The sequence below is a fragment of the Choloepus didactylus genome, chromosome 2 (assembly GCF_015220235.1).
Source record: "Choloepus didactylus isolate mChoDid1 chromosome 2, mChoDid1.pri, whole genome shotgun sequence".
NCBI classification, from domain to species: Eukaryota; Metazoa; Chordata; class Mammalia; order Pilosa; family Megalonychidae; genus Choloepus; species Choloepus didactylus.
In genome coordinates, this window is record NC_051308.1 from 26,778,545 (window position 1) to 26,850,633 (window position 72,089).

The window sequence follows — 72,089 nt, forward strand, 5'->3', positions numbered from 1 at the left end:
AAAGAAGAAGTAAAACTGTCATTGTTTGCAGATGATATGATCTTATATCTAGAAAACCCTGAGAAATCGATGATACAGCTACTAGAGCTAATAAACAAATTTAGCAAAGTAGCGGGATACAAGATTAATGCACATAAGTCAGTAATGTTTCTATATGCTAGAAACGAACAAACTGAAGAGACACTCAAGGAAAAGATACCATTTCCAATAGCAACTAAAAAAATCAAGTACCTAGGAATCAACTTAACCAAAGATGTAAAAGACCTATACAAAGAAAACTACATAACTCTACTAAAAGAAATAGAAGGGGACCTTAAAAGATGGAAAATATTCCATGTTCATGGATAGGAAGACTAAATGTCATTAGATGTCAATTCTACCCAAACTCATCTACAGATTCAATGCAATCCCAATCAAAATTCCAACAACCTACTTTGCAGACTTGGAAAAGCTAGTTATCAAATTTATTTGGAAAGGGAAGATGCCTCGAATTGCTAAAGACACTCTAAAAAAGAAAAACGAAGTGGGAGGACTTACACTCCCTGACTTTGAAGCTTATTATAAAGCCACAGTTGCCAAAACAGCATGGTACTGGCACAAAGATAGACATATAGATCAATGGAATCGAATTGAGAATTCAGAGATAGACCCTGAGATCTATGGCCGACTGATCTTTGATAAGGCCCCCAAAGTCACTGAACTGAGTCATAATGGTCTTTTCAACAAATGGGGCTGGGAGAGTTGGATATCCATATCCAAAAGAATGAAAGAGGACCCCTACCTCACCCCCTACACAAAATTTAACTCAAAATGGACCAAAGATCTCAATATAAAAGAAAGTACCATAAAACTCCTGGAAGATAATGTAGGAAAACATCTTCAAGACCTTGTATTAGGCGGCCACTTCCTAGACTTTACACCCGAAGTACAAGCAACAAAAGAAAAAATAGATAAATGGGAACTCCTCAAGCTTAGAAGTTTCTGCACCTCAAAGGAATTTCTCAAAAAGGTAAAGAGGCAGTCAACTCAATGGGAAAAAATTTTTGGAAACCATGTATCTGACAAAAGGCTGATATCTTGCATATATAAAGAAATCCTACAACTCAATGACAATAGTACAGACAGCCCAAGTATAAAATGGGCAAAAGATATGAAAAGACAGTTCTCTGAAGAGGAAATACAAATGGCCAAGAAACACTTGAAAAAATGTTCAGCTTCACTAGCTATTAGAGAGATGCAAATTAAGACCACAATGAGATACCATCTAACACCGATTAGAATGGCTGCCATTAAACAAACAGGAAACTACAAATGCTGGAGGGGATGTGGAGAAATTGGAACTCTTATTCATTGTTGGTGGGACTGTATAATGGTTCAGCCACTCTGGAAGTCAGTCTGGCAGTTCCTTAGAAAACTAGATATAGAGTTACCATTCGATCCAGTGATTGCACTTCTCGGTATATACCCGGAAGATCGGAAAGCAGTGACACGAACAGATATCTGCACGCCAATGTTCATAGCAGCATTATTCACAATTGCCAAGAGATGGAAACAACCCAAATGTCCTTCAACAGATGAGTGGATAAACAAACTGTGGTATATACACACGATGGAATACTACGCGGCAGTAAGAAGCAACAATGTCGTGAAACATATGACAACATGGATGAACCTTGAAAACATAATGCTGAGCGAAATAAGCCAGGCACAAAAAGAGAAATATTATATGCTACCACTAATGTGAACTTTGAAAAATGTAAAACAAATGGTTTATAATGTAGAATGTAGGGAACTAGCAATAGAGAGCAATTAAGGAAGGGGAACAATAATCCAAGAAGAACAGATAAGCTATTTAACGTTCTGGGGATGCCCAGGAATGACTATGGTCTGTTAATTTCTGATGGATATAGTAGAAACAAGTTCACAGAAATGTTGCTCTATTATGTAACTTTCTTGGGGTAAAGTAGGAACATGTTGGAAGTTAAGCAGTTACCTTAGGTTAGTTGTCTTTTTCTTACTCCCTTGTTATGGTCTCTTTGAAATGTTCTTTATTGTATGTTTGTTTTCTTTTTAACTTTTTTTTCATACAGTTGATTTAAAAAAGAAGGGAAAGTTAAAAAAAAAAAAAGAAAGAAAGAAAAACAAGGAAAAAAAGATGTAGTGGCCCCTGAGGAGCCTGTGGAGAATGCAGGGGTATTTGCCTACCCCACCTCGATGGTTGCTAACATGACCACAGATAAAGGGGACTGGTGGTTTGATGGGTTGAGCCCTCTACCATAGGTTTTAACCTTGGGAAGACGGTTGCTGCAAAGGAGAGGCTAGGCCTCCCTATAATTGTGCCTAAGAGCCTCCTCCCGAATGCCTCTTTGTTGCTCAGATGTGGCCCTCTCTCTCCAGCTAAGCCAACTTGAAAGGTGAAATCACTGCCCTCCCACCTACGTGGGATCAGACACCCAGGGGAGTGAATCTCCCTGGCAACGTGGTGGAATATGACTCCCGGGGAGGAATGTAGACCCGGCATCGTGGGACGAGAGAACATCTCTTGACCAAAAGGGGGATGTGAAAGGAAATGAAATAAGCTTCAGTGGCAGAGAGATTCCAAAAGGAGCCGAGAGGTCACTCTGGTGGGCACTCTTATGCACACTTTAGACAACCCTTTTCAGGTTCTAAAGAATTGGGGTAGCTGGTGGTGGATACCTGAAACTATCAAACTACAACCCAGAACCCATGAATCTCGAAGACAGTTGTATAAAAATGTAGCTTATGAGGGGTGACAATGGGATTGGGAAAGCCATAAGGACCACACTCCACTTTGTCTAGTTTATGGATGGATGAGTAGAAAAACAGGGGAAGGAAACAAACAGACAAAGGTACCCAGTGTTCTTTTTTACTTCAATTGCTCTTTTTCACTCTAATTATTATTATTGTTATTTTTGTGTGTGTGCTAATGAAGGTGTCAGGGATTCATTTAGGTGATGAATGTACAACTATGTAATGGTACTGTAAACAATCAAAAGTATGATTTGTTTTGTATGACTGCGTGGTATGTGAATGTATCTCAATAAAATGAAGATAAAAGAAAAAAAAGTAAATGAACAATGGGGAGAAGAGAGGAATGGGATATTTTGGATGTTCTTTGTTATTTTAATTTTTATTTTTTATTTTATTTTTTGGAGAAACGAAAATGTTCCAAGTTTGCTTGTGGTGATGAAAACACAACTGTATGACAATACCATGAACAACTGATTGTACACTTTGAATGATTGTATGTTATGTGATTATATCCCAATAAAATTGTATTAAAAAAAAAAAAAAAGAAAAAAAAGAAAAAGAGGGGAAGGAAACAAACAGACAAAGGTACCCAGTGTTCTTTTTTACTTCAATTGCTCTTTTTCACTCTAATTATTATTCTTGTTATTTTTGTGTGTGTGCTAATGAAGGTGTCAGGGATTGATTTAGGTGATGAATGTACAACTATGTAATGGCACTGTGAACAATCGAAAGTACGATTTGTTTTGTATGACTGCGTGGTATGTGAATATATCTCAATAAAATGAAGATAAAAAAAATAGTGAATGGAAGAATTTGAGATAGTGAAGTACAGACTAATTCTTTCAAGAAATTTTACCATAAAGAGGAGTACAAAAATAAGATGGTAGCTGAAGAGTTATTTTTAAGATGGGAGAAATAACTATGTTTCAGAAATGTCACTTATTCATATTTGACATTAATGAGAAACACCAGTCCTATTATTTATTTAGTTTTTCTTTAAATCAACTCATTCTTAACTGTAATTTAGTGAAAAAGCAAGTTTCATATTAGCCCTATAAGTATCACTTGCCATAAATAGAAGGTGTAAAAGTATAATGAGGAGGAACCTAAGATGGCGGCTAGGTGAGACAGGGCAAAAAAACACCTCCGTGAAAAATACTAGATAGAAGCCAGAAAGTGACCCGGAGCACCAGTTCCAGCGATGCGCCAGCCGGACAAGGTCTGCTAAATCTACAGGGACCGTGCACTTGGTGAAACCGGCAGTCTGCGTTCTGAAACAAGTGAGTGAGCCGGATGGAAGTCCAGCAGCCAAGCTGCAGTGTGGGGAAACTGTGGGTTGGCGTTTGGAGTCCTTTTTTTAAAAAAAAAAAAAAAACCCGGGAGCAGCTGCAGATATGGCGGCGGGAACCGCACAGTGAAGTGCAGCAGGAACAGCCTCTGCCAGCGCCTCAATATCTGGCGTTGGCACCCACTGCTAATTGTCTCAGAGCCAGGAGAGCAGAGGGGAGCTAAAAGGAAAAAGAAACCATGCCCCTTGAAGCCATCTTCCTGGCGGGCTGGGGACACTCCTGCCCAGGGCTGAAGCCACAGCCCAGAGCCACGCCAAGGGTCCCAGTGTGACGGGGAGTGTTTCCCACAGCACCGCGCACATGCCACAATATCAGCCATGGACAGTGGCCTTTAGTACACCCACAGCTAACTGTCCCAGAGCTGGGAAGGTGGAGCTGTGAGAAAAGGGGGAAATTAACACGCCCCATTCAGCCATCTTTACAACAGACTGGGAATGCCCCTGCACGGCCTGGTGGCCCAGGGCTTCCTTGAAGAGCCGGCGCGCATTTGTGATATGGCACAGCCTTCCCTCAGCAGAGGTCCCGGAAAAGCAGGGCTGAGAAGGGGGACCCACTCAGAAATCCCAGGACCCTATGCCAATAGCAAGGACTTGTGGGTCAGCAGCAGAGACAATCAGTGGTAAGACTGAAATGAAGCCTTAGACCCTTGCAACAGCCTTAAATCTCCGGGAACACCTGGGAGGTTTGATTATTAAAGCTGCCCTCCCTCCCTAACCGCTCAGACACACACCCCTCATTCAGGGTGGACAGCACCAACAACACACCCAAACTTGGTGCAACAATTGAACCCTACAAGAATCAGACCCCCACACACCACAAGACAAAGTTGGGGAGAACTGACTTGAGGGCAATAGGTGACTCGTGGAAGCCATCTGCTGGTTAGTTAGAGAAAGTGTAAGCCACCAAGCTGTAGGTCTGATAAATTAGAGATTGGTGTTTTTCATATCCTGAAAGAACCCTATGAAGTAAAGCAAATATCAAGAGGTCAAAAACAACAGAAAATTTTAAAGCGTATGATAAAACCAAATGATATGGAGGACCCAATCCCAAACACCCAAATCAAAAGATCAGAGGAGACACAGTACTTGGAGCAATTAATCAAAGAACTAAAGAGAAACAACGAGCGCATGGCACAGGATATAAAGGACATGAAGAAGACCCTAGAAGAGCATAAAGAAGAACTTACAAGAGTAAATAAAAAAATAGACAAACTTATGGAAATAAAAGAAACTGTTGGCCAAATTAAAAAGATTCTGGATACTCATAGCACAAGACTAGAGGAAGCTGAACACGACTCAGCGTCCACGAGGACCACAGAATGGAAAATGAAAGAACAAAAGAAAGACTGGGGAAAAAAATTGAAAAAATCAAAATGGATCTCAGGGATATGATAGATAAAATAAAACTTCCAAATTTAAGACTCATTGGTGTCCCAGAAGGGGAAGAGAAGGGGAAAGGTCTAGAAAGAGTATTCAAAGAAATTGTTGGGAAAAACTTCCCCAACCTTATACACAATATAAATACACAAAGCATAAATGCCCAGCAAACTCCAAATAGAATAAATCCAAATAAACCCACTCCAAGACATATTCTGATCAGACTGTCAAATACTGAAGAGAAGGAGCAAGTTCTGAAAGCAGTAAGAGAAAAGCAATTCACCACATACAAAGGAAACAACATAAGACTAAGTAGTGACTACTCAGTGGCCACCATGGAGGCGAGGGGCAGTGGCATGACATATTTAAAATTCTGAGAGAGGAAAATTTCCAACCAAGAATACTTTATCCAGCAAAACTCTCCTTCAAATTTGAGGCAGAGCTTAAATTTTTCACAGACAAACAAATGCTGAGAGATTTTGCTAATGAAAGACCTGCCCTACTTCAGATACTAAAGGAGCCCTACCAACAGAGAAACAAAGAAAGGAGAGAGAAATATAGAGAAATTTAACAGACATATATAGAACATTACATCCCAAATCACCAGGACACACATTCTTCTCTAGTGATCACGGATCTTTCTCCAGAATAGACCATATGCTGGTACATAAAACAAGCCTCAATAAATTTAAAAAAATTGAATTTATTAAAAGCACATTCTCTGACAACAATGGAATACAAATAGAAGTCAATAACCATCAGAGACATAGAAAATTCACGAATACCTGGAGGTTAAAAATAAGGGGGAGATGGAAACATTCCTGGATAATCAAAAGCTGAGGGACTTCATTACCAGTAGATCAGTCCTATAAGAAATGCTAAAGGGAACTGTGCAGGCTGAAAGGAAGGGACACTAAACAATTGACTGAAACCACATGAAGAAATAAAGATTTCCAGTAAAGATCACATTGTAAATACAAATACCAATACTACTGTATTTCGGATTTGTAACTCCACTATTTACTTCTTCTAGGATCTAAAATATATAAACTGTAATGATAAATCAGTGGTTTTGGACTCAATGTAAAATATTAATTTTTGACAAGAACTACATAAAGGTCAGGGAATGGAGGAGTATAGGAACATAGTTTATGAGTCCTATCGAAGTTAGGTTGGTATCAAAGAAAAAGACTGTTATAGATTAAAGATGTTAAATTTAAGCCCCATGGTAAACACAAAGAAAGTATCAGAGAATATGACCACAGAGATGAAAAGTAGAGTATGGGTTACGAGAAGTGGGGGAAGGGGCAATGTGGAGTTAAGAAATGAGTGTAGGGTTTCTGTTTGGGGTGAAAGGAAATTTCTAGTAATGGATGGTGGGAAGGTGATGGCATTGCAACATTCTAAAGGTGATTAATCCCACTAATGGAATGCTAGGGAGGGGTTGGAATGGGAAGATTTAGGCTGTATATATGGTTCCACAATTGAAAAAAAAAAAAAAAAAAAGACAGTCTAAACAGATAGTGACAATTAAATGCCAAGGATGATCCTGGATGGGATCTGAAGATGGAGGAGAGGAGGCTCAAAGGGACACAGTTGGGACATAAGGAAAAAAAAAAAGGAAATATAGAATGTAAGCTTTGTATCAATGTTGAATTTCTTGAACTTCTTAGCTGCACTTAATGGGATTGCATAAAAGAATGTTCTTGTTCATGGGAAATGTATATGTGAATTACATTATTTGTTCAAGGATGTGTGCAGCTTGCTCTCATATGTTCAGAAGACAGAGCAACAGATGATGGATGATAGGGAGGGAGGCAGGGAGTGAGGGAAAGAAAGAAATGGTGGTGTGACAGGATGTTAAAGTTGGTGGATCAGGGTATTGGGGGAGGGGGGTCAGGGTATGCTGGAGTTTTGTGTATGGGGTTTGTAGTGTTTTTGCAAATGTTCCTGTAAGTTTGAGTTTATTTCAAAATAAAATAAAACAAAATAAAAAGTATAATGAAAATAAACCACCACTGCTCCATCAAAATCTTTACCTTTATACTTTAACCACCCAGTTTTTAACATGTATCCATACAGAGTTTATCTGAGGAACAAAATAAAAACAGCGAAGGATGCTGACCTGCCAGTACTGGAGGTCAGTCATCCCCAGGTCTGCCTCTTCTGGCTTGGAGGGAAATTGGGCTCTGGGTGAAGAGCCCATACAACCAGCAGATGCCCTGAGTGAAGAAAACTCCCATATCTCTTCTTGATTAAGTACTGTTGTGAGTATAAGGAGGTGTGTGTGTGGGGGGGGGGGGGGTGCTGCTCTGCTGTGATTCTAGCAACTCTGCCTGAAACTAGGCAAAGGTAGGGCAGAATCCCAGAGGGACCCCTGGAAATCACTGAGTCCTGGAATCCAAAATCATCTCTACTGCCATATTTTAGAAAACACCATTCCATTACAACAGAGACAGTATTTTCCAAATTAAAAATTAGGGTACATGATCTTTCTACCAGATAGAATATTTAAAATCACAGCTGCCCAGAAAATTCAGAAATACATGGTACCTATGACATTCATTTATTTGACCAAACGTTCAGATATTTTATCAACACCAGTGCTAAACACCAGTACACATAATCTCTGCTTTCAAAGTAGGGTTGCTAGATAAAACTACAGAATGCCCACTTAAATTTGAATTTCATATAAACAATGGATTTAAGCATAATTATGTCCCAAACATTGCATTAGATATACTAAAAAATTATCTGTATTTGAAATTCAAATTTAACTGGTGTCCTTTACATTTATGCGCTAAATCTGGCAAATCTACCTCAAGGAGCTTCCAGACCATTAAAAATAGAGAGTGAGAATATGAGAAATGTTAGGGCAGAGGAGGTATCACGAACCACCTGGGTGCATGCGGGGCAGATATCCAACTCAGGGATGACTTCTCGGAATTGCTAACACCAGAGCTGTGTTAAGCAGAGAATTTATGGGCTGTACCATTCATTTCAGAATTTAATAACAGACCACCATGTATTGTGATTTAACTTTTTGATGAATACACATTTTTATCTGCACTAGATCCTAAGCTGCTTGAAGACAGGGACCATCCCTGCGAACTCCCATACCTTTGGCACATCTAAGGCATGTAGCGAATGGTTTTATCCTCCCAAAGGGTAAAAATATTCTGTTGGGTGAAATAATTTTAATTGATTTTTTTTTTTTTTTTTTTTTTTTAAGTTTCAAACACGGCAACCAAGAACCTAGCCTAAGACCTTGGGCTATCTGCAGTGCAGCAAGCTCTTATGTTAGTTTCATGATGGATTCATTGTGTGGGTGGAATGGGCACCTTTTTTATGTTTGGGTTCCTTCTTAAGAACCCCGTATGTTGCATATTCTCGGATGGATTTGACATCTTGAAGCAGTTACTACAGCTAGGTAGTCCCAATGACTACAGGAATGTTTCTCTATGAACACACCCCACACGCATTTGAATTCCTATTCAACCTACCGCAGTTCAAAACTGTCTCCCACCTTCCCCTACGGTTTGCTGCAAGCTGGTCCAGGGTGAAGTCTATAACATAAAGGTTGGAACTGGAAATAATGGAAGATAACTCTTCTGACCTCCTCACTAGTCTAAGTTCTGAAGACAGCAACTGGGAAGGAGGCAGCCCTGCTGCCCCTGAGCATATTGCCCCAAAGCGACACCTTTGTAGCAATTTTTGAGGCAATATGTTGGCATGATAAATGTTAAGACGATCATGTCAAGACTTTAAAGAATGCATGAGAATTAAAAGAATGCGTGGAGAAGGTAGTCAAATGGGAGCATTTTTAAAAATGTGCTCATTTCTTCACCTTCAACTCCTGGAATCGAGTCTGTGTTATTCCTTCCGATCTCTGGACTCAGAACATACTCTGTGGTCTTCCCCAACTCAAGTTTTCCCCAAAATTTTTCACCAAAATATACTTAAAAGAGGACAGCGACCAGGTCTGGGATATTATGGGTATTACAACCACTGACCACTAATTCGAGCGGGGCTCCTTTTCCCGATTTAAAAAATCTCAACACAAACACGCAGCGGCGCTCTTTAAACTTCAGCAGCCTGGAACTGAGAATGCGGTCAGGAAAGATCTACAACTCCCAGTAGTTTGTTCGACAGCAAGCACCCCCAACTTCCTGGGCACAAATCTCCCCCGTAGGCAGCAATGCCAACACCGCCCGCACCTTCAAAAAGCAGCAACGAACTCCGGTGGACAGAAGCTACGCCTCAAGAAGAGCAGGACGCCATGACGCCCGACGCGGTCGGCAGCTCTTGGACCAGGCCGGGCGGGCGCGCGAGGGAGGCGGAGCCGGCGTCGCTGACTGCGTGCAGACGCCACTTCCGCTAGGGGAGGGCCCGAGGAGACCCGCGCAAATTGAAAGGCTCAGCCCCTTTGCGCGCGGCTGCAGCTGGGGTTCTTGTGTCCCGCGCCACCCCTCTCGAGTGCTCTGATAGAAGTGAGTGAGGGGCGTTGGGGGGCGGTTGTCGGATCTCCCACTGGGTTGTCCTCGGGCGGGCAGGGAGAGTGGGGGAGCGGGCTGTGCGGGGAGCTCTTGAGTGGGGAGAGAACCGGGTTCTTGCTGGTCCCCGCAGGGGTCGATCTGAGCGTCACTCCCGTTCTCTTCTCAAGGTTCAGGATCTTCCACGAAAAGGAGGTGATCTGACTTAGTTTTCCCTACCCTACAGCGAAGCCCTTAGGAACGGGGCGGTGGCTGCTTTCTGAATGGAGTATATGGTGTGGGAGGGTTTTTGGTTCCGAGGCAACGTGTCTGGGTAGGCCAGAGCTGCAATTGAGTGAACCAAGGGAAAGTGCACTCACTCCAGACGATTCTTGGCCAGAGCAGGAACCAAGGTTGTCAGATTTATCTAATTTTTCGCAGAAACTAGCAGCTCAGTTTTACAGGCAGTCTCCCAACTTTTAAATGTCGATAAGTAAATTTTTCTCTTACTATTGTAGGCCAAACGAAACATCGTCTAGAATGGGCATACGGGCCACTCCTGTACTTCCCTGTGAAAAAGAGGAATAAAGTGGTGAAGTTGATGCTGTTATTGTTACCTCGGTTGCCACAGGTGATCTCGAGATATGTTCCATATGGCATTCAGTCATTCTTACTATGCTAAAGAGAAAATATTTATTGGCGGATATTTACCTAGCCTAGAAGAAACTTATGATTTTAATGAGATTATATTTTATCAGTTTTCCTCAGAGTGAAAGAAAGCTGTTTGTAGAGACATTATCTGAGAGGTAGGAACCGAATTGTTTTTCTCAAACTGACTTAAGGACCACCTGCATCCAAATTACCTGCCACGTTTAAAATTCTGAATATGGAGCCTCACTGAAGAACTAGTGAATCACACTCACTGGGAGTGGAGTTGAGAATCTGTGAACTTTGTAAATTTGAGACCTGCTGGAGGAGAGCATCAGAGCTTTGATAAAGTATCAACAGAGTAAGGCTGACATCTGATCCAGTATTTTCTTCACTTTCCATGCTCCCAAACTTGATGTCTGTTGGAAGAGACCTGTGTTATGAAAGCTGAGCAATTGCTCGTTGCCCATTACTTTTACATTTTGTCATGGTCAGGAAATTGTTAGGAAAGGACCCTGGCAGCTCCTAAATTTCTGTACAGAAAGGGCTTAAGGGCTGCAACTTGAATGGAAGGGGTTGGAGGGTGGTGTTAAAATATTTGTCTTAAAGCTATATTTGCACAACAGGCACAGTTTTACATTTCTTTGGGGTGCCTCATGGCACCTTTTCATTGCTTATTACCAGAATATTCATTGCTTGAAATAATGCATTCTAATGCCAGTGAATTTCAGTCTTAAAAAAGTATAGATCCAGTTCTGCAAATCTCTTTACTAATTAATTTTATTTTTTCAATTTAAATGCCTGTCTTCCTACAAATTGATTTGAGTTTCCATTTCTATGCTAATTTGCATGTTTGCCCTTCTAATGCCTTGTATACTGACAGTGGTGCCTTACCATACCCAATTCTAATTCCTTTTTGGAGTGGGGAGAACGTCATACTTTTGTGCCTTCTGGGTGCCTAACACTGTGTTTAAGGGATAGAAGCATGCATTATGAGTCTAAGTATGAATGCCCTTTGAAAAGAATGAATGTTAAGCAACTATCGAGTGGCATAAGAGTAGTATTAATGATTAAAGTAAGTATTCTAGACTGTAGGAATTGTTTGAGAGGGAGGAACACAGTTAAAATATTAAAGAGCATGATTCTCAAACATGCAAACAATAACAGTTTCTATAGAAGTTTCCAAGCTCTTTTTATTTTTCAAAAACTTTTTGGTAAATACGTTTTACTTTAAATATTGCCGTTTTCCTTTTTCTCCTTTCATATCATGTAGTTAACTTGGCATGATGGGGATACAAGGATTGCTCCAGTTTATCAAAGAAGCTTCTGAACCCATCCATGTGAGGAAGTATAAAGGGCAGGTAGTAGCTGTAGATACATATTGCTGGCTTCACAAAGGAGCTATTGCATGTGCTGAAAAACTAGCCAAAGGTGAACCTACTGATAGGTAAGGCTGGACCTCATTAGTTCTTTGCCAAATAAGAATGATACTTACAAATGTCTTTTTTTCAGAAAGAGATCATGTTTTCTCATTGGCAGGATTTATTAAGAAATGAGTGTGTGTTTTAGAACATGCCAAATCAGTGATGACTCCCTTCTGTGATATAGGCCTAATTTTTATTCTTTTAATAAAGCAAAGTACCAAAACACTGGTGAACAAAGATTGAAGACTATCAGCTTTGATAAACTTTTTTGAAAATATTCTGAAAATCTATGGTGAGTTCAGGTTCCTTCTTTCTTGAGCACAGGCAACTCACTGCTAAGGCCTATTAGCAGAAAGAGGTGCTTGCTTCAAAGGGACAAGATAGCCTGACTCCTTTTTAATTCACTTGGGGCCAAAAATGGTAGGCTATCTTCATATCCACTCATAACTCTGTTACCTTATTTGAGACAAGTTCAGTGGACTAATGTTCTCTTTATTTATTTATTTTTTAATGGAAACATTAGAAAAATTAGTGAGCATAATTTCTGGACAGAGATTTTCATGGGGGTTGTGCATTAGTCAGGGTTCTCCAGAAAAACAGCCAGATATATACAAGTATGTATAAGTATTAAGAGATTTATTATAGGAATGGCTCACACAACCATAGGGATTGCAAGTCCTGATTTTGTAGGGCAGGCCACAAGTTGAAATTTGATGAAGGTGACATTGAATTGAAGTTGGCTGGCTGAAGTAGATAAAAATTCTATTTTCTGACTGCTGAAATCCTCAGTTCCTGCTTTTAAGGCCTCCAACTAATTGAATGAGGACACTTCAAATTGCTGAAGGCAATTTCCTTTATTGCGTGTAGATGTAATCAGCCATAGACACAGACAACTGATAATGATTGAAATTTGTCTACAAAATACTCTCATGGTAACAATCAGGCTAGTGCTTGCCTTACCAAACAATTGGACACCATAACCTAGCCAAGGTGACACATGAAATGAGCCATCACAGTGTGTTTTCTTCTCATTGCAAAATATGCTTTATTTTCTAGAGGACAGGCTCATAGATCTTAATGTGACTTACTTAAACTCAAGAGACAATTTTTGTAAGATGTGTTATCCTGTTTGTTTCGTAGAAGAAATGTGAAAAAAAAAATCATTGTATGGTGAATTAGCTTTTGAGGCCTATCAAGTTAATTTGACCAAAGTTCTCCCATAACAATGTGTGGATCTGAATGAGTACTTCTGAGAGCCACTCCTACTGCTGAGATGATTTTTTGAAAACAATTTTTTTTCCCAATTTTTGTTCAGCAGTTATAATTGCAGTTGAAGATTACCTCGAGTGTTTCTTTGCATATTTTTTCATGTGGTGGGGCGGGGACATTGTCTCTAGTTTTTTTTTATAATACTTGAGGATTCTGAGAACTTTTTGGAAGATTTGTCAAAAACACAGGGACTATCCTTTGTTGTTAGAGATGTAAGAGATAAAATTCACAGGACCTGCCATGTAGTAGGCACTTAATAAATGTTTATTAAACTAAAACTCTTCAGGACTTTCAATAAAGCATTCGTTGTGTATTTTGATTTGTTTTTTTCCATAGCAGCTGATAATATTTGATATAGAGTTGAGTTAAATTTTATTTTCCTCTTTTTGTCCACCATCACATGGTATTACTAGCCAGAAAGGATCACCACCTCAAGAAATTTGGATAAACCTTATCATGAACCTTTATGAACTTTACAAAGAATAGGGTAGATATATGTGTTCTGACCTGGCAGGATGTTTCTGAAATAATATAAAATGAGGGCACCAGGTGTCTGATGTTTGTATTCTGTCTAGTTAAAAAAAAGTGAATATCCTTTAAAATTCATTATAATTCCATATTTACTTTCTCTTTCGTCACTGGTCTACAACAAAAAGAGAAAAGGAAGAAAAAGGTAGTAAGTTTTTCATTAAGATGAATATGTTTCAGTTAAAAGATTATCTCTTATGTTTGTCTTTTTATTCCTACTTTTGAATTAAGATGTCCTTCTCTTTATAAAATGATGGCAGTTGTAAATGAAGCTGTTTTTGTTAATGCCCTTGCCAGAATAAAAAACTAAATGCAATCTGTGATCCTTAATTGGATCTTGGATTGGGAAAAAGTAATAGCAGTAGTGTGTTGTAGCCAGCTAATACAGGCCTGCAATACACCATCTCTTCCCAACTCAGCATTCTGTGACACACATTGGTAGCTTTTCTGCCATTGTGGGAGTATTTATATGAGGCAAATCAACAGATGCTACAAATGAGGCATTCCTCCTCCAGAACTGGTTGTTAAAACATTTACCAGCACACAGCTAGCTATAAGAAACATTATTGAGACAACTGGGCAAGTTTTAACATAGACTGTGTATTAGATAATATTATATCACTGTTCGGTTTCTTGGATATGATAATGGTAACTGTGGTTATGTTGGAGGAATTGGGTGTTCATTGTAGTATTCTTTTAAATAGGTTTGAAATTTTTTTTAAAAGTGGGACAAAAAAGTGAGATTTGGAACCACAAAATGTCAGAACTGGTAGGGATATCAAAGCTCTTCAATTTACAGATGAGGAAACCAAAACTTGGAGGGTCAAATAACTCACCAAACATCCCATAGCCCATTAATATCCCAAGCAGTATTTGCACCCAATTCTATGACTCTAAATTAGAGTTCCCATTTCCCAAAAACATTTGTTTATAAAAACAAAACCTGATCTTCACAATAGTCTCATCTGGGTTTTAAAATGAGCCAAAGAATTGTCACCTTAAAAGACACAAAGCACTAAATGCATTTTTCTTTTCATAGGTATGTAGGATTTTGTATGAAATTTTTGAACATGTTACTATCTCATGGAATCAAGCCTATTCTAGTATTTGATGGGTGTACTTTACCATCTAAAAAGGAAGTGGAGAAGTCTAGAAGAGAGTAAGTTGATTCTCTGTGTTAAGGTCAGAAACTGTGGCCCATGTAACATTTTTTTTCTACATTTTAATTTGTTGAGGCTTTTGTAGCCTAGTGCATGGACAAATTTCCTTAAATGTTCCATGTGTGCTTGAAAGGAAAGTGTATTCTCCAATTATTGGGTAAAAGGGTTTATGACTGTCCAGTAAATCAAACTTATTGATTATAGTGTTCATATATTTTATATCCTTACTGGTTTTTTGTTTGTTTGGTTTATATGTGTGTGTGTGCCTACTTATTACTGAGAAAGGCGTCTTAAAATCTCACAATGGTAGTGGATTTTTTGGTTACCTTGTAGTTCTCATTTTTTGCTTTGTTTATTTTGCAGCTATTTTATTTGTTGTATTCAGTTTAGAATTTGTTGTATCTTTTTGGTAAAATGAAATGATTAATATGTAGTGATTCTCTCTAGTACTGCTTTTTTGTTCTAAAATCTGTTCTTTCTGATATTAGTATTACTACAACAACTTTCTTTTGTATGTTTGTGATATATCTTTTTCTGTTTACTTTCAGCTTTTCTGTGTCTTTGAGTTTAGATGGTCTCTTATAAAGAACATGTAGCTAGACTTTTTTTAACCCAATCTGTCTTTGCCATTTTTAATCTTTTGAATAGTGTTTGTCCTTTTACATTGATTGCTAATCACTAATACATTTAGATCAATTTATTTCTTTTTATTTTTTTCTCTTAATTTATATATCTTTTTCTATTTCTTTTTTTTCTTTTTTTATAGCCCACTACCTTAACTTCTGAATTGATTATTTTTTCACCCTTATTCTCCTCTCTCTTATTCCTAGTAGAGAAGTGATACACTGTTTCTGATTTTAGTGGTTATCCTAGAAATTTTATCATTTATATTTATTTTAACAGAATCCAAATAAGTTTACAACATAAGGACCTTAGTAAGAATTTCTATATTTTAATGAAGCAGCTATTCTGCCACATTTCATCTATTATTATTTTTCCACTGTAGTAGATTTTTAGGACCAGAAGTCATCATGTTCGGTTGGAAATATCACTGGGCTTAGTTGTCAAAAGTAGCATGAGTTATATCCAAATATAATAAGCTTCATTTAGGGAGGGTTTTGTGATGGGGTGTTGCTGGCCTGATTTTGTCCTCTCTGGGCCTAAAATCAATAGGTCTAAGTTTTTCTATTTAACTATATTCAGGGGGCTCTGGTTCTTAAAGTCATAATTTCATCAAGTTTATTAAATGATTAACTGAGAATATCTGACTCACTTTTAATATGAAAAAATATGGTTTATTAAACATACCTTTCATAAAAATTAGTTGGTTCTGAGATTGCTTCTAAAGGGACTGGTGATAACCCTAGACCAGTGTTTCTAAGGGATTCATCCAGAGCATATCTCACCTGCCCCTGTCCCAACCATGTTCTTAATTCTAATCACAGGTAGTTATTAATTTTTCTTGTTAACCTCAGGGATGGCTAAAAGATGTTTCAGCTGCCTGTGACTTGAGTGCTCTTTCTGTCTTATCTCTATAGGATCAGAATTGCCTGTTTGACTATGGCAGTGGGGGGCGGGGCACATTTAAAATCTTTTTCTATAAAGTTCCTTCATGTATGGAATCTAGTCTAAAAATAGATTTCCCCCTTCCCAGCATCACAGCACTTTCTATGAAACAGAATTAAATGTTCTCAGGTAACAATAGCCCAGGAAGTTATTGTTTATTACTTTTATGCCCAATATTTTATAGGCTTCCTGAGAGCCTCGATTCCTGTTCTGGGATCAAATGGATATGTCAGTGTAGTGTATAACCTTGAGAGCATTAATTTTCTTTCCTAAGCCTCATTTCTTCATTCATAGAATGAGAAAATACTCTCCCTACCACTATCAATATGATTACTGAAAACAGTTAACAATTCTTTCCTTTTTATTTTTTATTTTTTATTTTTTTTGCATATGCCCTCTCCCAATTTTAAAAATAGTGGTCCTGTATTGTCAGAGCATGTAGCCGGTACTCTCTCCTCATTTAATCCGTACTTGGTCTTGATTCTGCAAATTACTGCATATTTAATGGTTATTATCAGTCCTTTTATTGATGTCTCTCACATTATTTTTGTTTTTGTGAAGTTTATTCTTTAGTAGATTCCAGAGGAAAGGCTCACAGAACCAGTATTGCTCGAATTCTTTGTTTGTTTATAAGTTTGTGCTTTTTATAATTGAAAGTTAGTTTTTGTGGAGTAAAAGCCTTGACTTGCATTTTCTTTCTTTGAGTTATCTTAGTTACTCCATTTTCTTTTGACCTAAACATTGCTGTAGAAAAATCTAATGATAATCTAATTTTCTTTGCATTATAAATCACTTGTTCTTTTTGCCTAGAAGCCCCAAGGGTCTGGATTAATATTCTCAAGAAGTGGTGTAAACTTTTTTTGGTGGTGGGGTGGTATATGGGAATTCTTGACTTTTTTTTGGAAAATTTCTTCGATTATAGTTTTAATAGAGCATCTTGAGTCAGCTTCTTAAATGCTTTTTGTCCCCCTTGCAGAAGACGACAAACCAATCTTCTTAAAGGAAAACAGCTTCTTCGTGAGGGAAGGGTCTCAGAAGCCAGAGAATGTTTTACGCGTTCTGTCAATATAACACATGCTATGGCCCACAAAGTAATTAAAGTAAGCTGAATAACAAATGAAGCCAAAGTAACAAAGAATTAAGTTAATTAAAGCTAGTTATAAGTTGTTTATTTATAGAAGAGCAAGAAAATCAAAGGAGGAAAATTGTTCTAGACCTAACTTCAACTAAAGGGTAAATGTCAGAGAAAGAAGGAAACAGTAACTTTAGATAGAGATGTGTCCAGCAATTTCTAAGGGAGAAATCTTAAGGAATAAGTAAGGGTCTCCTTTTTGAGATAAGTAACTTGGGCATGTTTTTCCATAAAGATAGAAGGGATGAAGTCCTAGAGGTTCAGATTCTTCCCACTCTAATACAGGCTTCAACATTTCATGTAACCTTTACTTTAGAATAACTGTCGGAGAGCTGTTGAACCAACCTCACCACCTTAGGAACTCTACAGATTCTCCTTAATCTGCTTCTGCTTAGAAACTGCTTCCTTTGCCATAAGTCTGACATAGTGCCCATAATCCCAGTCCTCACCCTTCCCTTTTTTGGGCCAGTGTTTAGTGATGATAAAAGTGGCAGGCAACTTTTTCTAGCTGACATACTACTATCTAGTTCCTGAGCTAAAATAAACACTGAAATTCTTGTTTGGGCTCTTTCATCCTTCAGTATGGGTCAGGGAGGTGATGCAGGGACAAGCATGAAGTGTAAGAGAAAAGTCATGGGCCATTTATAGTTACAGGAAAATAGGCTGTGATTCTGTATTGTGTGCAGAAGTAGAGGAGAAACCCTGATTGGAAGCAATAGCAGTGGTGTGATAGATTGAGTGTGATAGATTTTTGCTGGGCAAGAAAAAGAAATGAGAGAAGTAGTACAGATTGAAGCAGTACAGATTGAAAATTGTCACCAGAATTGACAGTGGCAATATCTTGATGTCTCTTGTCTCGGGCTTTGGGAGCCATGACCTGTAATTTGGAACAAAGAAATTCCTTTACACCTGCCTAGATTTTGAGACAAGTATATTGTGGGAACTATTTCTCTTGGCAAGATTTTGTTTTAAAGCATTTTTCCCTAGTGGGTTAGTTTAAATACAGTGTTTAGATTCTATAGCTTTATCAATACAGTTATGCTTCATATATTACAGTAAATCAGAAAGACTTTTATAGCCTAACAGGCTACCCTTTCATTTTTATGGGGAAAGTAGATTTAAAGCTCTAAACAACTGTCTTGTATACTTTGGGGATATAACCATTCTTAAGATGGATGCTTTCTATAATTTGACATAACTAAGTTTTGTTTGTAGTCTTTTCTCCTCTGAATGTGCAGCAATATTTCTTTTCCCAAAATTTATAAATTGATTTTTTTTTAGTGTATACTTTGAGAGCATTAATTTCATAATGTTCATATGATTAGTTCAGCATATGATAGGACTGAAAGTGGAAAAACCTACTTTAAAAGATATTATTTCTGAAAATAATATTGGCATTTTGAGGCTAGTAATGAAAGTGGTTTGAAACAGGAATTTATTTGTTACTTACCAGATGCTGTGCCAGATACTCATAGTGATGCTCTCTTACAGGCTGCTCGGTCTCAGGGAGTAGATTGTCTCGTGGCTCCATATGAAGCTGATGCACAGCTGGCCTATCTTAACAAAGCCGGGATTGTTCAAGCTATAATTACAGAAGACTCTGATCTCCTAGCTTTTGGCTGTAAAAAGGTACTTAACTGCAATTACTGTGTATTACTTTTCTTCATAGATGGAAGTGGTGCAAATCAAAGAGCTGATGTTTTTCATCTCCAGGCATAATTATTTTTTTTAGTACCTGCAAGTAACAGCTACTTTTGCAATGCTAATTATTTCATTTAAAATAAAAAGAAAGTTTTTGCTGCCTGACATTTTGTGGAATTAGGGCGCCTTCTCAGAGTAAGCCTTAAGGTTAGGGTGTTTTATTGTTTTTATTTTGTTTTGGTTTTTTTTTTTTTCCTTTATTTGAGAAATTGTACATGTACAGAATGTTCATGCATAAAATACAGGATTCCCATATACCACCCCACCACCAACACCTTGCGTTGGTATGGAACAACTGTTACAACTGATGATAGCACATTTTTATAATTGTAAAGTCCATGGTTTAACTTAGGGTTTACTGTGTAGTGTAGTTCCATACTTTTTTGTTTTTAATTTTTATTCTGTTTTTTATAATGTTTATATGATCTAACATTTCCCCCTTTAGTCACATTCAGATATACATTTCAGTGCTGTTAATTGCATTCATAATGTTGTGCTACCATCACCATCATCCATTACCAAACATTTCCATCATTCCAAATAGGAACCTGTATATTTTAAGCCTTAACTTCCCATTCCCTATCCCTATGCTGTCCCGTTTACTTATATTCTAGATTCCAACTCTATGAGTTTGCTTATTCTAATTGTTTCAAATCAGTGAGATCATACAATATATTTTCTTTTGTGACTAGCTTATTTCATTCAGCATGATGTCTTCAAGGTTGATTCATGTTGTTGCATATATCAGGACTTCTTTGCTTTTGAGGGCTGAATAATATTCCACTATTTATATACCACATTTTATTTATTCATTCATCAGTTGATGGACATGGGTTGCTTCCATCTCTTGGCAGTTGTGAATAATGCTACTCTGAACATTGGTGTGCAAACATCTGTTTGAGCATCTGCTTTCAATTCTTTTGGGTATGTACCTAGCAGTAGGATTGCTGAATCATATGGTAGTTCTATACTTAACTTTGTGAGGAATCTCTAAACTGTCTTCCACAGCTGCCGCACCATTTTACATTGCCACCAGCAATGAATGAGTGTTCCTATTTTTCCATATCCTCTCCAACACTTGTTATTTTCTATTTTTTAATAGCACCTATTTTAATGATATGAACTGGTATCTCATTGTGGTTTTGATTGGCGTTTCCTTAATAGCTAATGATGTTGAGCATCTTTTCAAGTGCTTTGTGCCCATTTGAATATCTTCTTTGGATAGATACCTGTTCAAATCTTTTCTCCATTTTTTAATTGGACTGTTTTTGTTGTAGAATTGAAGGATTTCTTTATATATACTTGATATTAATCCTTCATCAGATATTGGTATTAAGCCTTTATCAGATAAGTGGTTTCCAAATATTTTCTTTCATTGTGTATGTTGTCTTTTTACTTTCATAATAAAGTCCTTTGAGGAAAAAAAGTTTTTGATTTTGATGAGGTCCCATTTATCTATTTTTCTTTTGTTGCATGTTCTTCGGGTGTAAAGTCTAAGATACCATCGCCTAACACAAAGTGAAGATGCCTCCCTACATTTTCTTCTAGGGATTGGTAGTTCTAGCTCTTATATTAAGGTCTTTGATCCATTTTGAGTTGATATTTGTTTTTGGTTTGGAGTAAGGGTCCTCTTCTTTTTTGCAAATGGAGATCTGTTTTCCTAGCACCATTTATTGAAGAGAATATTCTTTCCCAATTGAGTAGCCTTTGCTGCCTTGTCAAAAATCAGTTGGTCATAAATGTGAGGGTTGATTTCTGAGCTCTCAGTTCTATTCCATTTATCTGTATGTCTGTCCTTGTGCTAGTACCATGCTGTTTTGGTTACTGTGACTTTGTAATAAGTTTTTAAGATAGGGAAGTGTGAGTCCTCCAACTTCATTCTTCATTTTCAAGATGGCTTTAGCTATTTGGGTCCTCTTACCCTTCCTTATGTTTAAAGATGATTGGCTTTTCCATTTCTGCAAAGAAGGCTTTTGGGATTTTGATTGGTATTGCATTGAATCTACAAATTGCTTTGGGTAGGATTGACATCTTAATGATATTTAGTCTTCCAGTTCATGAACACAGAATGTCTTCTTATTTTATTTGGGTCTTTTTTGTTTTAGCAATGTTTTGTAGTTTTCTATTTATAAGTCCTTGGTTAGATTTATTACTAGATATTTGATTTTTTTAGTTGCTATTTTGTATAGAATTTTTTTCTTGATATCTTCTTCCAATTGTTCATTGTTTATATATAGAAACACTACTGAGTTGGGGGGTTGATCTTGTACCCTGCCACTTGGCCGAACTCATTTATTAGCTCTAGGAAAATTGTTTTGGGTTTTTCAGGATTTTTTGTGTATAGGATCATATCATCTGCAAATAGGGGAAGTTTTACTTCTTCCTTTCCTATTTGGATGCCTTTTATTTCTTTTTCTTGCCTAATTGCTCTGGCAAGAACCTCCAGTATAATGTAGAATAACAGTGGTGACAGTGGGCATCCTTGTCGTGTTCCTCATCTTAGAGGGAAAGTGTTCAGTCTTTCACCATTAAGTAGGTTATTACCTGTGGGCTTTTCTTATATGCCCTTTATCATGTTGAGGAGATTTCCTTCTATTCCAAGTGTCCTAAGTGTTTTATCAAGAATTGGTGCTCTATTTGCCTTTTCTGCATTAATTGAGATGGTATGTGGTTTTCCCCCTTCATTCTGTTAATGTGTATTACAATAATTGATTTTCTTATGTTGAACCAAACTTGCACATGAGGGATAAATCTCACTTGATCTTGGTGAATAATTGTTTTAATATGCTATGGAATTCAGTTTGCTGGTATTTTGTTGAGATTGTTGCATCATAAGAGATACTGGTCTGTAGTTTTCTTTTCTTGTGGTATCTTTATCCAGTTTTGGTATGAGAGTGAAGTTGGCCTCGTGTAATGAGTTAGGGAGTGTTCCCTCCTCTTCAGTTTTTTTCAAGAGTTGAGCAGAATTGGCGTTAAGTCTTGGAATGTTTGATAGAATTCCCCTGTGAAACCATCTGGTCCTGGACCTCTCTTTATTGGGAGGTCTTTGATTCTGATTCAATCTCTCTACCAATAATTGGTTGTTGAGGTCTTCTGTTTGTTCTTGAGTCAACGTAGATAGTTTGTGTGTTTTCTAAGAATTTGACTTTTTCATCTCAGTTATCTAATTTATTTGCATTTGGTTGTTATAGTATCCACTTATAGTCCTATTTATTTCAGCGCAGTGGGTTGTAATGTCCCCCTTTTCATTCCTGATTGTTATTTGTATCCTCACTTTTTTTCTTTGTCAGTCTAGCTAAAGGTTTGTCAATTTTGTTGATCTTTTCAAAGAACCTACTTTTGGTTGTATTGATTCTATTGTTTTTTCGTTTTCTATTTCATTTATCTCCTCTCTAATCTTTGTTATTTCCTTCCTTCTACTTGCTTTGGGCTTAGTTTGCTCTTCTTTTTTCATTTCTTCTAGTTTTGAGGCTAGGTCTTGAATTTGAAGTCTTCTTTTATGATGTAAGCATTTAGAGCTATAAGTGTCCCTCTCAGCACTGTCTTCACTGCATCCCATACATTATGGTATGTTGTATTTTCATTTTTATTCACCTCATGATTTCCTAATTTTGCTTCTGATTTTCTCTTTAACTAACCTATTGGTTGTTTAAGAGTATGTTGTCTGGAGAATGATCTAAATGCACCCAAGAAGAATGTGTATTCTTTTCGTTGGGTGCAGTGTTCTATATATGTCTTTTAGGTTTAATGTATCATTCAAATCCTATATTTCCTCATTGATCTTCTGACTAGATGTTCCTCTATTATTGAGAGTGTTGTATTAAAGTCTCCTACTATTAATGTAAAACCATCAGTTTCTCCCTTAATACCTGGCAGTATTTGCTTCACATATTTTGAGGCTCTGCTGTTAGGTGCATATATATTTTTAATTGTTATATCTTCCTGCTGAATTGTCCCCTTTATCAGTGTGTAATGACCATCTTTGTGCCTCTTCACTGTTTCTGACATCAGATCTATTTTATCCAATATTAGTATAGTCACCCCAGCTCTCTTTTGGTTACTACTTGCATGGTATATTTTTTTCCATCCTTTCACTGTCAACGTACTTGTACCTTTGACTTTAAGTTCAGTTTTTTGCAGACAGCATATAGTTGAGCCGTGCTTTTTTATCCATTCTGCCAATCTCTGCCTTTTGACTGGAGAGCTTAATTTATTTACATTTAAAGTCACTACTGATAATATAGGTCTTTCTTCTGCCATTTTGCCTTTGTAAGTCGTATGCTTTTTTCATCCCTCACTTCTGTAAAAGCTTACTTTTATTTGTTTTCTTGTGTTGTGCCATATTGAGTGCCTTCTCACTTCTATCTGGATGTACTTTTCATCTGTTTTCCTTGTGATTACCACAGAAGTTAAATTTAACCTCCTAAATATATAGTGATCATATTTGGTTTGATACCAACTTAACTTCAGTAGCATGTACACATACTTTTCCTCTATCCCTCTGTTCACCCATCAGTTTTTTGTACTTGTTACCACTTGTATCTTTGTATATTGTATGTCCAAAAACCTATATTTATCATTACATTTTATGCATTTGCATTTTAGCTCCTGTAGGAAGTAAGAAGTGAAGTTACATACCAAACAATACAATACAGTAATAGTGGCATTTATAGTTACCCAAATGGTTACGTTTACTGCAGATCTTTATTTCTTTATGCTGCTTTGAACCACTGTCTGGTATCCTTTCATTTCAGTCTGAAGAACTCCCTTTAGCCATGCTTGTAGAGCAGGTCTGCTAGTGATTGGCTCCCTCAGCTGTTGTTTATCTGAGAATGTCTTAATCGTTTTCTCATTTTTGAAAGAGAGTCTCGCTGGCTATAAAATTCTTAGCTGGCGGCAGTTGTTTTCCTTCAGCACTTTAAGTATTTCAACCCAATGCCTTTTTACCTCCATGGTTACTGATGAGAAATTGACACTCAGTCTTATTGTAATTCCTATTTGTATGTAACATGTTGCTTTTCTCTTGCAGCTTTCAGAACTCTCTCCTTGTCTTTTGCATTTGATAATGTAATTAATACATGACAGGGTGCATTTTTCTTCATGTTTTTCCTGTCTGGTGTTTTCTAAACTTCTTGGATGTGCATATTCACGTCTTGCAAAGTTTGGGAAGTCTCTGTCATTAAATCTTCTACAATAAACATGTATCACTGTAATAATAACAAAAGGGATTACTTTATAAATGGAAAAGTGGGAGGTAAGGAGAAAATGCTTTTTGTGTATGTATGCATGGTTATTTTTTTACTGTCACAACAACCCTGTGATGTAGTAGGAAGTAGAAAAGTACAGAAAGGGCATTCCTTATACCAGAGTCAGGAGAATTGAGTTTTCAGTCCTGCCTTTGTCTGGCTGTATAACCTTGAGCAGTTGTAGCCTGTGCTTCAGTTTAATTTATTTGCAACTTTGGTAATAATAAACCTGCCTACCTATCTCAGTGTTATGGTGAAGAACAAGAAAGATTTCTTAAAATTATTACAGTGGACTAGATAATAAAAAATACAAATGGCCTTTCAGGTATTAATAACAATTTGCCTTCCTTTTGAAGGTGATTTTAAAAATGGACCAGTTTGGAAATGGACTAGAAATTGATCAGGCTCGGCTAGGAATGTGCCGACAGCTTGGGGATGTATTCACAGAAGAGAAGTTCCGTTATATGTGCATTCTTTCAGGCTGTGACTATCTCTCCTCACTGCGTGGTATTGGACTAGCAAAGGCATGCAAAGTGCTACGATTAGCTAATAATCCAGATATCATAAAGGTAAGTGATTCAAGTTTCATACTCAATTTTTGAAGCAATTCTTAAGTAATAGAAAAAAACAGTTAGTATATATATTTATATTTTTGCATCCATTGTTAGGTTATCAAGAAAATTGGGCAGTACCTCAAAATGAATATAACAGTACCAGAGGATTACATCAAAGGATTTATTCGGGCCAACAATACCTTCCTTTATCAGCTAGTTTTTGATCCCATCCAAAGGAAACTCATTCCTCTGAATGCCTATGAAGATGACATTGATCCTAAAACACTAAGCTATGCTGGGCAGTATCCTTTCTGAACCATAATGGTAGAATTTTATGCTTCTTTCAATATTTATATGATATTTTTAGTGAGACATTCAGTAAGACACAAACCATTTTTTGTTTTCCTTCTTTAAAGTGAAATCTATATTTTGTTCATTTTAATTACCATGCTAGTGAAAACTTAGAACAGCTTTTTGTTTATAAAGCTGAGGCTCATCTGTTTTAGAATGATAACTATTTTTAGAATGACTTGTCAGAAACATGTGCAGAAGTCAATCACTTAAGGTATTTTTTCCAAGGGAGGCACTTGAGAGAACCTTTCATAGCAAGGAAGCATGATTTATAAGGAGTATTCTGAGTATGGGAGAACAACAGGAAGGGGTGCCCTTCCCGTAGCTACTGGCCAAGCCCTCTCAGGGCGCAGAGCCCTGAATCACTCAGGCAGCTAGGACTTTCTTCTTCCTCTCGCTTGAGAGGGAGTAACTGGTGCCTTGGGACTTTGTTTCAGAAAACACTCAGCTCCTGAAGTAGCAAATAGAGACTAGTAAAATATGCCTATGGTTTTGATAATGCTGATAGTAGAAAGTAAGTAGGATCCATTTAAGTCATAAACTTGAAGATTTTCATGACAATAGAAAACGTTTCTCTACTGAATCTAGTATCATTTTGTTGGTTGTTAATAAAGGCATTTTCCTTAATCTATCAACCTAGGTATGTTGATGATTCTATAGCTCTTCAAATAGCACTTGGAAATAAAGATACACATACCTTTGAACAAATTGATAACTACAGTCCAGACACGGCTACGGTAATGATTTAATGACTGCTATATAATAGTACAATTTCATTATGTCTCAGGAGTTGTGATTAAAGGTGAACTCTTCATTTGGTAAATGTATATTAAGTATCTCTGTATCCAGAGTGTGGACTGAGAACAACTTATATCTCTTAGAACAAAGCTATATAGGCTACTATCTTTAATTTAAGAAGTGACTGTGTAAGTATGTGTATGGGTATTATCAAACCTTTAGACTTGGACATTTCACTTGAATATACCAACCATTTTGTTTTTTTCTCTCATCTTACCCCCATCAGCCTCTGTAGGGTTTGGCATTTTTGAACACCTTAATTTAAAAAACACTACCCCTAAAAGTAAAATATTTTCTTTCACTAATTCACAATTCAGCAAATATTTACTGAACCCCCCAGCTATTGTCAATCACTGTGCTAGGTGCTGAGTATATGTGGTGAAAAGACAGAAATATCTTTGAGCTCTTCACTATTTTCTTCAACTTTTTCCCTAATACATATATCCCTTAAGATACTGTCTCCCATCTTTATCTCCTTTCTGTTCACATTTCTGTCTATACTCTGTTCCCTTTTTTGTTCATATTTGTTCCTTAGAACTTATTACAAACTTATTATGAACTTTGTCCCATTTATGCAGGGAGCTCACACAGCTAAATCTTTGTCCCTGTCCTTCCCCTGTGCATCGACCACATAATTCTAAGTGTTTCTTGGATCACTACTTAACATGATTTTCTATAACCTCAAAGCTATCCACAGGGAAAATCAAATTCATCATTCTTCATCAGCTTTCCTTAATAACATTTCTCCTTTATTTTTCTTTTTAGCACTTGTGACTATGTATCATTGTCTTTATTTTATTGTTTATTTTTCTGATTCTTCCCAATAGAATGTAACCTTCATAATAGGGCTTTGTTACATTCACTGCTGTGTTATAGTCACTACATTTATTTGTTGAATTAATGAGTGTAAGTTACATGATCTTTCATTCTCTCAGACTAGAAAACTTAGAAATAAACTTTGGCATGCCTTTTATTGTTAAGTCCTTCTTTCATTGTCTTTCTGATTGATGTTTTCTTCTTTCTTGTAGCTTCCAGTCTAATCCAGGTCTTTTTATCCTTGCTCACTAATTCATTCATTTACTAAGTATTTATTAAGCACTATAAGATGCATATATTGGGTTAGCAAGGCTTCTGAAATATAAAGAAAGATTGATAAAATATAGTTCTTGCCTGTAAAGTGCTCATTACCAAGGTAGGGAGATATGGTCATATATGTAGCAGTATCTACGTAAAGAGAGAATGCTTCATAATGATAACAGCAAACATTGAGCATTCACCATGTTCCAAGTTCTGAGCACCGTACACATAGTAGTTCATTTACTTACTCATCAATAAGCCTCTGAGATCAGTACTACTATTATTTCCATTTTATAGATGCGGGGACAATCAAGGGGAGATTAGGTAACTTGCCCAAGTCACACATTTCATAAACAGTGGGTGATTCCAAGCCAAGCTCTCTATCTGCTTCTAGGGGGACTGATATGTGTCCTGGGTTTGCAGGGTTTAGTAGGCGTTTTCAAGATGAGTGAGATGATTCCGAGCTGAAGACAACAGCATGTATAGAAGAGGATAACATGCTATAGGAACCAAGAATGTCTGTGTTCAACATGCAAAGACAGCCGAGCTCCTTGAGCAAGAAAGAAGAAGTGAGCCTGGAGAAAATGGCTACTGACAAAGCCATGACCGGCTGAGCCTTAAAAAGTAGTTACTACTGTCAGCTGAAATAAGCCAAGCGTACCGAGAGCTACAAATACTTAATGGTGCAAAAAAAGGGCTTTATATTCATCAATTCAAACTATGTAAACCTTACACTCGGGTTAATATTTCCTCTTTTCTGTTTTCTCTGTTCTCTCTTTCTGAAACTGCTATTAATTAGATATTAGATTTACTGGTCTTCTAATTTGGGAACTTTTTTATCCTGTTCAAGTCTTTGTTTTTGTTCTTATTTTCTCTCTCTCTCTGAGAAATTTCTTTGATTTTTCTCTTCCATCCTTGTGCTATCCAGTCTACATGTGCCTATTTAAATTAATTAAAATTAAATAAAATTGAAATTTTAGTTTTTCAGTTGCATTAGCTACAGTTCAAGTGCTTGCTAACAACATGTGGCCAGTGCCTGTTGTTTTGGACAGTACAGAACATTTCTATCATTGTAGAAAATTCTGTTGAATTTTTTTATTTCAACTATCATGTTTTCGTGACCAAGGGCTCTCTTTGTAGTTTTTCAAGATTCTTTTTCCTTTTTCATGTATGTAATCTCTTCTCTCTCTGAACACATTTTTCTTCTCCCTGCATTATCTGTGTTTGCTCTGAATTCTTTTTTTTTTTTTTCCTCCTATTTGTTTTGACTTTCTTTCTTTCATAGTGGAGACATTCTTCAAACATCCAGTGCATCTTGGCCATTTATTTGTACTTGGGAGAGACACGGAAAAGCTGATTGGAAGTTTTGTATGAATGGATGTGCTTATCATCTTGGCCTTCACTCTCAAGAGGTTTTGTTGGCAACAAGCTGGCTGTGCTTTGTGAACTCCCAGATGTCACAATTGTTTTTCTCTGTAACAGTTTCATTTTTCCAAAAAGATGTCCTCCAATTTCTACTTAGGGTATACAAAGCTTGGTTGTCTGCATTTGAGAGCAGCATAAGGAAAGTGAGTTGGAGAGGGATGGGTGTATTAAGAGTACTCTAGGGAAACAAAGCCAACAGGAGATATCTGTAAATATGAGATTTTATAAAAGTGTCTCATGGAACTGGGGAGGCATGAGTCCAAATTCCATAGGGCAGGCAGCGAGCTGGCATCTCTGATGAAGGTCTTCAGTGAACTCCCCAGAAGAGGCTGGCTGGCTGTACAAGTTAAGGTTCTCCCTCTTCAACCTGCGGAGAATGCAGGGGTATTCGCCTACCCCACCTGCATGGTTGCTAACATGACCACAGACATAGGGGACTGGTGGTTTGATGGGTTGAGCCCTCTACCATAGGTTTTACCCTTGGGAAGACGGTTGCTGCAAAGGAGAGGCTAGGCCTCCCTATGGTTGTGCCTAAGAGCCTCCTCCCGAATGCCTCTTTGTTGCTCAGATGTGGCCCTCTCTCTCTGGCTAAGCCAACCTGGCAGCTGAAATCACTGCCCTCCCCACTACGTGGGATCTGACACCCAGGGGAGTGAATCTCCCTGGCAACGTGGAATATGACTCCCGGGGAGGAATGTAGACCTGGCATCGTGGGACGGAGAACATCTTCTTGACCAAAAGGGGGATGTGAAAGGAAATGAAATAAGCTTCAGTGGCAGAGAGATTCCAAAAGGAGCCAAGAGGTCACTCTGGTGGGCACTCTTACGCACACTTTAGACAACCCTTTTTAGGTTCTAAAGAATTGGGGTAGCTGGTGGTGGATACCTGAAACTATCAAACTACAACCCAGAACCCATGAATCTCAAAGACAGTTGTATAAAAATGTAGCTTATGAGGGGTGACAATGGGATTGGGAAAGCCATAAGGACCACACTCCACTTTGTCTAGTTTATGGATGGATGAGTAGAAAAATATGGGAAGGAAACAAACAGACAAAGGTACCCAGTGTTCTTTTTTACTTCAATTGGTCTTTTTCACTGTAATTATTATTCTTGTTATTTTTGTGTGTGTGCTAATGAAGGTGTCAGGGATTGATTTAGGTGATGAATGTACAACTATGTAATGGTACTGTAAACAATCGAAAGTACGATTTGTTTTGTATGACTGCGTGGTATGTGAATATATCTCAATAAAATGAAGATAAAAAAAAAAAGGTTCTCCCTTGAAAGTCTATTCATTGGATTAAATCCAGCTGATTGAATTCTCTCATTGGAGAAGGTACCCCTTCGTTGATATAATCAGCCACAGATACAATCAGTTGACTGATGATTTAATAAACCAGCCTTCTGGTTTATTAACCAGCCACAAATGTCCTTGCAGTAATGGTTAGGCCAGTGCTTCCTTGATCATACATCTGGGTACCAACATCTGGCCAAGTTGACACATGAACCTAACCATCACAGTGAGGGCAGTTCCTCACCATTTGACAATCAGCCTTTCATTTCAGACTGTATTTTCAGACAAATGGATGCTCCCCACTTTTGCAGCTCCTAATTCTATCTTACTGCTTCTGGGTTTCATAGGCCCAATTGCTCAGGTTCTGAAAGCAGGGTGGGTGTTACTGACTATATATTCAGAATGGATATGAGGGTCAAAAATCCCTCTTTTTTCGTCCCTTACCTCATCTCTGGCCTCTATGGTACCTGGTGCCTTAAATTCCTGAGACTTTCTCCAGGTTTCTCTAGGTAGAACTGGCTTCTCATTGGTTTTCTCCTCTGTTAACACTTCGGTTTGATCTCTTTTCTCTAAGTCCTTTAAATTCCTCCATCCATACTATCTCTACTACAGTTTGGAAGTTATAGATATCTCTTAAATTTTCTGTGTTTGTGTTCTTATTGTTGGGGGTGGTGGTGTGATATTGAAGGAAAAGGACTGAAAAATGTTTATTCCACTATCTTAATACATTTGAATTATTGAGGTTATAATTTCCTCAGGAAAGACTCTTAAGTTTTTTATTTTGTCCCAGAAATTCAAAAATAGTTGTATTGAATACATCAAGATCTGAATGGGAATGTTATGGATTACTAAAATAGCCATCCTTCGTAAACCTAAATCCTTATCTCTTTCCCAAAGAGAAACTTCTGTAGGAAACACTAATTGTATACCAAAAAAACTTAATTCTTTTCATACATCTAGAATTTACTCTTCCTAGTCTGCTTGTCTATTTGCATGTCTCTCTCTCTCTTTTTCAATAATACCGTCAATGGGATCTAATGCATGAGCCAAGCTGCTTACTTTATTTTTTGTACCTATCCCCTCAATTCTAAATCATCTTTCTTATAATTTGCAAGGGATGTCCTGAACATATTTATTTATTTTTCCTCTTTAAAGGAAAGACTTAGATTAGTTTCCAATTTCAGTGGGATTTCTTTCAGGTAAGATTCATGCCCAAAGCATTATCATTTTTAAAATATTGTTAATTTTTTCTCTTAGGTTATCCTGCTGTCTTATTGATATGCTCTTAGCAGATCATTTCCTTCTAAAATATGTTGTAATTGTGAATAAATTATATTAAACTTTAAAAATGGCTGCTTAACAGTACTAACTGGCAATAAGCACTTTCTCAGAGAAAATGTTATGCAACTCTCAAAACAGCCTAAAGAGTAGAGTTCTGTCCCCTGCTTTTGTCAACTAAAGATCGTACCATGTGTGGGTCTAATAGACGTCAGTACATTGCAACTTTGAGTGTTTTGGTGGAACTCAACCTATTTCCAGATATGGAATAGTTGATTACTTTAAATTCATAATTTTACTTAACTTGAAGGGGCATTGTAAAATGTATGCAAATGCTTACTTAGAGGCATATTGCCAGATAATTATTAAACTATAAATATTGAATATTGAAATAATACTCAATTTAAACTAGGGTTTTTGTTTTTTCCTGACCACATTTCATCAAATGCAGTCTCATTTCTTGCTTGGTTCATCTTAGTAAGATTTATTTTTTTATTATTAGAAATGAGCTAACAAGTTTGTTTGACCTTCATTAGAAGAGAAGCAGAACTAGAGGTAGAAGACACATGCAATGGAAAAGTATAGAAATTGTTATTAGAGGACAGATAGTTTATCAAAAGCTCTTCTTTTGAAGGGTGATTTTATATATTTTGATTTATATTAATACAGAGGGAAACAAATTGACTATTTTCCTTCTTTAAGTAGCTTTTTTTTTTCTTTTTCTGTTTTAGCCTGTTCAATCAAGAAGTCATGGTTGGAATGACAAAACATGTCAAAAGTCATCTAATACAAATAGCATTTGGCATAGGAATTATTGCCCTCGGCTTGAGCTGGATAATGTTTCAAATGCAACTCCATTGAAGGAAAATCCAAGTACTGTGGGCATTGAACAAATGATTAGTACTAAAAGCTTAAATCTTCCAAGAAAATCACTGGTTGTGAAAAGACCAAGAAATGGTATGTACTTTGTTTTTGTGAAATACTAGTGTGTACTGGTCACATTTAAGAAAACTTTACCAAATTTAAAGTGACTGTTCTTGTTTGCTAGAGCTGCCATTATGCAAAATACCAGAAATGGATTGGCTTTTATAAAAGGGATTTATTCAGTTACAAATTTACAGTTCTAAGGCCATAAAAGTGCCCATACTAAGGCATCAATAAGAGGATGCCTTCACTGAAGAATGGCGATGGTGTCCAGAACACCCCTGTCAGCTGGGAAGGCACGTAGCTGGTGTCTCCTGGTCCTTTGTTCCTGGGTTGTGTTTCAAAATGGCTTTCTCCAAAATGTCTCTGGACTTCTGTTTTCACTCCTCTTTCTCAGCTCCTGTGCATCCTCCTTCTTTCTCCCAGGGCATTTCTCTCTAAACATCTAGGGGTCCTCTCTTAGCTTCTCTGGGGCAAACTCTGGGCTTCATCTCTTAGCTTAGCATCTCCAAACCTCCTTCTGTCTACATCTCCAAGTGTCTCCAAGTGTCTGTCTGTGTCGGCTCTTGAGCCCTCTTAAGTATTCAGTGAACTAATCAAGACCCGCCCTGAATGGAGGGAGTCCACACCTCCATGGAAATAATTTAATCAAAGGTCTCACCCACAGTTCGGTGAGTTACATCTCCATGGAAACACTCAATCAGAAGGTTCCACCCAAAAAGATTGGATTAAAAAAATCATGGCTCTTCTAGGGTCCATAACGGTTTCAAACTGCTACAGTGATTAAGATTTTCTCTTCTGTTTTCTTCTAGGAATTTTATAGTTTTAGGTCTTACATTGAAGTCTATGGTCCATCTCAAGTTAATTTTTTTGTATATGGTGTAAGGTAAATTAAGTCAATGTTCATTTTTTTTAATATGACAATCCAATTGTTATCCTTTTCTCACTGAATTGCCTTGACACATTTGTCAAAAATCAGTTGACCATTTATGTCTGGGTATTTCTGGGCTCTGTGTTCTGTACATTGATCTCTTTACCTATCTTTATGCCAACCACACTGTCTCTCTTACTGTTGCTTTACAGTAAATCTTAACATTAGATAATTTTAAGTCCTCTAAGTTCTTCTTTTTAGAAAGTTGTTTTGGCGTGTCTATGTATTTTGCATTTCCAATTTTAGAATCAGATTGTTAACTTCTACAGAAAGCCTGGTGGGATTTTAATTGAGATATAGTTGAAACTATGGATCAATTTTGGGAGAATTGCCATCTTAACAATGTTCGGTCTTATGATTCAGTTGTTTAAGTCTTTAATTGCAGCCTTTAGCAATGCTTAGTAGCTTTCAGAATATATGTCTTGCACATCTATTGTCAAATTTATCCCTAAGAATCTCTAATTTTTGGTACTGTTGCAAATGTTTTTTTTTTTGTTATTTCAATCTCTAATTGTTTATTGTTAATATATGTAGAAATACGATTGATATTTGTATATTAATCTTATATTCTGCAACCTTGCTAACCTTTTTCATTTGAGTTTCTTTAGTATTTTCAAATCTGGATGTCTTTTATGTCTATTTCTTATCTACTAGAATCTCAATGTTGAACAGGTGCTGAGAGTGAATACTAGATATTTGGACAAAGTGTGATCTTTTTTTTTTCAGTATAGAATACATTTAGAAGTAGAAAGAACAACTTTTTATTGTATTTTTTTAAATGCAATTTTATTGAGGTAAACTCACAAACCATACAAACTATCTGAAATTTACAATTGCTCATAGTATCGCCACATAGTTGTGCATACATCCCCATGATCAATTTTAGAACATTCTCATTACTGCAGAAAAGAAATAAAAATTTAAAAAACTCAAATCTTAAACATCCCATACCTCTTATCCCCCCCCATTATTGACCTATAGTATTTGTGTGTACATTTGTTACTGTTGATGAAAGAATATTAACATATTAATTACTATTAACTATGGTCTGTAGTTGCAATGGGTATATTTTTTCCCATATACCCCTCTATTATTAACTCCTTGTAATAGTGTCATATAATTTTTCTAGTTCGTGAAAGAACTTTTTTATATTTGTACAGTTAATCACAGTCATTGCCCACCACAAGATTCACTGTGTTATACATTCTCACATTTTAACCTCCAACTTTTCTTCTGGTGACATACATGACTCTAAATTTTCTCTTTCCACCACATTCACACACCATTCAGCACAGTTAATTATTCCCACAAAAATGTGCTTCCAACACCTCTGTCCTCTTCCAGGCGTTCAACCAATAAGAACAATTTTACAGCATCTGTTCTTTCTCTCATCCTTCCTTTAGACATCTACCTGAATAAAAAACTTAACAACAAAAACCAAACAAAGCCTTTTGAGAACTTTTAATTCATATTTTTATGTTTTAAATTTGGGATGATATACATGTTTGACCAAAATGTCCTAGTTCTTTATGTACCTGAGTCTTTTTCATGTTAGTTATCACTGGACCTTTGTCTCCTCATCTGAAATGGGAATGATACTGCCTATTTCACAAGTTTTTGCATCTATTACATGTGTGCAAATATATGGAATCACCTGGTACATAGTAAAAGTACTATACATTTTAGTTTCTTCTCTTTTCCTACCATCAAGACAGCCTATTCTTTTTATGTAGAAGGTTCATACTCAATAAATTCTTTATGCCAAACTAACTCTGCTTTGATATAACTTCTATTTACCAGTGTCTCCTGGGCACCCACAAACATAAAAACAAAAGAAAAGAAGAGTAAATTTAATCTAATCCTTCTTTTGATAGCCCTTCAGATACTCTGGGACAGCCATTGTGACCCTCCTAAATTTCTTCTTTTCCAGGGTAAACATCCCTTATCTATCCAGGTTGTGCTTTGGATGCAATCTAGTTTTTTAATAATTGTGTAACTATTGCAGTAAGTATGACTATGGAGATATGGTCTGGTTACCATAGAATAGAATAAATATTTAGAATTGTGGGACTATTTCAGTCCTTCATCCAGAATCTGCGTGATTATTATTGCAAAGCAAGATTGCCTTCTTGTCACTTAGCTAGTTTTTACTGAGTTTATAATCAGAATCCATTGGTTGCTGTTAAGCCAGGTACAATTATATCTTTCAGTTAGTCCTGCTGAGGTAATCCTATTCATTTTACTCCATTATTCTGCCTGTTATTTATTTTCTTCTTTTTTGAATCTTTGTATTATTTTCTAATATATGGCCATTATCTTTATCATCTGAAAATTTGAGAAGGATGGCTCCCTATGTCTTAAAGTTTTGGTTAAAATGTGTATGGTTGCATAACATTTAATTGAGTCAGAGCAAGTACAGAACTCTGTAGCACTACTCTAGAGACAGACCTCCTTTCAGAATAACAGTTGCCACCAGACTCAGGGCTATTCAGCTTGCTGTTAATCCACAGTCCACCTAACTAATATACAATAGATAGTTGACCACATTTCTCACTAGGATAATTTGAGAGAAACTGAAATGTCCTGCTCAATCAAGATGTGTTAGAGCTATAGAATTCCCCAAATAGCTAGTTTAGGACCCTTATCTCAAAAAGGAAATAAGTTAAGTCTGATGTGGCTTATTCTTGGTGAAGCCTTGCTGGAAATCCTAGAATACATTTTTTTCTTCTCAGAGGGCTCACAATTTCCTGTGTAATAAACAGATTTATACTTTTATTAACAGGGATCAAAATCTAGTATGAAGATCTATAGCGCTTTAAAGAGCTATGCCTTTTAAAAATTTGAGGCATCATCTTCTTGTCACTGGTATATTGGTTCCCCAATCATCCTACCAACTTTTTAGTGATTAGAGTAGTGTGCACTTACACCTCCATGGAATGGAAGTTATTCGGGCTCTGAGAATTAGTCCTGGGTGCTATGTTTATGTCCTTGACTATCTCAGGCTTAACCTTTTGTATTATTTAATCTTATGATTTATTCTAATATCACAGAATTCATTTGATCACAGCAGTCTTCCAAAGCTTCATAGCTAGGTAATGAGGATCAGAACTAGAGCACAAATTGTTTCTGAGTACATGACTCATATTGTAAAACTGTAACACATAGATGGTATGTATAAATAGGGGCTAATTTTATTGGAGCATCTTTTCAAGTAATCATTAAATTAATCACACATTTATATGAAAGTTGCCTTTAAAAAAATTTTTTTACATTCAAAATTAGGTGCTTTCTATAACAAGAATATATAAAAAACATATGTCCTGAAATTTTGGTTTGAGTCATTTCACATAAAACCATACAGAGTATTGACATTAAATCTTAACTGATTTGTGAGATTTTTAAACATAGTTAAAAGAATTTTTTTGAACCATCCTTGTATTTCCTTTTGTAAGGCATAGTTTAATAAAATAATACTTCATTCCTTGAAGAGTGGGTTATAAACTGTGAAGTTAAGGCCATATCTCTAACTACAGGTGAGATAAAGACTTAAACAAATAATTTTATCTTTATTTAGAAGAGCTGTCAGAAGATGATCTGATGAGTCAATATGCTCTTTCATTTACAAAGAAGACCAAGAAAGATAACTGTGAAGGTAATAAATCACTGAACTCTTCTGAAATGCTCCTGCCTGACCTGGTAGATGGAACTACTATTAAAAAAAGCTTAAGCACACCACCTCGGACAAGAAATAAATTTGCAACACTTTTACAGAGAAAAAATCATGAAAGTGGTGCAGTTGTGGTTCCGGGGATCAAAAGCAGGTATGGTTATATCTTCCTACAGTTGTTTGTCTATTGTATTATATAATCTATTGATATTTATTTTAATTTTGTGAATAAACGTTGAATCTACTTGGGGGTAGCTGTAGGACCTGCCCTAATTCAATTATAATTTTATCATGTATGGCCTTTAGTTCAGACCTAAATGCTGTGCTGCCCCCTTGAATTTCTACTGCTTTTATAATCTCTCCGTACAGAACCAAAACAAGAGTATACCGTCAACCCAGTCATTATGTTTTGTTTCCAAGAACTTCTGTTATTTTGGGAGGGGTCCCCCTCTCCCTTTCTTTGATTCTACTTTTTTAGGCTCTTTGATGAGCTAAATACAATTTTTTTTTTTAATTTTAATTAGAGGAGTTGTAGGGTTACAGAAAAACTATACAAATATAGAATTCCCATGTACCCCCCCATCCCCACACTCACACACAGTTTTCCCTGTTATTAACATTTTGTATTAGTGTGGTACCTTTGTTACAATTGAAAGAATATTGCTATAATTGTACTATTAACTACAGTCCATAGTTTACATGAGGGTTCACTGTTTGTTGTGTATAGTTTTAGGGTTTTTTTAAAAAAATTTTTTCTAGTAACATATATACAGCCTGAAACTTCCCCTTTTATCTTGGTTCAAACATAATTCAGTGTTGTTAATTACATTTCACAACGTTGTGCAACCATCACAAACATCCATTACCAAAATGTTTCCATTGCCCCAAATAGACTCTACTAATTAAGCATTAGCTCCCCATTCCCCACCCCACGCCTGGTAACCTGTGTTCTAGAGTCTGACTTAGCTGATCAATTTTTTTTTTTTTTTTTTAATTTTTATTGGGATTGTTCAGATACTATACAATTATCCAAAGATCCAAAGTGTACAATCAGTTGCCCCTGGTACCCTCATACAGCTGTGCATCCATCACCACACTTAATTTTTGTTCAATTTTTAGAACCTTTTCATTACTCCAGACAAGAAATAAAGTGAAAGATGTAAAAAGGAAAAAAACAAAAAAAAAAGAAAGAAAAGGAAACTCGAATTCTCCCATTTCCCTAACCAACCCCCCTCAATTGTTGACTCATACTGTTGGTATAGTACGTTTGTTACTGTTTATGAAAGAATGTTAAAATACTACTAACTGTAGTATATAGTTTGCAGTAGGTGTATATTTCTTCCCTATATGCCCATCTATTATTAACTTCTAATTGTATTGTCATATATTTGTTCTGGTTCATGGAAGAGTTGTCTAATATTTGTACAGTTAATCATGGACATTGCCCACCATAGGGTTCAGTTTTATACATTCCCATCTTTTGACCTCCAACTTTCCTTCTGGTGACATATATGACTCTGAGCTTCCCCTTTCCACCTCATTCATGCACCATTCGGCACTGTTAGTTATTCTCACATCTTGCTACTGTCACCTCTGTTCATTTCCAAACATTTAAGTTCATCCTAGTTGGACATTCTGCTCATACTAAGCAACCACTCCCCACTCTTAAGCCTCGTCCTATATCTTGGTACCTTATATTTCATGTCTATGAGTTTACATATTATAATTAGTTCTTATCAGTGAGACCCTGCAATATTTGTCCTTATGTGTCTGGCTTATTTCACTCAGTATATTGCCCTTGAGGTTCTGTCCTCAACCCATTTTTTTTTTTTTTTAAGATGGTTTTGTTCACACACCATACATTCCATCCTAAGTAAACAATCGGTTCTCTGTATGGTCATATATTGATGTGTTCACCACCTTCACCACTATATAAGGGCATCTACATTTCTTCCACAAGGCAGGAGGGAGAGTCAAGGAAGGTAGAGAGGCAAAAGAAAGAGGAAAAAATGGCAGCTAGGAAGTAGCAAAAGGAAAAGTAACCTTAAATCAAAGTAGAGTAAAGAGTCAGACACCACCACCAATGTCAAGTGTGTAACATGCCTCCCCTATCCCTCCCTCTTATCTGCGTTTACCTTGGTATATCGCCTTTGTTACATTAAAGGAAGCATAATAAAATGATTCTGTTAGTTACAGTCTGTAGTGTACATTGATTGCATCCCTCCCCCAATGCCTCCCCATTTTTAACACCTTGCAAGGTTGACATTTGCTTGTTCTCCCTCGTAAAAGAACATATTTGTACATTTTATCACAATTGTTGAGCACTCTAGATTTCACCAAGTTACACAGTCCCAGTCGTTATCTTTCCTCCTTTCTTCTGGTGTCTCACATGCTCCCAAACTTCCTCTCTCAACTATATTCATAGTTATCTTTGTTCAGTGTACTTACATTGCTGTGCTACTATCTCCCAAAATTGTGTTCCAAACCACACACTCCTGTCTTCTCCTATCACTCTGTAGTACTCCCTTTAGTATTTCCTGTAGGGCGGGTGTCTTGTTCACAAAGTCTCTCATTGTCTGTTTGTCGGAAAATATTTTTAGCTCTCCCTCATATTTGAAGGACAGCTTTGCTCGATATAGGATTCTTGGTTGGCATTTTTTCTCTTTCAGTATCTTAAATATATCACACCACTTCCTTCTTGCCTCCATGGTTTCTGCTGAGAGATCCGCACATAGTCTTATTAAGCTTCCTTTGTATGTGATGGATCACTTTTCTCTTGCTGCTTTCAGGATTCTCTCTTTGTCTTTGACATTTGATAATCTGATTATTAAGTGTCTTGGCGTAGGCCTATTCAGATCTCTTCTGTTTGGAGTACGCTGCGCGTCTTGGATCTGTAATTTTATGTCTTTCATAAGAGATGGGAAATTTTCATTAATTATTTCCTCTATTATTGTCTCTGCCCCTTTTCCCTTCTCTTCTCTTTCTGGGACACCAATGATACGTACATTCTTGTACTGTTTCATCTTTAAGTTCCCGGAGACATTGCTCATGTTTTTTTGTTCTTTTCTCCATCTGCTCCTTTGCATGTAGGCTTTCAGGTGTTTTGTTCTCCAGTTCTTGAGTGTTTTCTTCTGCCTCTTGAGATCTGCTGTTGTATGTTTCCATTGTGTCTTTCATCTCTTGTGTTGTGCCTTTCATTTCTATAGATTCTACTAGGTGTTTTTTTGAACTTTCGATTTCTGCTTTATGTATGCCCAGTGTTTTCTTTACAGCCTCTATCTCTTTTGTGAAATATTCTGTAAACTTTTTGAATTGATCTAGCATTAGTTGTTTAAATTCCTGTATCTCAGTTGAAGTGTACGTTTGTCCCTTTGACTGGGCCATAGCTTCGTTTTTCTTAGTGTAGGTTGCAGTTTTCTGTTGTCTAGGCATCTGACCTCCTAGGCCACCCCAATCAGGTTTTCCCAGACAAGAACAGGCTCAGGTCACAGAAGGAGGAAATATTCAGTATCTGGTTTCCCTGATGGCTTTTCTTAGAGGATTGATACACCTGTGCTTTTCTGCCCAGCAGGTGCACCTGTCAGCCTGTCACCACCTGTGTCGCTAAATACAATTTTGCAAAAAAATTTTTTAAGAAATATATTCAAATATAGATGACTGTAGATTATATCTAATATTGAGAATCCGATACTATACTCAGTGCCGTGGTTATAAAAATGGAAAAGACATAGACTCTGTTCTTGAGAAGCATATAGTCTAATTGAGAAAATACATACGTTAACAAAATATTTCCATATAGTGTGATAAGTACAATGATAAAAGCATGCTTGGAGTGTTTTGAGGGCATGAAAGGTGCATCTATTGCCGGGGCAATGAATGGAAAGTGTGAGAGGTCGTGTTAGACATCACTACCAGGTTGAAGTGAGTAGCAGGGTGAAGCAAAGACGGGAACCAAGTATTTTCCCAGTAGGGTAAACAGCTTGACCAAAGGCATGGGGGATGAGGTGGGCAATGGCATGGAGTAGGGATAAACTACCAAAATGCAAGTCTGGGAAAGGTGGCCGATGAGGGAGCATAAATAGGCAAGAGGCCTGTTCACGGAAGGCCTGTATGCTTTACAGGTGATGGAAAACATTTGAAGAGTTTTAATCAGAAGAGGGGTAAGATTAGATTTCTGTTGTAGATAGATTTCTATTCCTGAGTACGCTATAAAAAAAAAATGGATTTGAGAGTGTCAAAAATGGAGCAGAAAGATCAGATAGACTGTTGCAAAAAGTCCTTTTTGTTGTATATTTCTACATCTGTTCAAATATTTGACCGTCAGCCACTATCCCAGGTACTGTGGATACAAAGACATAAGAAACAGCACCTGTCCTTAAGGAGCTTATATTCTGTTTGAGAGTTAAACAGGTTGGGAGAAAGAACTGCAAATATATGTGTGTCAATAACTGCTTTAAGACGGTTCTATCTAAAAATCCATTATATAAATAAATCTCTAAATGTATGGATGTCAGCATAATCAAAATTTAAACTTTTAATGAAACTCAAGATCTATATTGCCTTTATTTATGAAATTATAAGTTTATGAGACTTTTTAAAAAGAAACTAGACAATTCTATTTTGAATCTTGAGACCCTTGTGAGAAATCTCTGAAATATACTCATCCATTATTTCTGTATTAGGTTTTTTTGCAATTCTCTGGATTCTGCTGACTGTGCATCACAGAAAGAGAGCAGCCAGCCTTTAGATGAAAGTGCTGTCACAGATAACGAGACAAAACTAAATGAATCAGATTGTTCAGATGACAAGAAGTTGGTTGATACAAATGTAGCACATAATTCAAGTGATCAGATTCCAGAAAATGTAACTGTGTTTGCTGATGAAGAATCTCAGTCTTTTAAGACCAACAAATTCACAAGGACCATTTCACCACCCACTTTGGGGACACAAAGAAGTTGTTTTAGTTGGTCTGGAAGCCTTGGAGATTTTTCAAGAACTCCTAGCCCCTCTCCAGGCACAGCCCTGCAGCAGTTCCGTAGAGAGAGTGATTCTCCCACTTCTCTGCCTGAGAATAAGAAGATATCTAATATAGCTCAAGTAAGGAGTGATATGCTGGGTGAGAGATCCCATCTCTTAAATGAAGTAGAGTGGCCTTCACAGTCTCAAGAAAGCATGGAATTATCACCACACAGCTTAAATGCATCAAAACTTTCTCAGCCTTCTAGCAAGGATTCAGATTCAGAGGTAAGTCAAATTATGAAGACTTTGATTTCAAATTCATATGTAAGAGAAAATAGGGTATTAATCAGAGCATTGAGAATTTTGCCTAAATTATGGAAATGATTGACTGTCAATTTTTCACTGTAACTCCTAAAAGGGTAGAAAGTTTACATTTTATTCATCTGTATCTTTCATGTTTATGTTCTCTTGTGCATTCAGTGTAACTATTTACCTTCTGAATCACTATGTGTTTCACTCCTGAATCCAAAATCTGTTCCACTAATGGATGTCTCAAGTTGTAGAACAGTTAATACCTAAGCAGAATGACAAGCTATGAAATGACAAAACGTTATAAATAGAATATTTAAATTTTTAACATATTCTTGAATTCACATTTGAGACCTTGTAAAGAAATGGCCCTATGGTGATGGCACCAATCTTAGCTTTCTAAACTTCCCCCCTTATAACAAAACAAAATAGTGATACAAGTGATTTTCTGTTTTTCTGTTTTAAATTAATAAAAGCATCCTAACCATTTTTCCTTATATACAAAGTATCTTTTATTCTGACTTATACAAAATCAAAACTCCAAATAAGTACCCATAAGATTCAGTGACATATTTTTAAATGGCATGATGGCATAATAGCTTTCTTTAATCTGAGTTATCTCAAATTTATCAATATAGCATAACTTGTTTTATCTTTAATGACTGTAATTACCAATTTGTAAGAACAATTATAGCCACAGTAGTATTTGACAGAATTTTGATGCCTGATATTTATGGATATTGGACAGCATCCAGTAAAGCAGTATAGCTTGTATTCATCAAAAAGAAATTTGTTTTCAGGTTCCCAAGGGAAACTTGAGTTGAACTGGACTCAAATTGAAGAAAACCACCTAGTTAAAATGTGAAAACAAATTGTCTTCATTTAGAGAAAGCCAAAATCAGTTTATATAATCTAATCCAAAATCTGTTCCTTGTGGCATTTTTCAAATTCTTAAGAATAGGCCAAGCCAAACCCTAGCTACCTTTGAGGCTTTTGGTTTTCTTTTTCCTTTCTCTAGCTTTGCCTTCTGCCGTTTTCTTCACCTCTGGTTCATTCATACTGAATACTGTCCATGCTGATCTGGAAGGCTGTTTATTTTGATATTAGCCTCCATTTTAATGCAGTATTTTTTTTCATTTTTCACCTCATATTGCATTTTCTCTTGGCACTGTTTGGGTACCATTACAGTTGCTATTCTTGAACATCTTTCACTTTTCTGAGCTCCTTTGAGTTATTTTCTTTTTCCAGCATGCATCTTACTCTTCCACTTACACTTTTAGCCATGTTTTACTGAGAAACTTTACTAGCTCCCTGGCCATGGGCTGATCACGCTGACCAGAAATCTCCACTCTTCTGTTGTCTGGGCTGACCATTTTTTGCACTAAGTTATAGACACATACAGAAACACAACATGGAATCATCCATTAAGTCCTCTCTTTTACCACCAGATGTAACAAATGCCTATTAGGGTAAATGAATTATGAATTCTCCAAGAATTTGATGCTAAAAGTGAACATAAAAACTAATCTTTCTTTGATTCAGAAAATGTTACAGAAAGCTGCAAGACTGTTGAGGTTTCATTTTGATATGTTTGGCTCTGAAGAAAATGTTTTGCTATTGGAGCCTTCCATTGGTACTTTACCATAATATGAGATGCAACAGCTGTAGACTATGTGTATTGAGTTCACTGCCCCATTTGAAGTGAATTAATCCTAGCCTATAACTTATAACTTTTATTTTAAGAAATTACTTAGTCCAGAAGTACTGCTACTATTAGCCATGAGTAAGGAATATTAGCATTTGTAAGTTACAAATTAATGGTGCGTTTTTCACTATCAGATTGTTTTTTAAATATATAATGTTATATAAAGCCCTCTTAGAAACAATGGAGAAATGTGGTCTTCTGAATTTCCTTTCATTGTCCTTTTTTCTTTGACTTTTGCGGGAATCCAGATTATGAGAGAACTCTCCGTCTACAGAGAAATCTTATAAAGTGGGATTGGGAGTAGACAGTATGTTTTAAATTTCATTGCTGACGTTAAATATGCATTTGATACAATGCTAACTAATCTATTTCTTGAAATTAGATGCCATTTTTTCTCTTTAATGTCAAACATGTTAAACAATTAAAAGAGGAGATATAGACCTGTACTAGTTCAATTTTTGTTGTTAGTAATTTATGAAAACTATTAGCCAAGCTTGGATAAAACAATAGCATTGGAGAAGGGGAACTCTTTGATCTTGGTTGGCATTTTGACAAATTTCTGAAATGGTTCAGAAAAGCCTTCAATTTTAAATATATACTCTATACAGTTTACTTCTGCTAAAACAACTGCTAGTTTCTTTAACGAAATCACTGGCAAAAATGATCCTTTTCGTATTAATCCTTTTCTTTTATTAACTCTATCTGATGTTTTTACACTTTTCTTTTCTATGAAATTACTTTTTTAACACGGATTTTCGCATTTTACTTGTTTTTCATTGTGTTGAATACTGACTTGTTTTCATAAAAATTCCAAAGTAAAAATTTAATTTTTTTTTCCTTTTATTGATCTGGCGGATCCAGGAATCTGACTGCAGTTTTAAGTCATTTGATAATCAAGGTTTCAGGGAGCGTTTATCTCATTTTTCACGACAAGAAAGAAATCTAAGGAACAAGGTAAAATAGTCATTAATTTATTTTTTTTTTTAATTTCAGAAGTGGTACGTGCTCAAAAAAATATAAACAAAATTAAAAATTAAAATACCAGTATTTTTATTTACACAAAAGTGACTTGATTTTCAAAACTTCTGGGACCATGTTTCTGTTTATAGGTGTTTAAGTTGTGAAACCTACACTATATAAATATAAATCCCAAATATATTAAAAACATAAATATAAAATATATAAATATGGGGGGTTGTTTAAATACTCAAAAATATTCATGTACTTAGGTATGTTTGCATAATCATGGTAAAAATTCTGGACAGACACTCACAAAATGATTTGCGGTGATGGCTGGGATTAAAGATGTAGAAAGTACTTTCCCAAAAGGAAAGTAAGTGTAATGAGTTCACTCTCTTGGTCCCCTATATCCCTCTTTAATATCTAAAATCAAACTTTTTTATTTTTTTTCTTTAACCTCTAACCAGTTTTTCTCAGAAAGTTTTTGCTTTTATCTGTTAAATAAAACTATTATTTTCTTTGTCACTGGGTTTCAAAATAGGAGGGTTGTCTTTTTCTTTATAACCACCAGCTTGATTATTCTTCTGTAGGGGGTAGAGATAAACAACAAACCATCTATACCCATCCAAATCCTAACCTTTCTTTCTGTGTCTTGTCTTTACTTTTTTTTTCCCATCACCAACACTAGTTCAGGATTTTATTTTTCATGTGCATTTATTTTGTGTTAACCTTCCCATTGTTTATACATTCTCTACCAGATTAATCAATTTTAAAACCTTGTTTTATATGCCTCGTTCTCATCATCCTACAAAACAACAAAACTTGAATGACTCTACGTTGCTCCACTGAATAAAATCAACCCTTCCATAGAAACAGCATTTGTTTTAATAAATTATGGCATATTCATATAATGGAAGGACAGGCAACCTATCCAAAACAAAATGCAATTTTACATATGAAGTGGAAAAATCTCCAAGACACAGTGTTAGGTGGAAACAAGATATATTGTTAAATGAGAAAAACAAAGTACACAACAGTGAGAAATAAGCTGCCAGTTTTGTGTATGTGTGTGTGTGTGTGTTTCAGTGGATACATAAGAAACAGGTAAGAGTGATTGCCACTAGAGAGAGAAACTAGATGACTGGGAGATGAGGGAGTGAGGGAGATTTATTTTTCTCTCTTTTTTTGTAACACTTGAATTTTGTGCTAAGTACATGTATTACCTTTTATAAATAATTATGATAATTTTTATAGTAGATGTTTATAAGTAGCACATTACCGTACATTTATTATGTATTATTTTGATTGTTGCTGTACAGAATAGTCTTAAAATATGAGATATTTAATCTGCAGGTTCCTGGGCTATACAAATCTAGTTCTGCAGACTCTCTTTCCACAACCAAGATCAAATCCCTAGTACCAGCCAAAGTCAGTGGACTGAGCAAGAAACCAGCAAGCATCCAGAAGAGAAATCATAATGCTGAAAACAAGCCAGGATTGCAGATAAAAATCAATGAGCTCTGGAAAAATTTTGGATTTAAAAAGTGAGTGGCCCTTTCCCCTCCCACTTCCCAAGTGTGCCAAGCATTTCATGACTCTGAACCTCTGTCCAGAGTCTCCTCTCCTTGGACTGTCCTTCTCCCCACCTACCACAGAGAAAACTTCTGTATTTCCAGCATCCTTCAAATAACACTTCCTGTGAAGCTTTTCACAGTTGCACTGAGCTATTTGTTTTTGTTTCATCTTTGCTGCGTCTTTATTTAGTATACCTTAATTCTAGCCACTATAATATTGTATTATTATTACCTGTTTAGAAGACTGTCTTCCTCTTTAACAGTAAGTTCTTTAAAGCAAGGAATCATCTGTCACATATCCCTATTCATATTACCTAGCCTGGTACTAGGAATATAATTGGGGCTCAAAATATTCTTATTGAATGAAAGAGAATTTCAAGTGGTTTATTAAGTCAGTAATATCATTGAGTATCAATACTTATATGCAAAACATTGTGTTTAGTGTTTGACATAATGCAGGGAATAAATAAATGTGAATCCTGCTCTCATTTAGAAAAGAGAAAATATTTTTTAAGTTTCTGTACCTTTGTGTATGCACTTCTCTCTGCTTTCTCCTGCTACCATTTAGTAAATATTTATTCACATCAAGTAACTACTTTTCTGTAAAACTTCTCCAGAATCTTTCAGGCAGAATAAACAGTTCTAATATGTGCAAAAAAAAAAAAAAGAAAAGAAAAAGAATGGCCTTGTTTCTTATTCTAAAGTATGGAAACATTGTTTTCTGTAATTTCAATCTCTTTCTCCCAACTCTTTCTCTAGTTTCTTATGAATCAATTTCTGTTTCTCTCACCATAAGAGAATTATTTTCCTCTATTCCCTTTAGCTTTTAGCTGACTCTTAATAAGTATTTTTTAACTTCAATTTCTATATCTTCTTTTAATAAGAAGATGACAAACAAACCTGTTTCTGTTGTTAAATCATTTTTCCAGGCCATAAGTTTCTCAGCTTTCTTCCCTTCTTATCTCTGGATTGAAAAGAGAATAAACTTGTTTTAGACAGGGGCAGGACTCCGTATATCTTACCTATTTGAAACACAATTCTTCCTTTTGTTAGTTTACAACATTAGACAGAGGGTGGCTTTGATTTACATTGTTAGTTTATTTTCTTGTTTTTCTCGATAAAGTAAATGTGCTCTTATTTAAAGGTTTTTAAAAAGTTAAAAATAAATAAATAAAGACAGAGGGCGATTGGTTAAACCCTACCTAATAGGAACGTTGTCACAATCAGATGTAATGGTATGAATGAAAGCACCTTGTAAATGAATGAGTGCTTGATTATTACTTTTTAGTTTTCATTGCGTAAAATCTTTGTTTAAACCATAGAGCAGCGTTTCTCAAACTTTTTGTTCTCAGGAATCCTTTACACTCTTAAAAATTATTGAGAGCCCAGAAGAGATTTGTTTTTATGTGAATTATATCTCTCAACATTTAATCATCTTAGAAATTAAAAGATGTTTTAAAATAGGTGTTAATTCATTTTAAAATAATAAGCTCATTACATATTAACATAGATAACATTTTTATGAAAAATGACTTATTCCCCCCCCAAAAAAGGATGGCATTCTTTTACATTTTTTAAAATCTTTACTGTCTGACTTAAGAGAACTCAGCTGTTTATCTGTTGTGATAGGGTGTTTTGGTTGAAATACATGAAGAAAATCTGACTTTGCCCATTTTTGTAGTTAATAGCTTTTTAAGATAAAGGTGGATTTTCTTTTTTGACATTACACCAAAATTCAGCAAGTGGTAGTTTTAAAGGTAGTCTTGATTAAGTCCTACAGTGGTACTCTTAAAGGTTAGTGCAATGTGGAATCTGAAACCATATCGACTGACTGCTGATACTATGTGTTATATCACACTCCACTGGTATATGACATTTTGAATGCATCTTTTACTCATGCATGCTTTTGTGATATCATGCATTGGTTCTTTGGAAAATACTGGTCCATTGAGTCTATATGTTCCAAATATTAACACATGTCATTTTACAATGTCAAAAAAATCACAATCTTGTCAGCAAAGCCTTTAAGAATTAGGAAGCTGTCAAATGACAGATGAAAGTTTTCCAAAATTCAAATTTTCACTTAAAAGCTCAAAATGTATTATTGGCAACAAATTCCCTAGGTTTGGTTTTTGTTTGTTTGTTTTTGAAGTAACAGCTCAGTTGATTCATTTTAGAGAAGCTGCCTGTCAAATACCCAAATTTAAATAACTATAGCATCTGTTTGTTTTTTGTTTTTTTTTTCAGGTAAAAATGGTAGAAAAAAGCTGCAAGTTCAGCTTTTACTTGAGATATCCATCTGCTTCAGTGTGTAGTAGAAGTGCTTTTATGTGTGCTTCCCAAATTCTCACAGAATATTAAATGTACTCAAGAGTTGAGATTTAATAAAATTAATGATTTTTACTACTTCATTAATAAAACTCTTAAGTGAGATTAGCTTTTTCTTTTTTTAACTGCAAGTGCATGGAGGTGGAGAATCCAATGACTTCAAGCACAATTTGGTGCCACTATCCTGAGTCATACTAAGTTGCCAGCAGTTTTACCCAGTTCTGCTTTTGTGCCATCAGTACAAATGTCAGCACAGTGAAAAAGGCAGATAAAATACTATTATGAAAATCTTGGAGATCTTCAGGGGTCCATGACTCACATTTTGAGAACTGCTGCTAGAGAGAAATTAGAGTGTAACCATATTCTTAAATGCCTTTTAGAACATAATGCTTACCGATGTTGAATTTCTTTTGACTGGAGGTAGAATTTTGTTACCTGTGTTATCTTCATATTAGAATTAATTTTTGTCAACACAGTTCCTGTGCAGCAAAAAATAAAGGGGGGTGGGGAGTAAAAGATAGGGCTTAACCATTAACTCATGCTTCATCTATATCGGTTCTTAGCTAAACTTGAGAAGGACACTAAGGAGAAAAGAATTAGTTTCCTTACTGGAAACATTCTCCTTTAGCTAGTATATAACTAGTGGCCTAGCACCTACAAGGAAAGATGATTTTGAAAGCAGAAAAGGACACTAAGAAACCAAACTAAAATTTTATTGGGCATATTCAGGAAAATCTGAATATTTTGTACACTGAATTGAGACAGATTATACTGAAGAGGGACTCAGCCATATACCTGTTTTTCCTGGTAGGTTATTTATTTGCTAATAATTGGTATCCCAAAAACACACCAAATTCATGTTATTATGTTCTTATATTTTACAGAGATTCTGAAAAGCTTTCTTCTTGTAAGAAACCAGATCCCCTGTCTCTAGTCAAAAACAACATCCAACTAACTCCAGAAGCTGAAGAGGATATATTTAATAAATCTGAATATATTCGTGTTCAGAGAGCAATATTCCAATAAATGCTGGCTGCTGGAAAGCTATTGCCTGCAAAAGATTCTCTTATCAGTTTAAAATTCCTATTTGGAAATGAGACAATTACCAGCCTGAAAGATTTCTTCTTTGATCCATGCGATTTTTAAAGTAGAGTATATTTGTATATTTACTATGTAATTGTTTCTTTTGCTCAGCTTTATATGTTCATAGGAAGCCAAATAGAATAATTTTATCTTTTACAGCTTTTTGTAAGTTTTAAAATTAATTGTGCAAGTATCTAGAAATTTGTAAAAATCTAAAGATTTCTGTAATGTTGTCATGTATCAGGATGCTAAGCAGAAAACTACAGTTCTCTATTGGTTCTGAAATCATTTTATCCTAGAAGAAATCAGTGTATTTCACCAGACTTTAAATTTTTCCACCTACATTTCCTGTCTATATCCTTCACGGTTGAATGGAAAATAAAGTTGCTGGGCTGAGAAGGGTGGTTGGAAGGGCTGAAGAGCATTACACAAATGAACAGAACTCTTATCCCTGAAAAGTTTGGTTGAGTTACAGGTTGACAGTGATGGAAAATTGTTTTCAGCCTAATACAAAATGAACTACTTCTTTTATCAATATTCTTAAATTTAATAATTGCCTCAATTTTTTCTTAATGTGGGTTTTTTGAAGTGTGAGCTAAAAACTCCTTAATACATATTTAAAACTAAGGGCCCTTAAGGCTACATAAGATACTAAAGCTGCAGGGTCTATAAAATATATATTCTGCAAAGAAATATGCAGATGGCTGGAAAGAACCATGTATACAATTGAGGATCTGAAATGACAAGAAATAAAGGAATTTTAAAAGTATGAGATATAGAGGATGAAGGAAGGAGACCCAGAGCATTTTAATTTTTAAATGAGACTTAGAGGATTTAGATAAGCAGTTAAGAATGGAACATAAAAAGATAAATCAAAACTGTAAAAACCAGTAAAAGAATTTTAAAAACCAAACTGGAAAAGACCTATTCCAAAGATCAAAAGCAAATTTCAATTAGCTATGCATGTTTTGTGTTATGAAGGAAATTAAGAATGTGAATGAAAGATTAGCTACAGATGTTTATCTCCTACCTGAAATTCCACTTAATGACAAAAGGAATAAAACATACTATAATTCCACAATGGTTAACACAATGGAAAAGGAGACATCTGGCAGGGGCTTGGAAGATGGTTGGCTGAGTGATAAAGTGATTTAGCGAAGAAGTAAAGATCTAAATGGGTTCAGTAAATGGAGACATAATGCAGGTTCACTGGAACCAGAGGTTCAGGGTAAGGCTGAAAATAGGATTGACTGAAAACCTTTAATATGGGAGACTGGGAAAATGGCAGCAATGCCATAATTTTTCAATCTCCAAATCCACACAATAAAGCAGTTGGATAGCAAAACCAAATACCTAGACAACATTAACAAATTTAGGCTACTTGATGTCCTCAAATCCCAAAATACAAGTGCGTGAAAACAAACCTACTAACACCCATAACCTGCATGAAATTGGCATGTATTCAGGAGTAAAGAGGCAATAGGGCATCTGATGAATCTGAGAACATGACCACGGCAGACCAATTTAACAGCATTTAAAACCAGGAAAGCCTTTGCCCATTCCAAATGTGGGTGCATCTAGTCCCTATGAACTACTGAAACAACAGCCAAGGCTCCATTCCAGCATGGGATCTCCCGAGGAAGAGAAATTGCAAGGAGTAAAACCCAAATGTTCTGGTTTGCTAATGCTGCCAGAATGCAAAACACCAGAAATGGATTGGCTTTTATAAAAGGGGGTTTATTTGGTTACACAGTTACAGTCTTAAGGCCATAAAGTGTCTAAGGTAACACATCAGCAATCGGGTACCTTCACTGGAGGATGGCCAATGGTGTCCAGAAAACCTCTGTTAGCTGGGAAGGCACATGGCTGGCGTCTGCTCCAAAGTTCTGGTTTCAAAATGGCTTTCTCCCAGGACATTCCTCTCTAGGCTGCAGTTCCTCAAAAATGTCACTCTTAGTTGCTCTTGGGGCGTTTTTCCTCTCAGCTTCTCCAGAGCAAAAGTCTGCTTTCAATGGCTGTCTTCAAATTGTCTCATCAAAGTGTCCCTCTTGGCTGTAGCTCCTCTTCAAAATGTCACTCACAGCTGCACTGAGCTCATTTATATGGCTCCACTCATCAAGGCCCACCCAGTGGGCAAGCCAACACTCCATGGAAATTATCCAATCAGGGTCATCACCCACAGTTGGATGGGGCGCATCTCCACAGAAACACTCAAAAGAATTACAGTCTAATCAACACTGATAACATCTGCCCACACAAGATTACATCAAAGATAATGGCATTTGGGGGACACAATATATTCAAACTGGCACACCAAAAGAGAGTAAAAAGAGAAAATAGAGGTAGAAGAAGAGAAGGTTAAGATAAGTAAAGTAAGATACTAAACTAGAGTACTTAGGGATGCACATTTTGGTTATAAAACAAAGATACTCAAGGAACTGATGGCTATAAAATTCAGGATGTTATAGGGGAGAGGGAGGACATTGGTATTAGGACAAGGGAAATGAAGGGCTTCCTAGGGGTGGCTGGCAAGGTTTTATAACCTGGGTGGTGTTTATGGGATGTTTGCCTTATAATAATAACTTATTAAGCCATCTATATTAAAAGCCAAGATGTTAGTCTTATAATAACTTACTAAGCCATGTAGCTGCTTTGTGTGGTTTTGTTTTATAATATTTTTAATACTGATATTTAATCAAATTGAAGATGCTACTGATTGTAAGATAACATTACTTTATGTACCATTGAAAGAAAAGAAACAGCCGTTATATTGACATGCCATCAACTATGACACCCTATTTTTAAAAATGCTCAAATAAGTACCTTAGAATAGATGAAATGCAGTAGTCAGACACTACAAATGCCATTCCTTATGCACAAAACCAGGCAACTACCCTCATCCCCAGTCAAAGACTTGAAGTTTTGAACAATTGTCTCTGGACAATTGGTACCAGACAGGCTCTGATCACAGAAGACATGAAACAGCTGAAGGCAAAATAAGGCACAAAGCTGAAAAGAAACTATACTAAACAGCATGATTCCCAGTCCCATTATCCTATTTAAATTCCATTCTCTTTCTGGGATTCCAATTATACTTGTTAGACTGTATTGGCTCTACAGTTCTGGGGTGCTGTTGTGTTTACTTCCCACTCTTTTTTTCTCTGTTTTTCAGTTTGGATCATTTCTATTGACTTATTTGCAAGTTTACTGATTCTTTCCTTGATTATTGAGTCTAGTGATGAGATCATCAAAGTCATTCTTCATCTCTCTTACTGCCTTATAGTTTTTAGTTTTTTGTTTTTTTTTACTTCTTGCATTTTCATTTGACTTGTCGTTTCCATCTCTTTAGTGACATTTCCCATCCACTAATACATAATATCCAATTTTCCCTCTAAAACCTTTAACATATCAATAAAAAGTTATTTTAAATTCCCTGTCTGATATAGTCATTGGTTTATCTCTGAGACTGCTTTTGTACCTTGTCCTTAACAGTGTTTTTTCTTGCTTTTTGGTGTGTCATGTAGTTTTTTATTGAATGTCATATAGTAATTAAAACAGTAGTGACTGAAGTAAATAATATTTTTCTTGGAAATGGGCATGCTAGGCAGAAGAGGCATGGGTGTTTTAAGTCAAGAGTTTAGGTGGGTTTGGGTTTTATTATCATCATAAGCACACTATTGACTTCAAATTCCTCTAGCATTACCTTGTGCTTGGGTGGGGGGATGCCAGAGGGTTTCTTTTTTTCCAATGTCCCTGCTCTATCCTCAGTTTTTAGCCTTCCTCCTGCACCTGTGGCTCTGAGGGGGCTCTCCTTCCATGCTCTTGGCCCACTCCAGCAGTTACTGTTGCTTATCACCTGGTGCTTGTTAGTGGTAGGGGCCAGGGATGTTCTCTGTTGTTCTCATGCAGCCTTGATCTTAGGCAACCCGAGACCCTGGGTCTTGTGTTTATGCCTTTCTCAGTGAGTCTGCCCCTTCCTCAGTGGCAGAGACCTTTAATTTTGGGGGCCTAGGACAGTTTTCATGTCCCTATCCCTGGAATAGAGTTTTTTCTTCTCCCGTTTACCATTACAATGGGTCTTCATCTGTGCCCTGGGAGCCACAAGGTTTGCTGTTCTTCGCCCAGCAGTTTTAAGGTTTTTATTCTGTTCTGTAGGGCAAAATGGTCCTGGTGGGGCTTTGTTTCCTTCCTATCACAATTGCTGTTCCCTTCCCATGCCTGTACCACCAAGGGAGGCTTTTCTGGTCTTGTGGCCTGTCCTTAATCTTTCTTGTGAGCATCTGCTAAAGATCTATAGAGAAGAGTCTCCAAGTGGGTACAAACTCCCTTGTATATGTGACTCCAAGAGTTCTATACTCTGACACTAGCCCATACTTATCCTGTAGCAATTCATTAAAAATTTAGCTAAATTCGTATTCTCATGTATGGAGGCCATGTCTTCCATGCCCAGGTAAGCCCGTGGTAGCATTCCAGCTGTCCTTGGAGGCTCCCATCTGTCCTTAGATTTGGGCTAGTTGTTCACCCTGAAACCTCAGGTTTCTGATAGTTTAAAGAAAATTTAGGATTTTGTGGATTATCCAGCTTTTCTTGTTAAGATGAGAGTGATACTCTTCCCAGTTTTTCTACATCCTAGACAGAAGTGGAACCCCAAATCTTTGTTTTTTAACTGCTCATAGAGGACCTCTTCCCACTCTCCTTTCATTCCCTTACCATCTCAGTCTAGATAAGTCTAGAGATGGAGCCAAATCATGACTACATAAATTAACCAGGCTGCAGTAAAATATTTCTGAAATGGGTGAGTCACTAGTGGCCAGAAGTAAATCCTAGTCACTCCCTCACCCAACATTAAGATACCATTTAATGACTAGATGCAGCCTTGAGGGTAATATTGTTCTTCATTGTGTCCATTAAATTAAAATTTACAATCCACTACACAATAAAAGCACATCTATATCATCCCAGCATGATCCTGGCAACATGGTCAGCATGCACATCACTATTAGTGACCTCCAGCTCCCAGGGACTGTCTAATTTACAGCACCAACAGTCTTTCTAAACACATTGGTGTTTCATACTTGCCGATCATTGTTTAGGGGAGGCAAAAGAATAGTTGAAAGAATCCCAGATAGGAATCATAAGACTTGCCTAAAATTGTAAATGACTTCAGGTAAACCACTGAACTTTTCATGCCTCTTTTTTTTTTTTTTTTTTTTTTTTTTTTTTCTCACAGGAAAGCACATGAGGGGCTGAACTCTTAACTCTGAAATTGCAACTCAAAATTCTGAGACCCTAACAAACAATAAACTTTTATTTATGAGTAACCATTTAAAGACTATTTCAAAAGTTCCACAAGAGGGCAGCTCCTCCACATCACTTAATGTCTGGGGAGAAAAAAAATCCAAGCACCTTTGCGTCTATTATAAAACTACCCTCTTATAAACTATTTTAGTTTCTGTTAATTATACAAGTAGAACACAAATATATTCTCACTTTTAAATATTACAATGTTAAAGATAACGTTCAAGTCACTTTTGATTAGTAACCCCAATCCTAGTACCCTCCCACATTATCAGTTTGATGGATATATTTTTTTCTATGCACTTTGGTTTTCTGAGTTTTTTAAAATGTGATTTCTGCAACTAATTTTTTTAAAACACACATGATTTGAACATCTCTTCCTGTCAACATACATAAGTAGCTTGCTGACTTTAACCACTATCTTGTGTTGCATGTAATGCATGTGCCATAATTAACTCCTTCTTAATTGATATTTGGATTGTGTTCCATTGTTTTCAGTGCTGCACTGAGTATTTCATTACTGCATTTTAAAAAAAGCAAAGAGCCACACTTTTTTCATGGTAATTTAGATTTTATAGCTAATTTATTAAACCAAAGTAGGAATGTTTTAATTTTGCTAGTCACAAGACACAGAAAAAAGGATTAGAGGAGGGGGAAAGGGAAGTGTTTAGGTTTATTCCATTTTGTAATATAAATCATCCTAGGATGCCCTTCCCTGTTAGAGGCACTTTACCAAGCATGGACTTGACTTAGATTGGATCACAGCTTTGAGACAAATGGCCCAATTACTGCAGGAGGACAAAACAAGAAAGGAATGGTCAAGTGCTGCCCACCCACCATCATCCCATCCCACCCCCAGTGAGGTTAGGTTAACTTTCTGGTCATGTGAGGGAGCCATTTTGGAAGCAGAGACTCTAGCCCCAGTCAAGCCTTCAGATGATGCAGCCCCAGCCGACATCTTTTTTTTATTTAGTTTTATTGAGATATATTCACATACCATACAATTATCCACAGTGTACAATCAATTGTCCATAGTATATCACACAGTTGTGCATTCATCACCACAATCAATTTTTGAACATTTTCATTACTCAAAAATAAAATAAAATAAAATAGAAGTAAAAAAGAACACTGAAAACATCCCATCCCCCCATCCCACCCTATTTTTCATTTAATTTTTGTCCCCATTTTTCTACTCATCTGTCCATACACTGGATAAAGGGAGTGTGAGCCACAAGGTTTTCACAATCACACGGTCACACCATATAAGCTGTATAGTTATACAATTATCTTCAAGAATCAAGGCTACTGGGTTGCAGTTCAACCACTTCAGGTATTTCCTTCTAGCTATTCCAATACACTAAAAACTACAAAGGGACATCTATATAACATATAAGAATCACCTCCAGAATGACCTCTCAACTCTATTTGAAATCTCTCAGCCACTGAAACTTAATTTTGTTTCATTTCTCTTCCCCCTTTTGGTCAAGAAGACTTTCTCAGTCCCATGATGCTGGGTTCAGGTTCATCCCTGGGAGTCATGTCCCACATTTCCAGGGAGATTTACACCCCTGGGAGTCATGTCCCACGTAAGGGGAAGGAAGGTGAATTTACCTGCAGAGTCACTTAGAGAGAGAGGGCCACATCTGAGTAACAAAGAGGTTCTCTGGGGGTGACTCTCAGACACAATTGTAAGTAGGCTTAGCTTCTGTTTTGCAGAAACAAGCTTCATAAGGGCAAGCTCCAAGATTGAGGGCTCCACCTTCTAAATTGGTAGTCCTAAATGCTTGTGAGAATATCACTGATTCCCCAGGTGGGAAAGTTTAATATTTCCACATTTTCCCCCAGTTCCTCAGGGGGGCCCTGCAAATACATTTTTTATTCTCTGCCCAAATTACTTTGGGATGTATTGGGATTTCAACTAATCTGTACAATCCTACCAGATTTCACTTCTTATTCAAAGTTCCTTGTAATTATGGTGTTTGAATAAACTGACCATGCAAGTTAAATTATTTAGTGTCTCAGCCAACATCTTGTCTGCAACCTCACAGAGACTCCAAGCCAGAACACACAGTCAAGCTGTTCCTGAATTCCTTTCCCATATAAACCATGAAATAATATTTGTTGTTGTTTTAAGCTGCTAAGCTTAGGAATAATTTGTTATGCAGCAATAGATAACTAATACAACTAATATCTAAGATGTGAGCTTCTCTGGATAACGTCAGATGGCTGGGATCAGGCTGGGTAAATTCCCAAGGTCTCCGAACATCAGGTCACAGTGGTTGAATGGTGCTGTATCCCACTCCCAACCTCAAATATTCTAAAAATGCAGTTTTCTAAGGTGGCCACAGGCCAAGGGCCAGGTGTTTTTAGGAACACATTGTAATAAATGTAATAGATGCAGAAAGCAAGAATTTTCTCCGAATCTGAGGAAACTGGGCTTGGAACTCCTTTGCAATGGACTCCATCAAAACCTGCTACCTTCTCCAACCAGTTTCCAAATTTTTGGGGGGGTCCACATTAGGTTTATTTTTTCCCTTCCTACTTTCCTGTGTCTAAGGGATTAGTACTAGCCCAGGAATGCCTTGATGTCAGAACATCTTTTTTAATCCCCATGGATAAGACACAAACACTGACAAATTTGACTCATAAGAGGAGACCCAGGGCTTATGACAGTGGACTGTGGGCGCTGTCAAACATACTTAAATCCTTTAACCTGGCACCCCAAAGGAGCTGGAGGTACCCTGCTCACCTTCACTCTAGGTTGCTATGGTTTTATTTCCTTAAAAAAATATTCATTCTGTGATGACCTTTGGGGAGTAGGAGATAAATAGGCTCCATATTTGGAGGAAATAAAGGGAACAATTTCCATTTTGAAATGAACTTTAAAGATCCAAACAGTGGCTGGGACAGAGGGTCTGGTCATTTCAGAACTGCTGAGTTGAAGAGACTGCTGGATGTCTTGGAAAATATTTTCCTTAAGATCATGAGGTCCCCTGCCCCACAACTTATTAATTTAAAATTCAACAATGGGACACATTTGGTTATAGTGGAATGAGCACTGTTTCTGGTGTTGTATAGACATAAGTCCAAATCCACCGGCTGTGGAATCCAGAGAATGTTATTTTGTGTCTCTGAGCTTCAGTTCTCTGATCAGAAAGAATAATTGAGAAAATATATGTAGTGTTTAACACAGTGTCAAACACACAATAAACATATCTCTTCCCTTATTCTGATGAAGGGTAATAATGATAATAAAGTTGGTAATGTTGATAAGGTAAGTCTTTTGTCCAGTCCAACCTCAGGCTTTCATGGCAGCTTGAGAGCCAATGACCTTGTCTTGTCCAAAGAACTTTTCTTTGATCCTCAAGTTCTTTACTAACAAAACGGTGGAAACAATAACTTACACTTGAGTTGTATGTGCCACAGGCACATACGATTTATGTTGCAAATTTTTTACATGTATTAATAAATACATTTGATATACACAGCCCCCTGAAATAAATATATATATATTTTTTATTTTACACACAAGGTAACTGAGGTAGAGAGAGGGATGTATCAATTGGCCCAAGTTCTCTTAGTTAGTAGGTGATAAAATCAGAGCTCAAACGCAAAGGGTCTAATTCCAGGGCCCACACTCTTTTTTGTGTGTATGGAATTTTAAATGTAAAGCCAATAAAGAATGTAGGAATTGCTTGGAAAATGATCATTGAGGCAGAGAAAATTAATGCTCACTAATTATAGAGGCCTCTATGTTTCACATCTCCCCCAAACATACACATATATTTAAAGTTCATCAATGGCAGGAGAGTGGGAGTTAGCTGTCACTCTAAGCACCTTAACTCTGAGGCAGTTAAGAGCAAGCGTGTCATTGTCACCTATTTTCACGTCTGAAATGCTGGAGACAAAGGACTCCGAGACAAACAGAATAGTACATCTGAAGCAACCTGTGTACCTGAACTTCCTTGGACTAGAGCCAAACAAAAGTCTTCCAACTTGCATTGGTCTGTTATAAGGGTGAGAATAAAGCTTTATGTTTAGCTACTGAGTTTGGGGATATATTTCTTACTACAGCATAGCTTAGCCTAGCCTAACTAATAGTTGTTAAATGGCAGTGATTATTATTTTTCTCAAATAAAATACAGATAACCTTGGAAAGAAAATGTCATGAAGTCGATATGGAAAATGTAGGATTCTGTCTTCTTGAGCAATAACAAAGACATTATGAGAGCTCGAAGTTTTTAAAGTGATAAACTGGGTGAGTATGAAGAGGAAGGAGTCAAGAGGTCCAGAAAGGGAAGAGAAAGGCATCTTTATGGAATATTTGCCAGGGCCCTTCCTGGACTCCAGCAACCAGGTAAGTTGGCTGAGTGTGGTGCAGAGCTTTATAAAACAACTCAACTCATTGCACCAACTCACTCCATGGGGCCTAGACAGAGTCAAGGAAGGGCACTGTCTATGCTGGAATGGCCCTAGAATCTGGAGGCTGACTAAGAAACCCTTCTGACTGCTGAGGACTCAGGGGCTCAGAGTGGGCTTGGCAACCATTATCCCAGCTTTCTTGGCAGAAAGAAATGCAATTAAAAAAAAAAACAAACAAAGATTTTTAATAATTATGTAAAAAAACAGGAATAACCTACCTCCTTTCATTGTGTCACTCAACTAATCTGGAGAATATTTGGTTACTTCCTTCTATACCATCATCATTTGTCTGAAGACTCTTCCAATGTCAGATGACTCAGCATGGAATGGTGCCAGGGCAATGACTTCTGCAGAGCATAACTGACAATGGAGGAGATGCAAATGGTTCAGTTAATTCTCCATTCAAGATGGGGCTGGGCTTGAAAAATATGAAAGGCTCACTGTGCTCCTGGATGTGAAGTGAGGTGAGCAGCCTTAGTAGCAATATCATTTCCCAGATGGGGAAGTTGAGTCACTAAACCCATAATTTATACATAAAAGGAACATGATGTGGTGGAAAGCATCCTAGATTGCAAAGAGGAGAACCATCTTTAACCGTCTGTTTTATCCCAGTTAGGCAAGTTCATTCTTATGGATCTCAGTTTCACCTCTTTTTTAAAAATTAAATTCGGTTTTATTGAAATATATTCATATATCATACAATCATCCATGGTATATAATCAACTGTTCATAGTACGATCATATAGTTATGCGTTCATCACCACAATCTATTTCTGAACATTTTCCTTACATCAGAAAGAATCAGAATAAGAATAAAAAATAAAAGTAAAAAAAAGAACACCCAAACCATCCCCCCCATCCCACCCTATTTGTCATTTAGTTTTTATCCCCATTTTTCTACTCATCCATCCATACACTGGATAAAGGGAGTGTGATCCACAAGGTTTTCACAATCACACTGTCACCCCTTGTAAACTATATTATTATACAATCGTCTTCAAGAGTCAAGGCTACTGGGTTGGAGTTTGATAGTTTCAGGTATTTCCTTCTAGCTATCCCAATACATTAAAACCTAAAAAGTATTATCTATATAGTGCGTAGGAGTGTCCACCAGAGTGACCTCTCGACTCCATTTGAAATCTCTCAGCCACTGAAGCTTTATTTTGTTTCATTTTGCATCCCCCTTTTGGTCAAGAAGATGTTCTCAATCCCACGATGCTGGGTCCAGATTCATCCCTGGGAGACACGTCCCACTTTGCCAGGGAGATTTACACCCCAGGAGTCAGGTCCCATGTAGTGGGGAGGGCAGTGCGATCACCCGCCACGGGTGATCTAGCTTAGCTAGAGAGAGAGAGAGGGCCACATCTGAGCAACAAAGAGGTACTCAGGGGGAGACTCTTGGGCACAATTATAAGTTTCCTCATTTCTTAAATTCGAGATCTTGAATATGATAATAACCGTCCTGCTCACATTTCAGGAACTGCAGAAATACGACAAAACATGTTGGACAACTGCAGAGGGCAATGCTACCTTGATAATGTTGGATTTTAACCCCAGTTTCACATCTTTTTATTTGTGTGACATTGGGCAAATTACTCAACCTTTTAGAGTATCTATTTCTTACTGTGAAAAATAGCATATTTCAGCATAAGGTGGAAGACTCTTGGATCACCTTCATTACTGTAATATTAAAATGTGCTCACTTAAGGCTATTTCTATCCAGAGCCCAGGACCAACGTACTACATCATAAACCTAAATTTCTTTAGTAAAGACAAATTCTCAACTGGTCGTGAGCAAAGTGACTTTCTGACTAACAAGCAAGGAAATTCCGTTTCCATCCTCAGAACCCACCTCCCTCCTGCCTGAATAGAGGGTGGGGAGAAGGGAGGGGAAGGAGAGGCCTGATATCACACAGCCCTATGTAAGGGCCTCCTTTAGGCTCCTGCAGGCAGTTTGGAAGCAGCTGGAGGAATGAGTTAGGTCCTGCTTGTGGGATTTTTTTTTTTTTTTTTAACAAGTCAGATTCAGACACAGCTGTTGAGTAAAATGCAGCCTCCACAGAAAAGCCCAAGCCTCAGACCTTTCAAACAAAGGAAGAGCTTAGGTAAAGTTCTTGGGGTGTCTTTCTGGACTCCAGACCTTGAGAGAGGGAAAGAAGAAAATACAGACTTCTTTACGTACTTACATATTCCTTTGCACTTACATTTTCCACAGCAACCAGAAGAGAGGAAGTTGCTGGAATCCGGGCAAAGTTCCCAAGCAAGATCCCGGTAAGGACTCATATTTTCTTAGGGGGCCTGCGATCCTGTTCTTTGAAAAAATGAAAACCATTCAACGACCTCTTTCTCTCTGTTCCAAGTTCCTAAGAACACTGAGTCACATTCTTAGGCACTTGCTTCAGGAGAGATTCATGCTGAAACATTTGACAGGTGGTAGTGGAGCGCTACCCCAGGGAGAAGTTCCTGCCCCTGCTGGACAAAACCAAGTTCCTGGTCCCACAAGAGCTGACCATGACTCAGTTTCTCAGCATCCTCCGGTAGGTGATAAACTTCCCGGGGGGTGGGCTGGGAGGCGGCAGCTGTGAACGCGCCTGGGCTGTGGGGGGAGTGGGGGTCTGGCAGAGGAGAAGAGAAAGAGTTTATGCTTCACCTTTTCCTTTCAATTGTTCTCTAAAAAGGATGATCTCATGAGTAACCTATTTTGAACAGGAAGGGAATACCTTGCTAACAACCCTAAAGTGAGAGTTCCCATTGTTGACATAGTAGAGGCTTTCTGTTTTATTTCATCTCTTTACTGAAACTGTATTTTAATTGCTGCCTTCAAATGTCTCTAATAATTTTCCAAAGGAGCCTTGTTTTTGAAACAATTGAAGGAGCCTTCTGTTTTCAAGTATTTTTGAGGCCCAACAGTGAGCATTTTGCCCCTCATTAGTTCTTTTCCTTTTCTCCCTTGATGGCAGGGAGGCTTTGTGCACCTGCTGGGATCACCAAGCACAGGAACAAGGTTTTTTTTCACAATCACAGGATTTCAGTCCCACTCAGGAGAAGGAAGGGCAAAGCAAAGAAAATGTTGCTGACTTTAAAAATAAAACTTAAGGAATATAAGTTGTTACCTGCCAGTCGGACTCAATACAAATGATACGGACTAATGATAGCTGACTGGTGGGGTGGGGGTGTCAGTAAACGTCAGTATGTCTCCCCGAGCTGGAAATAACCTCTCGGAGGTTTTGACTGATGCAGACGTTTTCTCCAGAGCATTTATTATGATTTTTCTTATGAGCTGTTTTAGAACACTCAGACTTCTCCTCAGATCTGCTAAGGGTTATTTAGTGGAAAGTGAAGGCAACTACAGGAGAATCGAAGTCAGGAACAGATCCGATTCGTGTCAGACTCCAGGATGCTGGAGGTGAGCACTCTGGGTGCTCGACAGCGACCATCAGAAAGTGCATTTGGACACCATCCCCCCTTTCTTCCGTGTAGGTGCATCTCCAATCTCCATGCACTCCCCATCCTCCATCCCAGGGATTTCTGAATCTCTAAATTAATTCCTTCAAAATTACTTATGAAGCACCTGCGATATAGCAGGCTATTTACAGACAAAAATTCGTGCCCTAAACATCTTCCAAGCCACAGAGTTCTAAGCCTTGGGGGCTTCTCAAAGTTAATCAAAGGAGAACCTGATAGAAGAAGAAAGGAAAAGAAAGGAAAATTTCTTGACCCTTCAGAGCTGACTGCAAACACCATCTTCAGCTCTGTCCTTTCTAACTATGGAACAGATGTTTGCTCATCCCAGGAGAACAAGGCAATTGTCAAGGTTCAATCTTTGGATTATCCAGTTCTAACTAACCAGATTCAAAAACTATTTTCCCTCCCACCCACCACATACGACACCTCACAGCTGGGAGTGCACCGGCTGTGCCTCTTTAACAACACAGAGTGAGGCGGGTTGGCTGTTTAGGAGGACAGGTGGTTAAAGAGAGGTTTAGCCATTACCAATAGACTTAAGTTGCCATGTTATCAAGAAATGGTTCAGAACTCTTACCACACCCAACCAAACATTACTGTTCCTTTGTCTCTTTAACACAAGGGAGAAGTTTCTCTCAATGCCACCCCAAAGCTGTTTAAGTGAAAATCGGACCATATGGCTTTACAAGGGAAATTCTCCATTTTAGATTCATAGCAAACAGAGGCATATTTGCTCAGCATTTTTAACCTCTAAATATTTTTTCTAGTGAGTGAAGGAATGGCCTTGCACTTTAGACCCACTTGAGAGTCCCAGGGCATTTTTAAATCCCCAGGAAAGTGTAGTGAGTCTTTTGGCCGATTTCTAATAGCGATTTTGTTGCCCCAGGGTATACTGCAGAGAGGGCCAATTAGGCAGGTCCTGCAACTTCTCTTGATCCTGGTTTCTTTATCCCTAATGTAGGGAATCAAATGAGACAAGGGGAGAGGTTTTGCTTAAAAAGTTTAGTGGTGGGCAGATGTCAATGACTGTTTCAGGCAGGTGCAGGCAGGTGTGTAGGTAGAAATGGCACTATGAGCACCTACAGGCAGGGGTGGGGGCAGCTGGGGGTCTGCTCGTGTCTCTGGAGCAATGGTCCTCAAAGCCGGCTCCATCTGCTTCACAATCATGCAGCTTCCTGGGCTGCTTCCTGGATCAACGGAATCAAAATCTATGGGGGCGGATCCCAGGAATCTGCATTTTCAACAGCAGGTTTGAGGACCAGAGCCCTAGAGTGGGGAAGGGAGGGCATCTGGGTAGTTATGTTTACATGTTTACATTGGACAAAAACGGAGGTAAACCTTCAGATCAGAGGCCCATTCCCCGCCAAAGTAACTTCTTTCTGCAATCTCCCCAACCCCCTACCCGCGCACACCCACAAACCCAGGAGCCGCTTGGTCCTAAGGACCACTGAAGCCTTTTACCTGCTGGTGAACAATAAGAGCCTGGTCAGCACGAGTGTGACCATGGCAGAGATCTACAGGGACTACAAGGACAAGGACGGCTTCGTGTACATGACCTACGCCTCCCAGGAGATGTTCGGCTGCTTCGGGCTGGCAGCCAGCAGGGATTGCAGCTGCTCAGGCACAGGGCCTGCAATCATCTCAGGCTCATGTCAAGGGGAATTTGTCTTCTAATGGATGCAGATGGAACTGGTTTTCCCTGTGTTGCTTTGGAGGGGTCAAAGAAAATAAGGATGACCTGGAGAGTCAGCCCCATCAAATGACATGGAAGCCATGGGCCATTTCTTGCTTGGTTTGTCTTTTCCTGCTCTCTTTCATTAAAAGAAGTTCCCATTGCTCTTGGAAATATTGTAAATGGTAACTTTTTTCTGAATAAGGAATGGTTAACTTTTGTGATGATTTTGTATGATGAGCTGGAGTTATCTTTTCAATGTCTTCTATGGTCGAGGCAGGGCAGGGCATTGGGGAATCTGATTTCCCCCCCTTGCATGTGGACAGGAGTCATTTATGTGGGTCAGTGTGGACAGATCCACTGGTCTGTGGTCTCTGTGGAAGCCAGTGCAGCCAGTGTGGCCCTACCTGTGTCATTAAAGAAATTATTGATACATTTCCACAGCACTCACTCAGTTATTTCCTCTTATGTTCCTTTTTGTCTATGCCATACACATCTATGCCAATGTTATAACTTCTCTATTTTAAATAATTTAAATGATTAGTCTTTTTTATAGAATAGAATTTTAAAAATAATGGCTAGCATTTAAATTATTTTTCTGGACAAGGCTTTGTTCAAACACTCTACATGTGTTTATTTCTCATAACTATCCCATATGTTAAGCACTATTATCCCCATTTTAAAGATGAGAAAATTGGGTCAAAGAAAGGTTAAGAAACTCACCCAAGGCCCCACAACGGGGTTTTGAAACCAGGCACTCTGGTTAGAACCCAGGCTCCATACCCCCTTGCCTGTCTTCCTATCTGAGGCAGAAGTTTCTTCACTTGGTGGCAACCTGCTAGTGCTTGAAGCTGAGCTGCACCAGCTCGACAGCCCACAACAGGAGACAGAGAAGGAGACACGTAACCGCAGTAGAGCTTGGTCACGTTAAACTAGTTTTGTGCTAAGGACGATTACTGTATGATCTCATCAGTATGAAATAATTAGAATAAGCAAATTCAAAGAGTTTTAAAGTAGAATATAGGTTAAACCAGGGTCCAGGGTAGGAGTAGGGGATGGAGAATTAATGCTTAATCACTACAGAATTTCTATTTGGGGTGAAGGAAAAGTTTTGGTAATGGATGGTGATGATGGTAGCAGAACATTGTAAACATAATTAACAGCACTTAATTATATATTTGAATGTGGTTAAAAGGGAAACTTTAGGTTGAATATCTGTTATTAGAATAAAAAAACATAGGACTATAAAGCACAAACAGTGAACCCTAATGTAAACTACGGACTATACTTAATAGTACAGTCATAATAATACTCTTTCACCAGTTGTAACAAAGGTACCACACTAATGCAAGGTGTTAATAATACGGGGGTATATGGGAACTCTGTATCTCCTGCATGATTTTTTCGATAAACCTACAACTCCTCTAATAAAAAAGAGTTATATTTTAAAAATTATATTAAAAATCGAACAAACTACTTCTGTGCCCAGTGTGGGAGAGCCCAAAGCAGGGAGATCCCCACTGTGCTTGGAGGGTTTGGTCAGGGAAGGCTTCACAGGGGAGTGCATTTTGAGCTGGGTTTGGAGAAGGAAAAGTTTTCATGGGAAGAAATTCTTTTCTTTTTCCTTCCACTTATATCCAGTAAACATCTATTAGACATCTGTTGTGTGCCAGGCACTGTTCTGAGAGCAGGAGCTACAGCAGTGAACAAGACAGATAAGGGCCCAGCCTCCTAGAACTGGCTCTGGTGAGGGAGGAAAGAAAACACAGAGACTAGTTGTAAGTGTTAGGAAGACAATAACAGAGTAGGGGACAGAGATGGTGAGGGAGACTTCACCTCAGTGGTCAGGGCGGGCCTCTCTGAGGAGGCGACTTTCAATCTGAGTCCGTACCATGAGAAGGAGCCAGTCCGGTGTGGATCTGGAGGAAGAGCCTGTAAATTGTGTAAGAGAGTCAGCTGTGTGTTTTAGCTTCCAATATTTTTGTTGATGCTGCTTCCCTACAAGCTTTTGGCTTCTCTGGTTGAAGCAGGATATTTTTAATGGCTTATTTAAAATGGGCACAAATTAAAAGTTTGGCAAATATTTATTGTCATCTTCTTTCCTCCAGACTCTGGGTGCAGATGGTCCCCCCTAACTCAGCAAACAATTGTCCCTGATGATTCCTCCCCCTTTACACCCATTTTCCTTTTTATTTGATCATTTCCTCACCATCCCTACAAAAAAAATAACCTGGGTCAATTTCTGTTGACCAGTGAAAATGATTACATTATATTAAATTATTACACACTAAAAATGACAATGATAAGAAGGATTGAACTGCCAGTGGAGCGGAGGTGGGAATAACTGGGAGGGCAGGTGAGAACTCAGGGGCCAGAAATGGGAAGATTCAGGAGAGGATACCCAGGGAATGCCCTGGCAACTTATTTCCTCTCTTGTACTTTAAGCCTGTTTTTAATGTTCCCATTGGATTCTGCAGTTTTCTTTTCCGATTCAGGCCTTTACTACCAGGAAGAAAATTGAAGGAAAAAAAAAGTCTTGTTTCTGATAAATATTGCTACATAACAAATCACCCTGAAACTTAGTGACGTAAAACAAGGATTTCTTCTTTCTCATGATTCTCTGGGTTGGCAGGGAGGATCTCAGCTGGTTTCACCCGTGTTCACGCAGGCGGCTTATGCTCAGCTGGAGAACCAGCCCGGCTGGAAGGTCTAAGAGGCCCTGGGTTCCAGACCACCCACATTGCCTCTCATCCTGCAGGAAGCTGGACCAGTTATGTTATGGTGATTTCAGTATCATGTTCCAAGGACACCAAAGTGAAAGGCACAAGGCTTCACGGAGCCCAGGCTCTGGGACTTGCCCAGTGTCATTTCTGCTGCCTTCTTTGATCAAGCCCAGATTGAAGGCATGGGGAAATGGAAGCTTCTCCCTTCATGAGGTGTGTCTAAAGGTCGTGACCATATTTAATTTGTCAACATACTCCTAATAAACTACCTAGCCTATTCCTCCATCAGTCACATCCGACACTTTCTGGGATTTATTTCCACCAGTGAATGCATAATTCCTCATTGTCCACCCTTCCTTCCTTGCCTTCCCCCAGCCCTCTTTCCCTCTGGCCAGGGTAGTAGATGAGGCTGGTTCTGGCCTCTCAGCTTCGTTCTACCTCCTGCTGGACTCCAGGGAAGAATGGCCCTGTGATCCTCCATCCTTTCTATGGTCACTTGGTTAGCATGGACATTTGGGCAGAAATAACTATATTCTTTCATACAAGGTACACAGAGCAGTACTTGCTCTTGTGATCCACCTCAACATCCTCAAATACCAAAGCTCAGAAGGTTTCTGCTTTAGAGTAAGTGTCTGCTCAGTATAGGTGCTTAACTAGAGCTGACTGCTGCAAGTGAAGGTATTTTTAGCAGAAGGCAAGGCAAGGGGATCAACAATGGGGAAGGCAGCTATCAAATGTATGAAGAAGCAAAAGCACTGTTATTGAATTGTTTGCAGATGATGTCCATTCATTAATTTGCTAAAAAAAAAAAAGAACAAACCTTTTTTTAAAACAACTTTAAAAATTGTAAGCACCATGGGCCAACATTCTAGAAGACTCAGCTAAGGTATCTCTGTTAGGTCCCCTGTCTCCAGGTGGGGAAGACAGACGTAAATAGATAACTGTAGTAGAATGTTCTAGGTAGAATGACAGAGAGGCTCTGACATGGAACGTGTGACAATTCAAAGAAGATAGCAGCCAATTGTATCCGGACCATGCAGTCAGGGTACAGAAACAGGTAAGTTTTCACACAGAACATGGCACTTGAGCTGAATTTCCAAGGATGAGAAGGTTTCCATTCTTGGTTACTACAGATGATGAAGGGTCTAGATATGAATCCTAGATAGAGGGAGCAAATGGGGCAAAGGAGGCAAATTATGAACAGTATGACATCCAAGGAGAAGAATGTTTTAGCTAGTTTGAGACTAAGCATGTGTATTGGGGTGGAAAATGGAAAGCTAAAGACAGCAAGGCAGGAAAGGGCTTTAGGTTTAGATTTACCCCATGGGTGATGGGGAGGCTACCACAAAATGCAGTTTTGTATTTTATTTTGTTTTATTTTATTTCCATTGTTGTATATTAAAAAAAAACGACATTTCATTTTGACTGAAATAAACAATAACAAAATTATTGTGCTGCATCAAAAATATAACAGTATTTTTGTATTATTCCTAGATAAGCTATGAACACTAAGTTTTGCAGATTGTCCAGTTTATGGAAGGAAGTTTATGATTATAAACCAAAACAAGGCAGTAGATATAGCCATGGAAGACCTCTGCTTTGCATTTTAGAAGAACCACAGTAGAAGTAAGAGAGAGGATGCACTGCAGAGCATCGATGTTTGGAGAACAGGCAAAGAAAGAGAGGCTCAGGAAGGACAATGAGCAATCATCATAAGAGAGTTGGCCAAAGAATCTGGGGAGTGTGAGAGCAATGGGTGGATCAGGAAGGCCAAGAGAGGAGAATGTCAAAAGGAGGGTCAAATCACTACACCAACACTGAAGAGTAATACCAAGGAGATGCCAAAGAAATGAAGCACTGATGAAGGACCTGGAAACTGGGAGCTCATGGGTGATTTTGTCAAAGAAGGTTCACTGGAGTGTTGGTGGAGAAACCCAGTGGCAGCAGAGGCAGAGAACAAGGAGGGAGGAGTGGAATTGGAGCTAGTGAGAATGGACAATGGTCTTAAGGATTGGTCTCTTGCTGGAAGTAGGTAGCTAGTGAATAGGTTTTTGAAGCAGTGAGGAACCTGGAATCAGAGGCTGAGCTAGAGGAGTTAGTATAGGAAGGAGAAGGTTGAATTACAACAGATTGGAGGACAGTTGAACTAGGGGGTGTGAACCAACAATGCTAGAGAGAAAAGCAGGGATCTAATTGAGAGGAAAATTAAGGGATTGCTTTGAATGGGAGGAAAAATACCTCCTCCTCAGATACTAGTGAGATGGGGGAGGAAGGGGCTGATATAATTGGGTTCAAACTGGGTACAGGAGATTGAGTGATTTTCTATCATTCTTGCCACCTTTCTGAAAGTTTGAAATTATTTCCAAATAAAAAGTTGAAGAATTAATGAAGTCTTCAGAGTTAAATACATTCTTCAGTTTATTATTTTTAAATGGAATTATAATTTTACTATTTTGAAAATCTTGCTATTTTTATACATCTTGTTACTCTTTCCAGTATATCCAAATCTACCTCATTCTCTTTTACACCTGCCTACTATTGCTCTGTCTGTGTGAACTGTAATTTATTTCATCCACCTCTTTTTAATGAACTTGGTCCTGTTCACAGTTTTTGCTATTGTAAATAACAAAATGTGGGACAGAGCTATAAGCAGTGGAACAAACACTGACTAGGATTTAAATCCCAGCTTCGCTGATCACAAGCAGAATGACCTGAGCATGTTCTTTATTAAATCTGTTTTATCATCCGTAACATGAACATTATCAATAGTACATTGATTCAGTGGTTGTGAGAAATGATGATAAAGTACTAGACACAGAATCTGGCATTCAATAAGCACAAACTCTTATAATAATTCATCATGAATGCCATCTTCGTGCCTATGTCTTTATGTATTTGCATTGATATTTCTGTAGGGTAAGACTCTAGAAGTGGAATTGCTAGGTAAAGGGCAGGAATATTTTCAAGTACGATAAATATTACTGATTTCTCTCTACAAGGTTACTCTAATTTATACTCACATCAAACATGTCTATCTCCCACTAGAAACGTAAGTCTTTAAAATAATTGCCAGTCTATTAGCTGAAAAATTTCCCAGTACTGTATTATTTTGCATGAATTTTGTTTATCAGCATCGTGTCAAGGGTTTTTTGGCAATGTACACTTTCTCTTTAGTAAACTATGCTTATTTGCAGGACAGGTGGAGTGTCCCACTCCATGACTTTAAAATTTTATACCAGTGCTTTGTTTTTTTCTAATACTATTATGGTTTTGTTCCTTACTTTTACATTTAAAAACTTCAATCCATCTGGAATTTACTTTGATGCAAGAAAGGAGGGAAGGATTTAGCGTCCATGTTTTTCAAATGTTTAATCAATGATTCCAACGTGAAGTATCAAAGGATTCATCTTTTGGCACCGAGGCTGACTTGAGTCGGCTGTGACTGGGCGTGGCTGTCCTGGTTCCACAGCAACACTGAACTCTTCAAGGGTGAGGGCTGAAGTTTTTACTTCAATGTCTCATGACCCCGTCATACTGAGCACATAACAGCTGCTTATAGGACAAGACGGTAAACTGGAGAGCTTGCCCAGGCCCCTCACATCACAGCTGGATTGAGGTCTGGGATGCATGTTTTCTCAGTGACTGGATCATGGGGGAAACCAGCTCTTTCCTGTGCTTGCTCCCTTGCATTAGTAACACACACACACACACACACACACACACCCCACACATACACAATCACCTTCACTCCACATCCCAACAAATTACCTGGTGGGAGACAGAAAACAGCTGCCTTTGTCACAGCTAACCCGGGATTGACCTTAGCCTTACTGAGCATCTAGACTTAAAATAACAGTCTATCATCAAGACACTCTGTGGGGAGTGGGGAGTTAACGCTTACTTAATAGGTACAGGGTTTCTGATTGGGATGATGGAAAAGTTTTGGTAATGGATGGTGGTGATGGTAACACAACCTTGTGAATGTAATTGACACCACCAAACTGTATACTTGGAGGTGGTTAAAATAGGAAATGTTATGTTGCATATATGTTATCACAATATAAAATTTAAAAAAAAAGAAAGACATCCTGCAGGAAATAAGGATGGGGCAGTGTGATGGTTAGGTTCATGTGTCAACCTGGCCAGGTGATGGTGTCCAGGTGTCTGGTCAAGCAAGTAATGGCCTAACCATTACTTCAAGGACATTTGTGGCTGGTTAATAAACCAGAAGGCTGGTTTATTAAATCATCAGTCAATTGGCTGCAGCTGTGACTGATTACATCAACCAAGGGTGTGTCTTCCACAATGAGAGAATGCAGTCAGCTGGATTTAATCCAACCAGTTGAAGACTTTTAAGCGAGAAAGATAGAGGACCTTCATTAGAGTTGCCCATTTGCTGCCTGCCCTACAGAATTTGGGCTCATGCCTCCCTACAGTTGTGTGAGACACTTCTATAAAATCTTATATTTATAGATATCTCTTGTTGATTCTGTTTCCCTAGAGAACCCTAACTAATACATGCAGGGAGGGCAGGAATCACAAAAATTAAGATCTGCTTTTGTGCCCTACAAGAGTTTAAAGCAGTATTTCAGAGCCTTCGTTGGTTTCACGTTGCCAAGTATTTATAATTGGCTTGTACCTAGA

At 37.6% G+C, this 72,089-nt stretch overlaps 2 protein-coding genes across 3 annotated transcripts; both read left to right on the plus strand.

The window, feature by feature from the left end:
• The first annotated feature begins 11,903 nt into the window (after nt 1-11,903).
• EXO1 (exonuclease 1) lies at nt 11,904-50,310 on the plus strand. The gene is made up of 13 exons (XM_037811166.1): nt 11,904-12,064; nt 14,878-14,997; nt 17,541-17,664; nt 19,188-19,325; nt 25,000-25,212; nt 25,312-25,499; nt 26,189-26,285; nt 32,154-32,379; nt 36,852-37,098; nt 41,627-42,188; nt 44,779-44,871; nt 46,231-46,421; nt 49,664-50,310. The coding sequence occupies exons 1-13, from the start codon at nt 11,904-11,906 to the stop codon at nt 49,803-49,805; spliced, it is 2,502 nt and encodes an 833-aa protein (XP_037667094.1). The 3' UTR covers nt 49,806-50,310.
• Nucleotides 50,311-61,555: 11,245 nt separating this feature from the next.
• Nucleotides 61,556-65,890, plus strand: MAP1LC3C (microtubule associated protein 1 light chain 3 gamma). Of its 2 annotated transcripts, XM_037822110.1 has the most exons (5): nt 61,556-61,690; nt 61,801-61,856; nt 62,016-62,122; nt 62,875-62,991; nt 64,475-65,890. In XM_037822110.1, exons 1-5 carry the CDS (start codon nt 61,633-61,635, stop codon nt 64,722-64,724), a joined length of 588 nt encoding a protein of 195 aa, XP_037678038.1. In that variant the 5' UTR covers nt 61,556-61,632; the 3' UTR covers nt 64,725-65,890. The 2 variants fall into 2 exon arrangements, with proteins under 2 accessions (XP_037678038.1, XP_037678045.1); XM_037822117.1 differs by lacking the exon at nt 62,875-62,991.
• The last annotated feature ends 6,199 nt before the right edge of the window (nt 65,891-72,089 follow it).

Coding starts and splice junctions, on each gene's coding strand:
- EXO1 (XM_037811166.1), top strand. CDS start 11,904: ATGGGGATACAAGGATTGCTCCAGTTTATCAAAGAAGCTTCTGAACCC. Junction 42,189..44,778: donor GCAAGGATTCAGATTCAGAG/GTAAGTCAAATT, acceptor TGGCGGATCCAG/GAATCTGACTGCAGTTTTAA. Junction 44,872..46,230: donor AAAGAAATCTAAGGAACAAG/GTAAAATAGTCA, acceptor TTTAATCTGCAG/GTTCCTGGGCTATACAAATC.
- MAP1LC3C (XM_037822110.1), top strand. CDS start 61,633: ATGCAGCCTCCACAGAAAAGCCCAAGCCTCAGACCTTTCAAACAAAGG. Junction 62,123..62,874: donor CAGTTTCTCAGCATCCTCCG/GTAGGTGATAAA, acceptor GAGCTGTTTTAG/AACACTCAGACTTCTCCTCA. Junction 62,992..64,474: donor CAGACTCCAGGATGCTGGAG/GTGAGCACTCTG, acceptor CCACAAACCCAG/GAGCCGCTTGGTCCTAAGGA.